At 38.7% G+C, this 72,089-nt stretch overlaps 3 protein-coding genes across 5 annotated transcripts in view; all 3 read left to right on the forward strand.

The window, feature by feature from the left end:
* The window catches only part of ZBTB1 (zinc finger and BTB domain containing 1), a 17,560-nt gene extending 15,262 nt beyond the window's left edge, over window positions 1-2,298 (forward strand). For both annotated transcript variants that reach the window (XM_081329772.1, XM_081329773.1), the window contains one exon: window positions 1-2,298. This exon is cut by the window's left edge and continues 7,593 nt beyond it. The gene's annotated coding sequence lies outside the window, so the exon portion shown is untranslated.
* Window positions 2,299-7,340: 5,042 nt separating this feature from the next.
* Window positions 7,341-10,140, forward strand: HSPA2 (heat shock protein family A (Hsp70) member 2). The gene has a single exon (XM_081313409.1). The coding sequence runs from the start codon at window positions 7,465-7,467 to the stop codon at window positions 9,370-9,372; it is 1,908 nt and encodes a 635-aa protein (XP_081169535.1). The 5' UTR covers window positions 7,341-7,464; the 3' UTR covers window positions 9,373-10,140.
* A 19,130-nt stretch (window positions 10,141-29,270) lies between these two features.
* Window positions 29,271-57,171, forward strand: PPP1R36 (protein phosphatase 1 regulatory subunit 36). 2 transcript variants are annotated; one of them, XM_081319145.1, is made up of 11 exons: window positions 29,271-29,460; window positions 30,414-30,478; window positions 31,103-31,198; window positions 32,804-32,922; window positions 35,263-35,329; window positions 43,054-43,152; window positions 44,563-44,703; window positions 53,606-53,648; window positions 53,949-54,145; window positions 54,671-54,865; window positions 56,359-57,171. In XM_081319145.1, the coding sequence occupies exons 1-11, from the start codon at window positions 29,317-29,319 to the stop codon at window positions 56,594-56,596; spliced, it is 1,404 nt and encodes a 467-aa protein (XP_081175271.1). In that variant the 5' UTR covers window positions 29,271-29,316; the 3' UTR covers window positions 56,597-57,171. The 2 variants fall into 2 exon arrangements, with proteins under 2 accessions (XP_081175271.1, XP_081175272.1); XM_081319146.1 differs by lacking the exon at window positions 54,671-54,865.
* The last annotated feature ends 14,918 nt before the right edge of the window (window positions 57,172-72,089 follow it).

Raw genomic sequence — 72,089 nt, forward strand, 5'->3', positions numbered from 1 at the left:
GTAGGGCTTATATTAGGAGCACGCATAAAAATCAAGCTAGGGCTTATTTTCAAGGAAACACTAGCTTGAAAATGATACTATATGATAGAATACTTATTAAAGTTATGGATACTATTTATAATCAATTGTTCCTTTGTAAAATTTTAAAAAGTGCCATTAACAGTGGAGGTCAAGTTCAAATTAATCTGATGTGATTAATTACTTTGTTGAGAAAAATAGCATTGAGTTTTATTTTTCTTTCTTTTAGGAAGGATAGATTCTTGCCATCTTCCTACTGCTACCACATGGTGTCATCCTTGCTCATAAAAAGCAAAACAATTCTTGTTGAAGTCTTATTTTTTCTAAATTTTACAAGCATTAAAAATTAGTATTTAACATAGTCTTGGTCCCATTAATTAAAGGCTTGAGTGTACTTTACCCAATCATGGCCCAAGCAACAGTCATACTCTGCCTCGGAAATAGTCTGTCTTCCAGGTATTCAAACCTATTTTCTGTTAATTTAAAAAAAAGTGCCTATTAGTTTACAATACCGTGACCTATCACAAGACTTAATTAACAAAGCCCATCACTGGCTTTATTTATCCTTCCACTCTCATGTAGGTGGACGTAAGTTAGCATGACTAGTCTGAGCCACTATATACTTCAAGAAAATAAGTGCTAGATTTTTTTCTTAAGGTTGTTGTTCTTCTTCAATCCAGCACTAGTACCCAGCATCACAGCAGAGACGCCATGGCCAAATCCGTCTTTTTTTCCTCTTCTATATTCTTGTTAGCATGCTTATTATTTTTTTTACTTTGGTAGCTTAAAATTCTAACAAATAGCATTGCCTATGATCACGTTTATGTATAACCAGTCAGTTATTAAATAACTAACAAAAATGAAATTTTTTTCAAAATGATATTCAGTAAGAAAATATTAATTTTCCTATCATTATTTGTGACATAAAATGTATCACAATAATAGTGCAATCCCAAATAAAGACAACACAAAAGAAAATTTTGCTATCATTATTTGTGGCAGAAAATAATTACATAGTGAACACAAAATAATCATTAAGTATATTAATAATTTATCACAATGATAGTGCAATCCCAAATAAAGACAATACGAAAGAAAATTGTCCAGATAATGAACAGATTACTGAAAGGGAAAACTCCACAGAATGTATCACGAAAAAAAAATATAAATACCTGTTTGTTTAATGAAGCTGGTATTATAATTGTTATCAAATTATAATAAGTTGAAACTACATAAAAACTTTCTGCTGTATATTCTATATATTCTGCATATATATCAGTATTCATCTAACCTACAATAATACAATTCTCAGTATGGGATTCTCTGATTGCTGGAGATTTCATGCCTTTGAACTGTCTAACATCTGATATTCAGAGAAATAATTACATTGGCATTCTGCATATCATAAACACAGCATGCAAGCATGTTCTGAAAAACCTTGGTTATTCTAAATCATGTCTGCTAAAAATATCCCATATGCGCTAAAACATATGCACTAAAAACATCCCATATGAGATGTAAAAATGCTATTCTAATTTTAATACCAAAGCTAATACTGAAATCCTATATAAACCTATTTAAAGTAAGTTTAAATAAACATAATGGGATTTACTGCCAGATAAGTTTGTAAACCCATCAATTGTTTAGAACTCTCACAGGCAGAAATTATTTTATCAGATCAGTATGAAAATGTAATAATAGCTTTGCAAAAATGAAACAAAGTCTAGCAATTTTAAGGTAAATACATACAAGGAAGTTCTGTTAGCATAACAGACAAAAAGTTGAAGCAAATTCAAGAATGATCAATATATAAAAATATATACTTAAATTCTCTGGCCTGTGACTGTTATAAAAATTACTACTACTCAAATTCATGCAATTTCCTCCACAAAGTGAATTTAAAATGATATACTAACTATGGGAAATAATTAGTGAGATCATTTTATTACTTTTTTCCCCAAAAGAGTTAAACTATAACTTTGCCTTGTTCTGATTATTTCAAATACTTGTAAAGTGATTTTATTTATTTGGGATTGTGAACCACCTTTTATGAAAATTTAAATTAAAAAGAATAAATTAATTAAAATAATTACATCATTTAATGGGGAACACCCTTTTCCTATGTTCTGATACCTTAAACATATGGCTTTAGAAAAGTATATGAAGTAAGAGACTATTTGTAACAAAATAATACACTTTAAATTGAAATAACATGAATTAACTATGGTCTTAAAAATGTATGTGAATGCTTTCTTCTATGTGATGGAAAGAAACTGTTGTTGAAAAAATAAACAATTTTAAAGAATCTGCTTAAAGATTTTATTTCTCTCCCTTTTCAGAGACAATGACATTTTAATGCTTAATTTTTGTACACATTTTTATACACATTTCCAGCACATACTGGGCAGAACTAATTTCTTTTCTGGTTTTACCAGAAATTCACCATCACAGAATTTCTTGCACTGCAATCAAAAAAGGTAAAATTCTTTTCCTCTCTAGCTCTTTGTTCAACTATAGGATTTGACATTAAGTTGAATTTATAAACAGAGACATGGAAATTACAAATATAAAACACAGTTCATATAGATGCTTTTTAAATTTTCTCTTCAGTCTTTCACTTCTCTTTATTACTCATTTCCTTTGCAATTTCATTTTGTCATTATGCCTTTCATTTATTTTTATTTATTTTATTTTAATTCCATTTATATCCCGCCCTTCTCCGAAGATTCAGGGCGGCTTACAAGCTTAGCAGTAGCCTTCATTCTATGTATATGCCTGCTTATTAGGGCTTTCGCCCCCCCCAAGCGGCATTATTACAAAGTCAGCTTAATTGCCCCCAACAATCTGGGTCCTCATTTTACCTACCTCGGAAGGATGGAAGGCTGAGTCAACCTTGAGCCTGTTGGGATGTGAACCTGCACTAATTGCAGGCAGCTGGTGTTACTTAAGGAGGCATTAGCCCACTGCTCCACCAAGGCATTGTCCATTCTAAACATAAATAAGAGAAGGAAGCAATACGGTATAGGTTTGCCACCTTGAAGTTACTTATAAGGTAATAAAGGATGGATAAAAATCTAATAAATAAAGATGCAATAGTGTTTAGTTTTATTTCTGGTGATTGTTTGGAAACACATAACCATATAATTTTCTTGGCAGCAGTAATGGAAATAGTTTGCCATTAATTTCTTTTAGGATGGTTTTTTCACTTCCCAATTTAGCCTACTGCTTGGTATACCTTGTAGTCTTCTATCAAAGCACCAACTAGGTCTAATCCTACTTTGACTGAATCCTAGTGTCTAGGTCCTGCCATCAGCTGAGACATATTCCAAATTCCAAACCTATTAGCTTAAACTTCTCTGTTCCAATTTCCTACTTTAGCATACTTGACCTCCAAATTAATTTCCCAAGGTAATGTGCCATCAAGTCTATATTCCAAGAATATGTAAATCAAGACAAAACAAATACTGGGAAAATAATTGTGGAAATAAAAATTAATTTGGACAAATGAGAACTGCAATTAAAAGTTGCACTATGGAATATTCTTGTTTAGAACTACTTCATTGCCTCCTCCATCTTCTTCTAAGTACTGTACTGATTTTATCTATAAATGATCAATGAACATTATTATTTATTATTTTATTTTATTATTTAAACTTATATACCGCCCTTCTCCCGTAGGACCCAGGGCGGTTCACAAGGCAATTAAGACAATATAACAATACAAAAGTTAATAACAAATTAAAATAAATTAAATTATCCTTGATTAAATCTAAAACCCTTAACTCTAATTAAAAACCCCAATTACAATAGGTTAAAATTAAAAGTTCTCAGTCCTGGCCGGAAAGCTCAAAGAGCCAGGTCTTCAGGTCCCGGTGGAATGAACGAAAATCTGGGGCAGTCCTGAGCTATACATTACAGTATGTTGTCACTGGATATTAGATTCTTACTGGTTCTGTTGGGAGACAACCTTCTTTACAATTTCTTTTCTGAAGTTTTGTTTTTCTTTTGCAAAGCTTAAGGTTCTTTTGCCATTTATTTACATAAGAATTCACAAAGAATGAGCTTGTTCTCAGTATTTAAAATGTTCTAAAAACTCAAAATTATGCAATCATTACCTTAGAAGGTGTAAGTATATGCAAGATACGGTCTAGATACCTGCAAGACTACTTCTTCCAAAAGTTGCCTCTCCTACATGATTTGACAGTGTGACATGCTCCAGGTTCCATTGATAAGACAATATTATTTTATTTATTTATTAAATTTTTTGCCATATATCTCGCTGCGAGACAACTCTTATCTTATGGCAGGGGTGGGGAACGATTGCCCTTTTATGACTTGTAGACTCCAACTCCAGAATTCCTGAGTCAGCCATGCCGGGAATTCTGGAAATAGAAGTCCACAAATCATAAAAGGGCTGGTGGTGGCAGCACACTGCCGGCTTCCATCCTTCCGAGGTAGGTAAAATGAGGACCCAGATTGTTGGGGGCAATAAGCTGACTTTGTAATAATGCCGCTTGGGGAGGGGGGTGAAAGCCCTAATAAGCAGGCATATACATAGAATGAAGGCTATTCCTAAGCACATTTGATTTGTGCTTAGATTGTAAGCCACCCTGAGTCTTCGGAGAAGGGCGGGATATAAATGGGATTAAAATAAAAAAATAAAAATATTTAAGTGACTGTCTACTTAACATAATATTTAATCATATTTATTGTGCCAAGAGGATTATAGAGTACAGTATAAAGTATAGAGTATATACTGCATAGTACGGAGTGCAGTATAAAGCAAGAAAACAACAGTTTTCCCTATTGTTTATTCATAGTATTTGATAACGCAAACGAAGGTTTCCTCTAAAGACAGGTGTTTTATTTATGTTTCATGATCGTGTTATTAGAATAACCTATAAAACATTCATAATCCTGCATGATACAAGTTACTACTGTATTGCCCCATTTGATTGCTGTCTCTTCCCCCATTTATCTGCAGTGCTGCTACCCTAACTATTCTAAATTGTTGCTGTAGCTTCAATCCTCCATTAATTTTAGGTCCTTGCTGCTCTCATATTATTTTTAGAAAGATTATATTTTAGACAAAGATGCCTACATAGCCATTTATCTAAGGTAACTTGAGAGATTTAATTAACTCTAAATGTTTTTCACTCAAGTAGAGAATGGTTAAGGGCCTTTGAAATTATGATTCTGTGAAGGAAAATGGATTCTGTACATACATTTTTTTTCTAATTCTGGAGTTCAATAGTAGTTAAATAGATCTCAATCCTGAGTTTCATCTCTGCTAAGGCATTGAAATGTCAGACATATAGTCTTTTAGCTTAATCAAAATGGTGATCGATAGGATTTAAAGCATATTTATAGTTGGTTAGCATATTTTAGCTTAAGTTTGTTAGAGGTAATACCCTGTATTCAGCTCTGGGAAGTCGGGGGGGGGGGGGTGTGGAGGGAAGGGGAGGGAAGGAGTATATGTTTAAAATGTACTGTAAAACTTTTCAATTAAAAAAATGGTGATGGAGAGCAGATCTCAGTAACTGAAGGGTGCATTCCCACACAATCTAAAATAGTCAATGGGATCTAACCAAATTTTAGTCCCTGACCCCATCAGCAACAACGTTGTTGATGAAACCTGTTAGACTGTGCCTAGGCAAAAACTCTGTTGGTTAAAGAGGGGGAAATATTACTTTAAAACTACAGCAGCTAAAAATGGCTTTAAGCTGCCTGTGATGAAGAGAGATTCATGAGTTCATGTCATAAAAATGGTTACCAGGATATGTTTGTGCCAGTTAGTAGACATGAGAGTGAGTCCTCAGTTAAGAATGTTCTAAGTGCAGAAAGCCCACCTCAGGGACATAAAAGCACTATCCCTTTCTATGTGGTTCAGAAATATACTCTCTTTGAACAGCCAAGTTTTATTTAGCTATCTTGGCCTACATCCAAGATGCAAAATCCCCTCTTGTCTTTCATTTACTTATTCTCCTCAGTATCTTGTTTTAAGCCAGCAGCCACACTTTGTAGTACAGAATTCAGTACATTTAATTATGCATTGTGTGAAAAAAATATTTCTCTTGAAGATATTATCAGTAAACCTGAGATTTATTACTAGTATTATTATATACACTCCAATGTGAAATCACAGCTGCCAATTCTTTGTTCTTCCCAAGAACCTAGGCTGTCTTAATGTAGTATTTGTGCAGATCCAAGTAGTATGGCCTTTTGTAATAGAAAGATAAATATTTTGTCAATGCTCAGATTTTCTAAATGCTGCTCAATATTTTTTGGTATGGCATCCAGTGTGCGATAACCACTATTTTTGTAATCACTTTTTTAAAGTATATGTTTGGTCAACTAAAGGCAGCCAGCATAACAAATATCCCTGCTAAAAGAGGTACTAAAGTAATAGTTTCTATTATTTCAAAACTAAATATCCCTGCTTATTTTCTTCACACAACTCTCTCAAGGGTTGAGCTGGGGGAGAGTGAACTATTCAAAATCACCCAGCAAGGGAAGCCCAGAACAAACTGTCTCCAGCCTTCTAGAATAGACTAGCACATGAATCACTACTTGCTCTCTTTATTTTCTGAAGAGGCTGAAAAATAATTGTTTTCTATATGAAAAAAAACCTTGCATGAACCAATAAACTTGCTTTAAAAAAGACCCGTGTGTGTTTGTGATTAATATATTAGTTTGATGTACAGGAAGTCCCTTAGGTTCTCAGTCAATAATCATGGCGCGTGAGGGGAAGCAAACTCAGCACATGATCAGGAGCAATGTGGCGTCTAGGTTCTGAGTCTCAACATGATGGCTTAAGTTCGCTTTGCGTAGCTGATAAGTTTGCGATAGTTCAGTCATTTCCCCACTAGGGAGCTGATCTTTTCCTCAGCGAAGCAGGTTCGAGACCGTTCCCTCAACGGCCCCTTCCTGCTCCAACCGACAGACATCGCCCCCTCCCCCCCCATACGCGCCCCGAATCTTCCAGGCGCCGCTAGAAGAGAAAAGAAGGAGTCAAACCCCGAAAGTAACCTAAACATACAAAACGAGTTTAACCACTCGAGTCACTGGAGGGAGGGGCGTAACGGCCGCCCAAAATGCGGTTCGAGACCGCCCAAAGGGTGCGTCCCGAATCTTTATTGGTCGCTGGTGACATCAATCCTTCTAGTCGGAGCGCGCCTCCTCTGGAAATTTCTAACTGTGACGGAAGAAGGGGCAAGGACATACCAAAGGGATTGGTTAGAGATCGGTAAAGAATGACGTGATTGGTCGATTGGCTTCTGGCAGATTCCAGAAGCCGACGCACTGCGAGTATAAAAGGAAGCTGAGGCGAACACAACGGCAGCTCGTTGAGATTGTTCGTTGTCGCTTTCTAACGGCCGGCTCCGGAAAACTTTCATTTTAATCCTCGAAGTTTTACGGGGATATCTCGATCGCGTTCCTGCAACCATGTCGGCCAAAGCGCCTGCCATAGGCATTGACTTGGGCACCACGTACTCCTGCGTCGGAGTTTTCCAACACGGGAAAGTGGAGATTATCGCCAACGACCAAGGCAACCGCACTACGCCGAGCTATGTTGCCTTTACGGACACTGAACGCCTCATCGGAGATGCAGCCAAGAACCAAGTGGCTATGAATCCCAACAACACCATCTTTGATGCCAAGCGTCTCATTGGCCGCAAATTTGATGACTCAACGGTGCAGTCCGACATGAAGCACTGGCCTTTCCGTGTGGTGAGCGAAGCGGGGAAGCCCAAGGTACAAGTCGAGTATAAGTGTGAGGTCAAGACCTTCTTTCCTGAAGAAATTTCCTCTATGGTATTGACCAAAATGAAGGAAATAGCCGAGGCTTACTTGGGTCGCAAAGTCCAGAGTGCTGTAATTACTGTACCTGCATACTTCAATGACTCCCAACGCCAAGCCACCAAAGATGCCGGTACCATTACAGGTCTCAATGTATTGCGCATCATTAATGAGCCGACGGCTGCTGCCATTGCCTATGGTTTGGATAAAAAAGGGAGCAGAGCAGGTGAGAAGAATGTGCTGATCTTTGACTTGGGTGGTGGCACATTTGATGTTTCCATTTTGACCATTGAAGATGGCATCTTTGAAGTGAAATCTACTGCTGGAGATACCCATTTGGGTGGGGAGGACTTTGACAATCGCATGGTGAGCCATTTTGTGGAGGAATTCAAGCGCAAGCATAAGCGTGACATTGCTGGCAACAAGCGAGCAGTTCGACGGCTCCGCACAGCCTGTGAAAGAGCCAAACGTACCCTGAGTTCCTCCACCCAGGCTTCTATTGAGATTGACTCGTTATTTGATGGCATTGATTTCTACACATCAATTACCCGTGCTCGCTTTGAGGAGCTCAATGCTGATCTCTTCCGTGGTACTCTTGAACCTGTGGAGAAGGCTCTTCGTGATGCTAAGCTAGACAAAGGACAGATTAATGAAATTGTTCTGGTTGGAGGCTCAACTCGTATCCCCAAGATCCAAAAGTTGCTCCAAGACTTCTTTAATGGAAAAGAGCTAAACAAAAGCATAAATCCTGATGAAGCTGTGGCATATGGTGCTGCTGTGCAGGCTGCTATTCTAATGGGTGACAAATCCGAAAACGTGCAAGACCTGCTGCTGCTTGATGTAGCACCACTTTCTCTGGGTATTGAGACTGCTGGTGGTGTGATGACTGCCTTAATCAAACGTAACACAACTATTCCCACCAAGCAAACCCAGACCTTCACCACCTATTCAGACAACCAGAGTAGTGTGCTGGTACAAGTGTATGAGGGTGAGAGAGCCATGACCAAGGACAATAATCTGCTGGGCAAGTTTGACCTGACAGGTATTCCACCTGCACCTCGTGGTGTGCCCCAAATTGAGGTGACGTTTGACATTGATGCAAATGGTATCCTCAATGTTACTGCAGTGGACAAGAGCACAGGAAAAGAGAACAAGATTACAATAACTAATGACAAAGGCCGCCTCAGCAAAGATGACATTGACCGCATGGTGCAAGAAGCAGAGCGTTACAAGGCAGAGGATGAAGTTAACCGGGAACGAGTAGTTTCCAAAAATGCCCTGGAATCCTATGCATACAACATCAAGCAGACAGTGGAGGATGACAAGCTGAAAGGCAAGATTGGTGAGCAAGACAAGCAGAGGGTGCTTGAAAAGTGCCAAGAGGTGATCAGCTGGCTCGATCGAAACCAGATGGCTGAGAAGGAAGAGTTTGAGCACAAGCAAAAGGAACTAGAGAAGCTTTGTAACCCCATCATTGCCAAATTGTACCAGGGTGCTGGAGCTGCAGGTGCTGGTGGTCCAGGTGGTGGTCCCACTATTGAAGAAGTAGATTAAGCTACCATGGACTAGACTGTATGAGCAATTGCCATCTGCTCTACTCTTTCCCCATGGAGCCTGTGGGTGTATAAAGGAGGAGGTATTATCTTGCTCTCTCCTTTATTGGAAAGCATTGCCAGCTCATTTTGTTGCAGAAAATGTTTGTCTTAGTATTAAGATATCTATGCTAGTTGGTGGATGTTTGGTTTTTATGTTCACTGTTGTAAATATCTATTTCAGCATTACAATTGAGGGAAATATTTCAGAAGAATATGGAGAATGTTAAACACTAAAAAAAAGCCTTATGTTATTTTTTGGCAACTTTTTGGTCTGATTATTTTGAAATTTTGGTAATAAAAGTTATTTGAAGCATACATTTCCTTCCCCCCCCCTTTCTTTCTAAATATAAGTTTTTAATGGGATGCAGGGAGTCCTAAATGTTGCTTTTACTTGACAGTAGAAGCTATAATGGGCAAGAGGTTAAATATTTTATCAAGTACTGACGTTAAAAGATATTGCAGGCAGAATATTTTCATGTTTTGAATTTTCAAAATGCACTGTGATAATAGTGACAGAGAAGTTTACTACTAAGAAATTCGGTAGGTAGAAGGGGGCTTAGCATTATATTGCCATGCTCAGTCTGACACTATTTGTTAGCAGATGTATTCTGACATAAGTGCCATCTTTGTCTTTGCCAATTAGCACCAATTATGTCTTGCTTTGCTTTAATTAAAATTATACACTAGCCTGCTTAATCCTGTAATAATCCAAATAGCACTTGCTTTAAAATAAAAAAAGCCCCCAAAGCAGAACCTGGCTAGATTCATTAAGATGCAGAATCTTCTTTCTAATTAATTTTGCTACCTTACTTGACCAGTTGAACAGCTAATATCAGCATAAAAGTTACCAATTGTATAGGACAAAAACTTAAGCTGAGCTTTAGAAAGTGGATCTGAGTGGATTGATAAAAGACAAGCTCAATGGATAAACTTTTACAGGGAGATTCTGACACATTGGAAATAGCTGAGGTCAATAAAGTATTCTAGCTCTTACATTATAGCTAAGAAACCATTGAAAATATATGCATGCTTGGATATAGTCCATGAGAAAATGAGCCCAGGGCTGCAGCCTAGGAACTATTAACAATTGCTGTCCTTTTTTAGACTTTGGTATGATTGTTCTGATTATCATCAAATGGGAAAATCAAAATGCTATTTATTGAGGTCACCCCACATTTAACAATCTATTCAGCTTATTATTGCTGTGCTAGGATAGCCCAAGTTGAATAAGAAACTGGCTCTCAGATGTTGCCAAGCTGCAATTCCCATAGCATTTGGTGAAACAAGCTACCTGGAGCAGTCAGAAATTCAATGTATAGAGAATTGCAAGTCCCCTTCCATAATTAACAATTTTCTATTGAAAAATAGGTGACTGAACTTGGTTGTTATGGCTAAACACTTGATCACACCAACAATCTTTTAAAAACTTGTTCATCTAATATTTTTTCTAAAATGTCTGAAGCATCTGAGTGACTTGATCAGTGATAGACAATGTATGATAGAGAGAAGGCTGATACAGATCTTAAAATATTTTGGGCACCACAAAGCAAATCCAGTACCTTTTTCAAATCACATAACAGCTTAAATGTATTTGTATATATGTGATAATTGATTTTTTGAAACAATATAAATTTATGCAGGGTATATTCTACACAGTTATTTTCTTCTATATAATTAATATACTGTAATAAACTAATTGCTAGTTATAGATGTTATTCATATATGTGTTTAGACTGGCAAACAAAAGAATTAGCTAAGACTAACCTACATTTAGTTAGTGTTGGTCATAGTTTTTTTGTGGGCTGACTGTTCTATAAACAAATCTTGCTAAGTTTCTGATTCAGTGCATTTTAACATTTCCCCCATGGGTTAATCCATTACCCAGATTAAAATGTTATCTGCATTCATTCACAGAGAATAGTAATAAAATACATATAAAGGACAGAACATTTTCAGAATATACAATACTTTAACATGTATGCTAGATTCTTTTGTATCTTTGCTGATTAGGGCCTATTGAAAACAATTTTGTAAGATTCATCTGCCATATAATATGGATGTGAATAAGGAAATATTATAACAGCAAGTTTTTTTTATTTTAGTTGCAAATAGCCCATGTCTGAGAAAAGCATCTTCAGCACTATTAAATGTACAAGAAATCTATCTTTGGATTTAGTTATCTTATAAAAAGATCAAAAGAAATATATTTTAAAAAATTTAGATCAGTGATCCTCTGTAATAGTGCAGGTAGGTCTCACTTAAACCTGTAGGATAGATATGTAGCAGGTATTGCTGTGTTAGAAAATTTAAGGGCTAGATCTCATACTGGAGAATCACCTGGAAGTAACAAAATATTTCCCATAGAGAATTTAAACTGTTATGATATGAACATTTTAGAGAATGTTTCCCAATTTTGTATGTTATAATACAAGTTTGGTTAATGCAACAAGTCCTCACTCTTTTTGTACCCTTTACAACAATGTTTATGCAATTTCTTTTAGTGGAAATGCAGGGATAGGTTAGGCATGTATCACCAACATTTGGCAGGTCAGTCTCCTTTCCTATGTACAGCATATTTGAATCTTTAGGTGCAGATTTTGTGTGTGTGTATGCGTGTGTGCCTTCAAGTTAATTCCTGGCAACTGCTAGGATTTCAGAAGTGGCTTGCCATTACCACCATATCTTCCTTGGACTGAGAGTGATTGGCCTAAGGTCACCTATGGTAGGATTAGAATTTATGGCTTCCCAGTTTACAATCTGGTGTCTTAACCCCTACTTCAAATTGGTTCTTCAGGTGTAATAGATACACTTTGTCATGGCATTGGAATTGGCATTCTCAATTGTTTTCTTTCATTAAATTGCACTGTGACTCCCAATTTTTTGGAATACAATAACATAATTTAGAATCAGGATTATTCTTTTGAAAGTTACCATGCCCTGTGTGATTTGTTTTAGTTCAAAATCATACCCTCTTCCAACAGCCCTGTGGAGTTGGCTAACATATGATACATAGGGCTAACTTCAACCTTATCATGGAATATGTATTTAAATAGTAGCCACAGCCATCTCTGACAAGCTGCTTGCACATGTCTGCCCTGTATATACAGTAACAACAATGAAATGATGAGGCTGCTGTGTGTTGTCGGCATTACTACACTTAACTACCATTGGCAATTTTACAATTAAAAAGATTAAAGTGCTTTTGGGGTGTGTTTATGTTAGAGAATTCCAAAATTCAAGCTTAACTTGCTCCTGCATATATATTTTCTATCACAGCAGCCTCATCAGCTACCTTATCTTTGGAGCAACAGATCTGGTATGGTATCTTTTCAGTAATGTATATTAAATAAGCAGGATTCCTTGTTAGAAATTTGTAAAGCTCTATGTCCACTTCTATACAGAGCTGCAAAAGAAAACAGACCTGTAGACACTGGCTTGAGTAACATATTTTGCTAAATCATAAACCAATTTGTGGCATATTCAAGATATTACAGCTTATTGTGATAAGTCAGCTGTTTCCTCTTTACAGAGAAGCACACAGGAATATCAACCCATAACCTTGCTTATAGTAAGAAAATACCTGACTTTTATACCCATCTTTTAAAAACTTCTACAATACTTCCTATTCCTACTTCATGATCAGACATGTTTGTTACCCTAGATCAGGGGTCAGCAACCTGAAACAGTGAAAGAGCCACTCGGAACCGGTTCCCTCACAAAAGGAAAAACTGGGAGCCGCAAAAAATGCGTGCACATGCGTGTACATGCGCGCGTGTGCAGAACAGGGTTTGACTGAAGAGTGGAGCCAAGGTGAGATATGCACCTACCCTGCATATTTGAATTGATTGGCTGAACTTTTTTAGTCCCACTTTTTTTTTTTGGGACTGCACATGGCAGAGGACTGGGAGCCGCAGGAGACGGCTGAAAGAGCCGCATGCGGCTCCGGAGCCACGGGTTGCAGACCTGTGCCCTAGATTATTGTTTCCTTTCGTAAAAAAAACCCTCAATTGCACTGAATTCTTATACAGATTTGCTTTATTGTATCACAGGGTGTCCATGCATAGATCAGATCAGTTTTAGCAAGGAGGCTATGCAACGTACTCTTGGATAAGTAGGTTTGCAAAAAGCAAACAGGGTCCACCCTATTAATAGGAAACTTTAATCGTATGCATGCCTGGAAATTGCTGCTAGCCCCAGTTTGATCACATTTGCATGCCAGCAAATGCTAATGTTTTTTTTTTAATCCTTTTCTGACCAGATCAAAAACAAAAATGTTTGAGGCTGAAACATAAAAAAACAAATGAACCATATGTTTTTAAGTATCTTAAGATGGCCATCACTACATGTTATGCAAATTTATCAGTCTGATTCTAGAAATGTTCAGGACACCAGGTAAGCTATGTTTCCACCAGATTCAAAATCCAATTAAGCCACCTGGACACAATTCTAAACTGACCATCTTAAAGTCTTGATATGGAAGAGCTCCCTGGGTAAATACTCTCATGACATTTTTGTGCTTCTGGTAGGCAGTGAAGATTTGATTCCTCAGGATTTGTAGAAGCCAGTATCCCTGTTGATGTATGAATTGTTCTGAACCATTTTAGTTACAGTATGAAGAATATTCTTAACTCTATACATTGGCTTTTTATTGATACATATTGTTAGTTAACTGCCCAGAATGAGCTGTTTAAGACAGGTGGCCATATACATTTTCTAAAATAGTAAGTTAATGTGTGCTTATCATTTATACATAACACTTAGGCTGAGAAAGCCAGAATCCTGCTCTTTGGGTGCCTTTCCTCTTTTGATCTTGTGGTTGAGATTTGGAAAGCCTTTTTTGTAAGCAGTACAGAGAGTCTCTGTACTGTTGACTTGGCAATTTGGACTGGCAACTCCCATCACTAATCAATGTGGTCATTAACTGAAAACCTATGTGACTGTATCAGATTACAGTCCGTAAGCAATTCATCTGCTATAATTAAGCTGGCCTGCTGCCTTCTCCGTTGACTTTGCTTGTCAGAAGCCAGTTGTGATGCTCACAAAAGGCGATTTCATGGCTGTGGGATGCTGTAACTGTTATAAATGTGTACTGTTGTGAAGCACCCAAATTGAAAAAGCTACTTTTTCAGTGCCATGGTAAGTTCAGTCACTAAACAGGACAGTTGTTAAGTGAGGACTACTTGTAATTTTTAAAGGAGTCCATTTCATCTGAAATTTGTGTTCCCTACCACTTCCTTCACTTCGCATTTTGCAAAAATTTGGATGTTATAGTAGTGTTTCTCATCAACAACTTTTAAGAAGTGTGGACTTCAACTCAACAGCAGTTCCCCATTTAGTGTAAGCTTTTGTGGATCACATATGCATGACTGATAAATATTGTGACCAATACATTTAGTATTTATTAATATTAGTTTTTAAATTTTCAGACAATTTCTTGGTTTTGCTGTAAAAGACTCACATTGCAACAAGTCTTGAAATTATTTTGGGTGTATCTTGACAAATGTAAGAAACAGAGTTCTCTTTCTTTACTCACAATCACTTTGCTTCAAATGTCTTTCACTGTTGTATATCTCATTTTAACCTTTCCCTGTAACTAAAAAGCCTACTAATGCATTGTGATTTAAATTTTGCTATTCTAAAAGAAGCATTTTAACACGTTTTGTGATTTTGGCTGTTATGAAATACATCTTATTTGAAGGGACCACATTAAGGAAGACCATCGTAGATAATCTTACAATAGGCATTTGCAGTTGGATGTATACATGCTTTATGCAAATATTAAAATCCTATTTATTGAGTAATTCTCATAGAATTTCTACAGCAAATGCACAAATAGATAAAATTATGGGCAGTGAGATCTGGGCAAAGAAATAATACTAGATTTGAAATAAATTCTCATCTAAGTGATGTAGCTTTTCTGGAATCTTGAGTAATTTACTTTCTCTTGTTTTTAGCTCTTCATCTACAAAATGTGTACTTTTAATTATGTAAAGAGTGATGATCAAGGATTAATAAGGATTAGAAAGGCCCAAAGTACTTGGCATATGATAAACAGGAAGAGTTTGCAAAAGTCAAAATTTCAATTAGAATTACAATGCTGAATAATTTGTTTGAACACTATTTCAGCAGTGTCTCCAAATTGTATGTTTATGATTAGTATTGATAGACTAGCCCCAAAATAAATTCCCAGCAACATTAAAATGGATGGCAAATCTTGTACAAAGAAGAAACTAAAGACCAGCTGGTTATTCCAGTTTTTCTAAATTTAAGTTCTTTCTGAGGTTATTGAGCTGAACACTTTGATACAAAACAAAGTTGTCATTCACCATTAAACTCAAAAATTCCCTAAAGCCCTTCCCATGCCTGCAGGATTGAAGAGGGCTGGTCTTGTTAATCATACAAAGCAGTATCTCTCTAGTGTGTAATGGCTTATGTTATACATTAAAATGCAAGCTAAACACTGTTGGCTTCTATACATTTAAAATCTCTGGATATCTGTTGCAAGACAGTAATGGGAGAAATGATTTGAAGAGAACACAAAATATGCTTTCATGAAAAAACAGGCAGAGCTTTGTTCGAACTATTTTAGTTGCCATTCTGAATTTTTTTTTAACCATACCCTGTGAACATTCCTAATTATGTATTTGACCACAGAACTGTAAACCCTTGGCTTGCATCCTTAATCCAACTATGAGAATTTCTCTTCCTGACAAACCATTCTCTTTTAATCTTCCAAACCAAAAAGCAAAGGGCATAGAAGATGATTTGATCAAATGGAAAAGTACAGAGCAGTAGTAGCTCAGAATGAATTTCGTAAGGGAAAATTCTTAGATTCCATTCCTAAGGCTAGGAACTGCTTTCAGAGAACAGAAGACAGCATTTGGTAGGTAATCAGCCAGCACAGAAATAAACAAATGGCAGCTGCTTTACTGGGAGTTAATTTAGCAGGCACAGTTCAGTGTAAAGGTAGTTCTGAATGATTATTCTCTGGAAAGCCAGTGCTGACATCATCTTATTAACCAGAACTTAAAAAATGAACATATGGTACAACAACCTTTTATCTTTGCCTTTTATGGAAGTAGACAATTTATTTCTGGCTCTATTCAGGAGAAGATAGATAATCTTTATTGTCATTTTTTACTGTGGGCACTCTGGCACACATTAAAAATGAAATTCTGTTGCCTGCTCTCATAAGTGCACGCATACATAACACACATATAAACATGCTATGTACAACATATTTATATACCTACACCCTTACATATTGTTGTTGTTGTTAGCTGCGAAGTCGTGTCTGACCCATCGTGACCCTATGGACAACATTCCTCCAGGCCTTCCTGTCCTCTACCATCTTCTGGAGTCCATTTAAGCTCACGCCTACTGCTTCAGTGACTCCATCCAGCCACCTCATTCTCTGTCGTCCCCTTCTTCTATTGCCCTCGATCTTTCCCAGCATTAGGCTCTTCTCCAGTGAGTCCTTCCTTCTTATTAGGTGGCCAAAGTATCTGAGTTTCAACTTCAGGATCTGGCCTTCTAAAGAGCAGTCAGGGTTGATCTCCTCTAGGACTGACCGGTTTGATCGCCTTGCAGTCCAAGGGACTCGCAGGAGTCTTCTCCAGCACCATAGTTCAAAGGCCTCAATTCTTTGGTGCTCAGCCTTTCTTATGGTCCAACTTTCACTGCCATACATTGCAAACACCCTTACATATAAATACATATAAATGTTAACCACTGTCCATCTTGAATACATAGTGAAAAGAGGAAGCTTGAGAATTCACAAGGTTAATACTGTATGGAACAAAACTGACTGAATCTGGATGTTCTGCTTCGGATACCATGAAGCCTCCTCCCAGAAGGTAACAAGGAAAACAGGTCGTGAAGAGGATGTATAGTGTCCCAGACAATTTTGCAGACCCTGCTCAAGCAACGCTTATGTGCTATGTCCTGGATGGAAGGAACTGCCAATAATCTTTTCTGCCATCCTCACCACTCCGCACTGCCTTCTTGTCTGAAGCAGTGATACTCCCAAACCAGACTAATGCAATAGGACAGGCAGCTCTTGATCGTCCCTCTATAGAAAGTGGTAAGGACAGAGGAAGGAAGATATAGTTTTCTTATGCAATGCAGAAAATGCAGGCACTGCTGTGCCTGCTTCACCAGTGTCTTGCTGTTGAGCAACCAGACCAGCCTACTCATTAGCTGCACACCCAGAAATCTGATGCTGCTCACCATCACCACAGGTGAATCATTACTACATAGAGGAATGTGGCTATGCCTGCCTTTTCTGAAATTGACAATGATCTCTTTAGTTTTTCCAATATTTAAAACTAGGCTGTTTTTCTTACAGCAGTTCACCAAACCCTCTATCTCCTTGTGGTGAGACCCTCATTGTCATCTTGAATAAGACCCACTGCTGTTGTATTTTCCACATACTTCACAATATGGGTGGTGGCAAACCTTGCACAACAGTCATGGGTCAACAGGGCAAACAGCAGCGGACGTAGAACACAGCCCTGAAAAGAATGTGCTCAAAAAAATGGTGTTTAGAAAATATTAGTCCCAACTCGCATATACTTGGGCCTATCAATAAGAAAATCAAGAATTGTAGGATATATATATATATATATAACTATATATATATATATATATATATATATATATATATATATATATATATATATATATATATATATATATATATATAACTATATATATATAACTATATATATATATATATATATATAGTTATTAATGGGCCATCTATTCTTGCTCTTTTCAATGTCCGTTGATGAGCAGATGTAATTTTGTTCAGCTGAATATGCACAAGGGTTGAATGTTGTAAGTCTCCAACAGATGTACTGATATGCTAGAAATTCTGATGTTTTTCTTTAGCATGTATTTTTTCACTCCAGTTCATGGAAGCTACTGTGAGAAAGGGTTTCAACTAAAATTTACTACTGAATGCAAGTAGTTTATGGGAATGACTGTGTTGACATGAATACTATGTATCATTGAGTCAAAAATGTAAAGGTAGTAAACAGACAAGAACTGATTTGTTTGATCAAAAATAATATGCATCACCTGTGTCAGAACCAACAAATTTTGCATGAAACAGGTTGATGAACTGGTTAATAGCAACTGATGGATTACTCAAAGGGAAACTGATTTTAACTTGCCTTTTCACAAGAACATATGGGTCATGTTATTGATATCTTCAGTCCTGGAAGTTATGTGCAAGATGGGTTCCTTGCATGTGAATAGCAGAGATAAAAGTTCAAGAGTTGAAATTTTTCAACAATTGTGTCCAGTTAGAAGAACAAGGCAAATAATTTATTCAAAGCATTGTGTCAGGCAGCAAAACATGAGCTTATCATTATGATCCAACAATGAATATCCAATGAATATCATCACAAAATTTCACCTGTGGAATTTGAGGAAGATAAAACCCAGGCTTCCTAGCATGCAGGTGGTGTTATTCACATGGATTTCTTTGAACCTGGCACCAGTATCAACTCAACATTGCAACACTGAAAACTTTGAAACAATTGTTAAACAAAGCTTGGAGCACAAAAAGGAATTTTTTGCTGCAGTTTGAAAATGCTAGGCCTCACATTTCACAATCCATCCAAGAGGTAATTGAGACTCACCTTCCCTCATCCCCAAATTGAGATATCTTCATTGGTATCTGTTTTATTCAAATAAAGAGGTGTAAGGACTATCAACATGTGGTTAAAGAGTCAAAGTGTGGATATATTTCATGATACAATCTTGTCCATCTTCGACAGAATACCACATAGTGTGTCAACCTCCAGCTCAAGTATCGAAATAAAGTCCAGGATTTCTTTCATTTCTGAAATTCTGACTGGTTTATTGAATACATTACATGGTATAGCGCTAGGCAAAGAAAAACTAACTCTAAAATCCCAAGACACCTAACCAAAGCATATAACAATGACATTCCCAGCCAAACCTGCCAGATGTCCACATAGTTCATGTAAACATCTTCTTGTTGTTTTGAGAACCTTGTTATTTTCTTCACAGCAGTTAGAATGTCCTCAAAAACTTTCCATACATCTGTATTTCAACAAACATCTGCAGAACTGGAGAGGTTTCATTTCTCTAACCTATTCAAAGCCTCATCTCCTCTCCCTTATTCTAATGACAAGATGAAAACAATAAGGCACGTAGCTGCCAAGTTTTTACTCTTGACATGCTACCCCCTCGAGAGAAGAAAGGACCTGGAAAAAATAATTATGTGGTAAAAGGTAAATACAGGTAACAGAAGAGCTTATTTCAAGGATTATTTCCCTCTTTCACTTCTTAATATATCCCTATTGAAACTAAAGTTAATCAGGTATTCCTTTTAATTTTCATAATTAGATGGTTTATAGCTATGGCAGAAAATCAAAATAGCTTTTTATACCTTCTTTGCCAACAAAGGGAGCTGGTCATCTTTTAACACCTGGATGTCATTTCAAACAGCTGTAGCAAGGATATGATGGGGTTAGCATACTGGATATTCTGCTACTGTAGACTTTTCTATGGCATTGATTTCATAATGGACAATCAGTTAACAGAATAACAGAGTTGGAAGGGATCTGCAACCCCCTGCATAAGCAGGAGACCATATATCAGGCATGTCAAACTCACGTCACATGATGTCACGTGACATCGCGCGACGTATCGCAACTTTTTCCCCATTGCCGGCTATGGGGTGGGTGCAGTTTCGGCGTGACGCATCCAGCCCGTGGGCCAGCAGTTTGACATGCCTGCCATATATCATTTCAGAAAAGTGGTTGTCCAGTCCCTTCTTAAAAGCCTCCAGTGTTGGAGCACCCACAACTTCTGAAGGCAAGTTAATTGTTCTCATGGTTAGGAAATTTCTTCTTAGTGCTAGGTTGCTTCTCTCCTTGATTAGTTTTCATCCACTGTTTCTTCTCTTGCTTTCTGGTCCTTTGGGAAATAAGCTGGATCCCCTTTTCTTTGTTGCAGCCCCTTAAATATTGAAAAACTGCTATCATACCACCCCTAGTCCTTCTTTTCACCAGACTAGCCATACCCAATTCCTGCAATCATTTTTTGTATGTTTTAGCCTCCAGGCCCCCAATCATCTTTGTTGTTCTTCTCTCCATTCTTTCCAAAGTCTCAACATCTTTTTTGTAATGTGGTGATCGAAACTGGATGCAGTATTTGAGGTGTGATCTTACTAAGGCTTTATAAAGCAGTATTAGTGTTTCACATGATCTTGATCCTAACCCTCTGTTAATGCAACCTAGGATTTCACTGCCCTTTTTGACTGCTGCTGTACACTGCTGGCTCATATTTAAGTGATTGTCCACTAGGATTCCAAGATTCCTCTCACAGTTACTATTGAGCCAGGTTTCACCTAATCTGTAGGTGAATCTGTAGTTTCCCAAGCTTCTTGAGTTGTTTCTCCCTTTAAGATGGAATCCTTTCCAAGCTTTCTCTGTTAAAGTCAGCTCTTTTAAAGTCTAAGAACTAGTTTGGTTATGTTCTATTGCTTGTGTTTCTATTATACTGATATTAATATTGATAAATTATATTTCTTAATTACAACTGAGAAACCCAGAAACATGACAGAAAATGATAGCTAAAATGTTTGAAGCATTAGTAAGGGAGATATGACAAAGGTATGTAAAACTATAAACAAGATAAATAAAATAACAGAATCAGTAGGTGCTATTTAGGCCATTGAATCCAACACCCCTGTACTCCCCATCCCCCAGTGCAAGAATCCAAGCAAAATCACCCCAGACAGACATCTAGCCTCAGCATGAAGACATCAAATGAAGGAAAGCCACGTACCACTTTTATTGATGTTATTGTTGAACTGCTATTAGGAGATGGACTTTATAAAGATTTGCAATATATTGTCTGGGATACATGAAAATAATCAGCTTTATAAAGCAAATTTAAAAACTGAAGTTTTCTACTATAGATTGGTAGTCTCCAAGTTGGAATACCGGTAGTTTAAAAAGGGAATTACATTTTGACAGAAGATTAGGCTATACTTGGCTATTAAATACCAAATCTATATAATGCCTCCAATATCAAAGTCAACAGCTTTCTCAAATCTAGCTTCTGGGAAATATGTGCAAGAGGTATCTAGTTGGTTATTGATTTAATTGGGGGCACATTTTGATTCAATTTATCTTAAAAATTATTGATCTAATGAGTTGACATGATACTGTAGCCCCAACAAGCAGAAGCAGATGCAGGAACATTTCTGTTTGGATTTTGCTTTCATTGCAATTACAAGTCCTAACTTGTTTATCAGTTTCTCTGCCTGTTCTTAATAAATATGCATTGTTGCTGCCAAACCTCCAGAATATCCTTGGCAATAGCAATAGCAACTGCAAACACAAAAGAACACTGTGCTCTTCTGAGAAAAGGTCAAAGAACCAAAACAAAGGAGCAATGAAAGCTTGAATAAATTTTACAGATACTGCATAGTTGTACATGGTGATGTTACATTAAGATGACTGTTAAATTTAGAGTTTGCCTATTTCTATTCCTAAAGTCCCTTTGCTTTCTTCTGACTGAAGCAATGTGCATTCCTTCTAACTCTTCTGCAGTCATAGATTCTAAGAATAGGTAGCAAGATACATTTAAGGTTCTTGATTATGAAGAAAATACATATTTTATGCATTTTTATAACACTTGCTTTTTATCCAAGTGCTTTAACGTTGATTGGCACGAAAACTGTAATGTGCTTTGATACACCTGTAACTGAATTATAATGACATTTAAAAAAATAAAATGCGAAAATTCATTGAGGATAATCAATTTGGTGGCCTCAAGGTACCTCTTGTCAGGGTTCCTCTGTTATCAGAATTATTCCTGCAGTTCTATGCTTTCTAACCTGTCCCTGTTTTGATTCCAGGCTGGAAAAGAAGATGCTGGTTGGGAACCAAGTTGGGTGGTTGGCTGCACATAACCACCTCCCCACCCCCACCCCCACCCCTTTACTTGTATCTTTTTAGCATGTTATAACAGTAGGCATATTCTTGCTTGGCTTCATAATATTTTTTAGATGACTTCTTGCTTCTTTATATCTACATCATCTTCTGTAAATACTGGTGCCTGGCACACATAAGAACAGTATTTGGCATCAAATCTTTATTTGATAAATTTCTAAAGCAGTGAGCATCACAGTTCTACTTTTACCGGTCTACTATAGAGAGCGTCCTCTCGTACTGTATTGTGGTTTGGTATGCTGGTCTGACAGCCGCGGATAGGAAAGCATTACAGAGGGTGGTGAGCACAGCACAAGATATTGTGGGCTGTCCCCTGACACCACTGGATGACATCGCCAGGGCTCACTGCCTTGGAAGAGTGAGGAAAATTCTCAGGGACGACTCACACCCTGGATGGTATTTTTTTACTCTCCTACCATCGGTTAGGAGATATAGAAGTATAGCCAGCCACACCAACAGGCTGAAGAACAGCTTCTATCCATGGGCTGCCAGGGTCCTGAACAGGAAATAATTTTACAAACTTTATGTATGATTGACTTGCGAGGCCAGTGTGTTGTGCAATTAGCTCACATGGTGTAATAAGATGGAGGGTTTGTGTCACTGTGAGTTGGGGGTGGGGGCACGAAGGGAGGCTCAGCCAATCTCATTGTATACATGGTTATACTTTGACAATAAAGGCTCATTCATTCATTCTATATGAGGTTTACAAAAGGAAGAGAAAAATCTATACACTGAAGGCAAAATGAAAACCACACTCCAAAATACAATCCACAAATTACAAGTACCTAAAGATAAATTTATTTTGAAATAAACCAGCTGTCAGCGTATTCTGCTTTTTCCAACATATCCTTTATACTTTTCCTACTCAATCAAGCTTGTTGCTGAATAGGATCTGTTGAAACAGTAGCTTTCCAAACTATTGGATTCACAGCTCTTAGAATAGCTGCCTGAGCAGCTATTATAGTTGGTCACACAGTCAACTAGATTTAGATAGAATTAGACCATTGTTTCCCAAGAACCCAAGACAGGCAGATGTTTAATTATTTTAAAGATATTGCTTAATAATATTATTAAAAATATTAAAGTTATCTATTATGGTTGGTCACCAAGTCTGACCCCTTCACGGATTACTGCCTTGTCGTGGCGAAGGGGCTTGCGTAATTCAATGAAGCTACGAGCTATGCCGTGCAGGGCCACCCAAGATGGACAGGTCATAGCAGAGAGTTCTGACAACATGTGATCCACTGGAGAAGGAAATGGCAACCCACTCCAGTATCTTTCCCATGAAAACCCTATGGACAGTACCAAAAGGCAAAATGATATGACGCTGGAAGATGAGCCCCTCAGGTCGGAAGGCATCCAATATGCTACTGGGGAAGAGCAGAGGGCTAGTACTAGTAGCGCCAGAAAGAATGAAGCGACTGGGCCAAAGCCGAAAGGATGCTCAGCTGTGGATATGTCTGGTGGTGAAAGGAAAGTCCGATGCTGTAAAGATTTTTTCTCCATAGGAACCTGGAATGTAAGATCCATGAATCAAGGAAAGCTGGACGTGGTCAAACAAGAGATGACAAGAGTGAACATCGACATCTTAGGAATCAGCGAACTAAAATGGACAGGAATGGGTGAATTTAATTCAGATGACCATCAGGTATACTACTGTGGGCAAGAATCCCTCAGAAGAAATGGAGTAGCCTTCATAGTCAATAAAAGAGTAGGAAAAGCAATACTGGGATACAACCCCCAAAATGACAGAATGAACTCAGTTCGAATCCAAGGCAAACCATTCAATATTACAGTAGTCCAAGTCTATGCCCCAACCACCAGTGCTGAAGAGGATGAAATTGACCAGTTCTATGAAGCCCTACAGCACCTTGTAGAACTAACACCAAAAAATGATGTCCTTATCACCATGGGGGATTGGAATGCTAAAGTAGGAAGCCAAAAGATAACCGGAATAACAGGCAAGTTTGGCCTTGGAGTGGAAAATGAAGCAGGGCACAGGCTGATAGAATTTTGTCAAGAGAATACGATGGTCATAGCAAACACTCTTTTCCAACAACCCAAGAGACGGCTCTACAAATGGACATCACCAGACGGTCAACACAGAAATCAGATTGACTATGTGCTCTGCAGCCAAAGATGGAGAAGCTCTATACAGTCAGTAAAAACAAGACCAGGAGCTGACTGTGGCTCAGACCATGAGCTTCTCAATGCAAAGTTTAGGCTTAAACTGAAGAAAGTAGGGAAAAGCACTAGGCCACTCAGGTATGAAATAAATCATATCCCTGTTGAATATACAGTAGAGGTGACAAATAGATTTAAGGAATTAGATCTGATAGACAGAGTGCCTGAAGAACTATGGACAGAGGTTCGCAAAATTGTACAACAGGTAGCAACCAAAACCATGTTATTTCTGCTATTTTTTAGTCCTTAAAAGGACTGTGGAGTTGTGTGTGAAGCCAGGAGATCCTCGTGGATGTCTGGCTACCAGTCCGTCTGTTACTCATTTAGCGCCACCCAGGAGGCACGTGTGGCTTAAGGTTTGCCACAGATGCGAGTAACTTTGCCCCTAAAATTAGTAAGCAAAGACATCTGAATAATTGACTCCCTCAGGGCTCTGTATTGGCCCCATCCTTATTCAACTTATATATTTCCGATATACCACTCACACTATCAACAAAGTTCTCTTACGCTGATGACTTGGCATTAGCATATAGCCACAAGGACATCGAAGTTACAGAAGGTGTACTTACAGCCGACCTTACAACTCTGAGCACATACTTCCACCAATGGAGGTTAATCCCAAGTGTAAGTAAGACAGTCACATCATGTTTCCACTTTAATAATAAACTGGCAAAAAGAGAACTCAATGTATACCTAAATAACAAATTGCTCCCATATGAGGCAACTCCAAAATATCTGGGGGTCACCTTAGACAGGACCCTGTCTTTTAAAAAAACATATTCAGAATATGGCTGCCAAGGTTAACAGCAGAAACAACATTCTGCAAAAACTATGCAGAGAAACTTGGGGAGTTTCAGCTCCAAGTCTTCGATGCGCAGCCCTTGGGCTTTGCTACTCTGTAGCAGAATACTGCACACCTGTATGGATAAACAGCTCACATACAAGACTTGTTGATGTTCAACTCAACCATACGATGAGATTAATTACTGGGTGCATAAAATCTACACCTATTCACTGGCTACCAGTTCTTAGCCACATACTTACCCCGCACTTACGACGACAAGACGCTCTCATTCGGGAGTATAGTAAGATCCTGCTAAACTCCTCTCTATCCATTCATACCTATACCTCTGATATCTTAAGATGTCAATTAAAGTCAAGAAATCCACCACTCCTCACAGTGCTTAAGCTGCTGGCTGAACATCAGAGCACTATACAAAAGTGGATGGAAGCATGGAGTAGCTATACCTCCCAAGATATTTCTGAGCATATTAATCCTAATAGTATACCTCCAGGATTTAATCTACCCCGACACATATGGGTGACATACAATAGAATTCGAACGACTCATGGGGTGTGTGCTGATTCTCTGTAAAAATGGGGAAAGACACCTTCAGCACAATGTGATTGCGGGGCTCCCCGACAGACTATCCAACATATAGTGAGGGAATGCACTAATAGAAGATACTCAGGAGATTTTAAGGACTTCCTCTGCATAACAATGGCAGCTACTGACTGGATCTCCAAACTTGACATTAAACTCTGAAATGTTATTTCTGTTTTCCTCTTAGGTTTTATAATTGCTTCTTTTTTAAAAAAAATTGTTTTAGCTGTTCTAACTTGTAAATATGAAGTGCTTTTAATTCTGTGTGTGACCAGCCATACGCTAAATAAATAACCAAAACTATCCCAAAGAAAAAGAAATGCAAGAAAGCAAAATGGCTGTCTGAGGAAGCTTTGCAAATAGCTGAGGAAAGGAGGGAAGCGAAAGACAAAAAGAAAGATACGCCCAATTGAATGCAGAATTCCAGAGAATAGCTAGAAGAGATAAAAATGCCTTTTTAAATGAACAGTGCAAAAAAATAGAAGAAAACAATAGAATAGGGAGGACCAGAGATCTTTTCAAGAAAATTGGAGAGATGAAGGGAACGTTTAATGCAAAAATGGGCATGATAAAGGACCAAAATGGCAGGGACCTAACAGAGGCAGAAGAGATTAAGAAGAAGTGGCAAAGTTACACAGAAGAACTATACAAGAATGAGCTTAACATCCCCGATAACCATGATCTCAAGCCAGACATCCTAGAATGTGAAGTGAAGTGGGCCTTAGAAAAGCTGAGCAACAACAAAGCTAGTGGAGGTGACAGTATTCCAGCTGAGCTATTCAAAATCTTAAAAGATGATGCAGTAAAAGTGCTACACTCAATTTGCCAGCAAATTTGGAAAACTCAGCAGGGGCCACAGGATTGGAAAAGATCAGTTTACATTCCAATTCCAAAGAAAGGCAGTGCCAAAGAATGTTCAAACTATCGCACTATTGCACTCATTTCACATGCTAGTAAAGTTATGCTTAAAATCCTACAAGCTAGACTCCAGCAGTATGTGGATCGAGAACTACCAGAAGTACAGGCAGGATTTCGAAGAGGCAGAGGAACTAGAGATCAAATTGCCAACATACGCTGGATCATGGAGAAAGCTAGACAGTTCCAGAAAAACATCTATTTCTGCTTCATTGACTATGCTAAAGCCTTTGATTGTGTGGATCATAACAAACTCTGGCAAGTTCTTAAAGAGATGGGCGTACCAGACCATCTTGTCTCTTGAGAAACCTATATGCGGGTCAAGAAGCAACAGTGACAACTGGATACGGAACCACTGATTGGTTCAAAATTGGGAAAAGAGTCCGGCAAGGATGTATACTGTCGCCCTGCCTATTTAACTTATATGCAGTGCACATCATGAGAAAGGCAGGGCTAGATGAATTAAAAGTTGGAATTAAGATTGCCGGAAGAAATATCAACAACCTAAGATATGCAGATGACACCACTCTAATGGCAGAAAGCGAAGAAGAACTAAAGAGCCTCTTGTTGCGGGTGAAGAAGGAGAGTGCAAAAGTTGGGTTGAAACTTAACATTAAGAAAACCAAGATCATGGCATCCGGCCCTCTCAATTCCTGGCAAATAGATGGGGAAGAAATGGAGGTAGTGACAGATTTTATTTTCCTGGGCTCCAAGATCACTGCAGATGGGGACTGTAGCCAAGAAATTAAAAGACGCTTGCTCCTGGGGAGGAAAGCCATGGCAAATCTAGACAGCACACTAAAAAGCAGAGACATCACCCTGTCAACAAAAGTGCGTATAGTCAAGGCTATGGTCTTCCCAGTTGCAATGTATGGCAGTGAAAGTTGGACCATAAGAAAGGCCGAGCGCCAAAGAATTGAGGCCTTTGAGCTATGGTGCTGGCGAAGACTCCTGCGAGTCCCTTGGACTGCAAGGCGATCAAACTGGTCAGTCCTAGAGGAGATCAACCCTGACTGCTCTTTAGAAGGCCAGATCCTGAAGCTAAAACTCAAATACTTTGGCCACCTAATGAGAAGGAAGGACTCACTGGAGAAGAGCCTAATGCTGGGAAAGATTGAGGGCAATAGAAGAAGGGGACGACAGAGAATGAGATGGCTGGATGGAGTCACTGAAGCAGTAGGCGTGAGCTTAAATGGACTCCAGAAGATGGTAGAGGACAGGAAGGCCTGGAGGAACGTTGTCCATAGGGTCGCGATGGGTCGGACACAACTTCGCAGCTAACAACAACAACCAAGTCTGACAGGTGCTTAAATTATATTGGTCATTTTTATTCCCTTGTAGAATCTTTAAAGACCTGGAATAGGTGGATGTGGTTTGGTGATGCTGAGGGTATGTAGCAACATATCAGAATAAAGCTACCTTTTGCAATTTACTAATGGCAATTCTGTTGACCATTGCGCCAAATATTTTGGGATTGCACTCAAGGCACCTATTAATATTGGTACTATCTTTGCTTTGTCAGTCCTTCTGCGTTGTACTTCTATTTGCAAGTCTTTGTTTTCTGGGATTTTCTCCTGTCTTCTCTATTCTGTTTATTTTGCTGTCTCCCTGTACAACATCGATTATTATTCGGAGTAATATTGTTTCGTCGACATACGTATTGTTAAATATAGGAACCTACTCCAGCGAATTCTGGAAGCATCGAACTGAGGAAAGCAGAGTTTGCATGTACAAAAAGTGCCTTGACTCTGCTGAGTAACATTAGGAAGGGAGGGGGGGGGATCAAAGCAGAGAACTACGACCCGCCTTTCCTGAAGGAACTCGAGGACCCCCTTCGCGACGCCTTCCCCACCGCCCCCCCACTAAGTTGATCCGCGCAGCGAGAAGAAGGTCGGCCTGAGAAAGGATTGGCCCAAAGTTACCTAGTTCTTTCCCATAAAACATGCCAATCCCGAGGTTCAGCATCTACACCAGGGGTCTTCAAACTTGGCCCTTTTATGACTTGTGGACTTCAACTCCCAGAATTCCTCAGCCAGCAAAGCTGGCTGAGGAATTCTGGGAGTTGAAGTCCACAAGTCATAAAAGGGCCAAGTTTGAAGACCCCTGATCTACACCGAGATGATTGAGTGCCATTCAGACGAGTGTATGTGGTGTGTGCGTGCGGGGGGCGGGGGAGGAGCAAAAATCACAAATTGCAAGGGAAGGGCAACGTTCCGTTTCGTTCAGCCGCCGCCATTTTCGTAATATTTTTTTCCCCGCATCTTACTCTCAGGAGAGCTGTCTCCTTCCGCCCCCACCTCCTCGCCCCCGTTTCAAAACCGTTCAAACTACCATCCGCGGCGAGGAGGTTTTGCCTTTCCTCAGCGCCAGGGGACCCACGTGTGTGTGTGTGTGGGGGGGGGGGTTGTCGGTATCGGTATGTATGTGTGTGGGTGGGTGGGTGAGGTGGGGAGTGGGGGCGGCTGGCACGCGCCGAGAGAACGGTCGCCGGGATACTCCGGTAAACAACTTCCGCAGCATGTCCCAGCTACAGTTTTTGGAGCTGCCCAAAGGAGTTTACTTGCCCGTAAGTGAGACTTTGAACGTGGCTGCTGGGACCTGCAGTTCTTAGGAGAAGGATTATGGGACGAGAATACTTTGGGAAACGATTCCTTCGCGTCCCAGGTCTTTTAAAAAAAGAGTGGGTTTGAGTTTGTTGACGATGGGGCCTTTTAGTAAAGCTCTACATCTATAGCTTTGATAAGTCCTATTGATTGTCTGGGGAGATTCTCAGTCATCCAGGTCGTACCTCCAAGGTGCTTTTTCAAAAGGCAAACAAAAAACAGCCTAGTTGTCTTTCGGAAAAGCACCTTTTGAGACAAGTCTCATTGAAATTAAATAGTTTTCTTTTGAACAGTCATTTTAGGAGTTACCTCTATAGGCTGGTGGTTTTTTTTGTTTGTTTTTTAAGTTTACAGGAGCAGACTTTTCCATCAGTACTGATATAGAGAATTTTTTTTCTAATTCTGGTCAGCTTACAGAACAAAACAGGATTTTAAAGTTACTAAAAAATCGTACCTCTGCTACTATCTAAACTGGCACAACTCAAAGAGCATTTGGCAGTGAAATGTTTGTTCTCTGAATACCCCTCCCCACACACACTTTTGGGAGCTAATTTAGGGGACATAGCATAATGTGAATACAGTTCAGGAGAATGTTGTAGTGTGGTGTCCATAACCTCCTGAAGTGCAGACAGACTTTCTCTGTAATTAGCACATAGGCAGGTTGCCCCTATAAGGTTTGGCACTTCAGGTGATTGCCTGAATTACCTTATAAGTAATAATACCTGATAAATAACAAAGGTGAGTATAAATAAATAGATAGGTTGATAGATAGATAGATGATAGATAGATAGATAGATAGATAGATAGTCAGTCTATACTACTAGCATCTGAATTCATTGTTCCTGGCTGCAAATTTACATCTCAGCTACTGAGTTTAACTAATTTCTAAACTATAGTATATTTTAAATATTTACAGTTGACTATAATTAACCCTGGTTTGTGGTACTGGAAAGAAGATACTAGAACACTCGAATTTTCATGGTAAGGATTCAGTTGCCTCTCTTTTTCAGCTTTATTTTTTAATTTACCATGTTTTGTACTGCTTGTAATTTACAAACGATGTAAATCAATGAAAATTCAAATCAACAATGAGCAATACGAAAAGTATCAATCATTAATACTTCTGTAAGTTATTTCCCAGTAGCTGAAAGCAATAGAAATATTTTTAACCCAGCCTTTTCCAATTTGACAATTTTCATGTGTTGAATTTCTATTCTCATAAACCCTTCTATTATCTATTGAATCTCCTTTGTGTGCTATTGTAAATCAAGGCTCATATTTTCTCAATTTTGTCTTTATCCTCAGACAAGCTGGTTGGTAAGAAAATAAGTAGTGGCACAGGGTATTTTAAATTAAGTTATCAAGCAATTATTCCCACATAATACGTAGCACCCAGTTTCATTGTCTAGCACCCACTCCTGCTTCTCTTATCTCTAGCCACCCTAAAGATCTCTATGTTTTACTGGGAGCTATGAGTGCTCAATCCAATCCATCTGAAATACTAATATGCAGAACATTCTACTAATTTAATTTTGTGGTTGCATGCATTACTCTGTTCAGGTGAATTTTCTGTTCATCCATAATTAATTTGACTTTATACTGCAGTGCCCAGCTTAAGGAAGAACCTAAGGATGGTAAAGAGAAAAATAAGAAAGGCAAGACTATCCAATTTCAGGAACTTGGAGCAAAGCCACTAGAAAGGTGATATTGTTTCGAAATTGTTTCAACAAAAGTTTGGCTATCCAGCAGTGGTTTGTGGGTTTGGCAATGGACGAGTCTCAGTTAGGATGTGAGAGGTCCTTGGTTCAAATACTGAACAAGTATTGCCTGGTGGTGTTGGTGCAGGGACGATCATTGCTTAGTATATAAAGATATGGAAGATATTTCTGATGTCTCAAATAGATCCAGACAGCAGATGAATTCAACTTTCTTTGCCTAGTATCTTGAGGAGCTGGTCCAAGTTGTAACAGATGCAATTTGGACAAATAATCTGATATAGGGTGATCTATGTGATCTTGCTCTGAGAGGTTTTATAGCGATTAAAGAATGTTATGTTGGCTAATAAATAAAAATTGTCTATAACTTTGACGCTGAATTCAAATTATCACTTTTTTCTTCGAATTGGGACTGCCATTTAGGTATATTATTAAAGAACCGGATTGGTAGACAACTATTGCATTTCTATCATTCGAGGACTAGGGTGATGGAATCTGAAGCTGTTGGGGGTTTTGCCTAAGGCAGACATGTCAAACTCGCGGTATCATGTGATGTTGCACAGCATATTGGGACAGTTGCCATTGCTGGCAATGGGGTGGGCGTGGCTTCCGGATGACATATCTGGCCAGCGGGCCGGCAGTTTGACACCCCTGGCCTAAGGCTTTACACTATTATGGGATACTGTATACAGGATGTGTTCCTCAGTCATGAATATGACATGTCTGAGCAAGATTCTGGCTTGCATCCATTTTTCAAAAGGAAAGCAATAGCATCTCTGTATAATATTATAGATAGTATGTACATGAATGTGATCCAGTGTATTCTTTAGAATTTACTGCCAGAGAAATTCTGCTGAATTGAGACACAAGGTTAAAAAAACCCTGATATTGGGCTGCCATTGATCTTGTGTCTTAATATATATAAAATGCTTCTAGCAATTTCTATCTCTGAGTTAATTATTCATCATAGCCCCCTTAGAGTGAACAGATCTGATTTTTTAAACCCATGTTTTAGCGTTTGGAAAGAGTCACAAGAGTTAAAGCACCCGTTTATTTTTCTCTAACATGCACACAAACCCAGGTGTAATTTCTTCAGATTTTTTGGGAGGTGGGTGGGAAGGAGGTTAAGAGGCAAAATAGGTGGCAAAGCTTCTATGAAGGTGAGGACAAAGGCAATATGTGATCTTCTAGGTTGAAAAACATTATCCACATCTGGAGTAAACTGAATCCAGAAAAGGACACTGTTGGGTAGCTAAAGAAGCAGGATTTTTAAAAAAAATCTTAAATTTTTGTATGATCTCTAGTGATTCAAGACTTAGCTTTCCTTTTTGCTTTACTCCATTTTCATTGATGCAAAGAGTTCTACAACTAAATAATGAGAATTGGGCCATACATTATTGCACACCATAAGCATGTTTTACATCAATAGGATATAAATTGAAACAGAGAAGCTAACCTCAGACTTTCTTCACTCTTTGTAATCTATTCTAACACTACCTCAGTTTTCTGTGTACCTGAATTATGTAGAACTATTGTGTATATTGTGCCTTTAAGTAGATGCAACAACAAAGCCTTATTTTTTAAATTATAGATCAGGTCCTCATTATTTTCGAAATCTGTTTACCTTGAGTGTTTCTTCTGGAGAAGACAAATTACCTCGGCCAACCAAGAGAGCACAGTCTGAACTCATAACTCTAGAAGATGTTAAGTGTGAGTAAGGGAAGATGCTTATATTGAGTGACTAGACTTGGAAACTGGGTTGGTCTTGGAAACAAAGCCAGGCGAAGCCAGTCTGTATTTGAATGGAAACTATTTAGGAATTCCAAGGCCACAGACTGAACTGGCAAGTTGAAAAAACATTCTGAACAAAGGTGGTGACAAACCACTACCATATGCTACATTTGCTAAGAAAACTCCATGGATATAAACATATACACTTTAGAAGTTGAACATAAGTTGAGGACAGTTTTATCTTTTTTCTTCTTAATACAGATTTCACTCATTTTGTTGCCATATCAGAAATGGTTTAAAAGATTTCTTATTTGTTTATATTACTTTTGTAGAAATGCTGCCCTCTATTAAAAAAATGGTTGCCCATTCTGTGTAGTGCCGAAGTTGCAGAGAACAGGTATTCAATTGAAAGATGCCAGCCCTGCAAATAATTATGACTAAAGAGCACATGAGTACCCGAGGATAAAAGAAAACTACTCTGTTTTACGTCTTGCTTTATCTGCCTCTTCATAGACCTCTCAGTATCATTATGGTTTCACTTATTTTTATGATTGGGCTACAGCATATGCTTTCATAAAGCAGATTCATGGAATTAATAATAGAATATGAACATTCCTTAATTAATGATAATGCTTTCTTAAATACTTCGTTGCTTTTCTCCTGTTAGGAATAAGGGTAAGATTGGTTACACATATTTAACTTACCTGATTTTTCTTAATGAAAGTTCATTTTAAGTCTCAAAAATCATGTAAGATAGTTCTCCCAGAATTGTACATTTCAAATATTAGGAGAAAACAGAGTGTCTTTATATTCCATGTTGATGTATCTTATTTTTTAAAAATAGAAATGATAGTGGTACTATTTTATTATTTCATTCTTTTCTTTTCTTTTTTAAAGAAAGAATTGTATTGTTCATTATCATACGTACCAGAAATGGGCATTTATAATAAAACTAGCTTGGTCCAAAAAATAGAAGTTCAGCCTTAAACCTAGTTCAAATTTCAATTTACTTGTAAAGGTTTTTTCTTGATTTGGGAGTGATAGTTATTTCTAGGATTGTCCACCTTGGAAAATAATTCGGAAATGCTTTGAATCTCATCCAAACAACATGTTTTTTTTCAAGCTTCCATGTGATTTTGGAAAAAAATGCTGCTGTTTTAATGAGTGACTTATTGTAGTTCATGCAAATTTTTAAGGAGCTGTGAAGTGTCCATAGCCATGGTTTCTCAGAGCTTATGTATTCAGTGTTTTGAGGAAGTAAAATAGGTAGACTGTCCTGAGCTGTTATGAAGGAAGGGTTGGATTTAGTAAAGAAAACAACAACTTATATAAACCAGCCTTCTGTAAGATTGCCATGGTGGCTGGATATGAAGATATCTGTAATTTGACATATCTGGAGGAGATGAGGTTCATCCCAGGTGTAGGTTTTGGGGGTGTTTGGGCAAGATACCAATCCCTGCCCTATAGATTACAGGAGCCTTGGTGGAGCAGTGGGCTAATGCCTCCTTAAGTAACACCAGCTGCCTGCAATTATTGCAGGTTCGCGTCCCACCAGGCTCAAGGTTGACTCAGCCTTCCACCCTTCCGAGGTAGGTAAAATGAGGACCCAGATTGTTGGGGGCAATAAGCTGACTTTGTAATAATGCCGCTGGGGGGGGACGAAAGCCCTAATAAGCAGGCATATACATAGAATGAAGGCTATTGCTAAGTACATTTGATTTGTGCTTAGATTGTAAGCCGCCCTGAGTCTTCGGAGAAGGGCGGGATATAAATGGGATTAAAATAAAAAAAATACAGAACATTCTGTATTGCTCTAAGACTGTAATAAACTGAGTTTACCATATAGATTTTATCATCTTCATGTATGTATCTGGGTTCTTCTATAAAGGATACTGATTTCTGTCTCATTTAATTTCTTTTTATTGGTTTAAAGCTGAGGTCCCCAACTATCTGTCCATGGACCGGTACCGGTCCGTGGCATGCTAGAAACTGGGCTGCACCAACAAGCAAAGCTCCATCCGTGACATGCAGGCAGCACACAAAACCATACCGCCTTTGGTCCACGGAAAAACCTCTCTCCACGGAACCAGTGCCTGGTGCCCAAAAGGTTGGGGGGAGGGCACTGGTTTAAAGAAGCAGATAAATAGTGACTGTGCAAGAAAATCAGGTTCAGGGTGCTCTGAGCATTAAATTGGGTTTCCTTCAAAGTGGAGGGCCTTGGTGGATGCTCCTAAATTTCTGCTACAGATGTTACACTTGGAAAGGTTGGATTAAGCAGACTGGCTCATTATACTTTTCTTTCTTTGTGAATATTTTCAGATGCTGCTTTATTTCTGGCACATGAAGACGATTCCATTCACATTTCTTCTTTCTCCTTAGTTATGAGGTACATATTGAGTATTTCTGTTACATGATTAGAAGCTTGTGTGTTTTCATTTAAGAGCAAATCAAAATAATAAGTTGTAAGTTAAAGCAAATTGGTTAATTCACCATTGCTTGATCCAACCATACATCATCTCCCACATGGCCTGGACCAGTCAGGAGGCACATAGATCTAATAATTGAGTGGCAATCTACCCAGAACTTAACTCTCAATTCCACAGACCTGCACTGCCAGGGTACATCTTGGAATGGATCTAAGCAACTTTATCCAACTGATGCCTTGAACATTCCTCACAGTAGTGCTGCAGATGTTTTTCTGGTCTCTCTTTACCCAGGAAGAAGTGGGTTATCTTGAAAAGGGCCTTGCTGGCTACCTCTAAGCATGACAAGAGCAGAAAAATAATTGTTTTGTTTTCCTTATTTTGACGAGAAACTCTCACTGGTGCTTACTTAGGTTTGTTCTTCATTTTTCTCCAACATCCCTTGAGATGTCTTCAGGAGTTAATTTCTGTTTTAATCTCCAGGTGTTACTTTGAAAACCAGGAAGCTCCTAGGTTCCCAAGACAAGAAACTGCCTAGAGGTGTTGGGAGTCAAGTGGCATACACATTTAACCAACAAATTAATAACACCTGAGCAGGCACAACTGGATCCAAGACCAATATTACTTTTTTATTCTAACAGGTTATTAAGGCCTCATTTGAACCAAGCATCAAAGTGCTCTATAGCTGTGCACCTTTGAACAACTGATTACCAACACTTTCCCATGAGCCCTCTAAACGACCGGATCAGCAGCACACTCCAGTCTGGCTCCTGACCAGACTGATAACATAGGGCAGGGGTAGGCAACCTTGGCTCAGGAATTCTGGGAGTTGAAGTCCATGAGTCATAAAAGAGCCAAGGTTGCCTACCCCTGACATAGGGTATCCAGAATAGTTCAGGAGACCATTGTGAAAAGGCTGTGCCTGTTGGTGTCTCTTGCAGCCATTAACCTCTGTTATATCCATTCATATCTGACAGGATTCAAAGATCCTTAAAATCTTTCTATCATTGATGTACGTCTCTATGGACTGTCCTTAACATTCATCAGATCTCAGTGCCATTACAAAAAGAAAACAAAACCCCATTCTCCCATCTCATTCCATTTCTGGATATTTTGTCTTCTATCTTTCCAGCTTCAACTGTAATAAACTACACAAGGAAAAAAATAGAAAGCATAAGATACTGGGATAAATAATGGATCAGTATGGAGTTACATTATTTGTATATGCTTTGACTCTATTAAAAAGGTAGGGATGCAGAATCTTTTCTGCTAGTCTGTGCTTTAAAGTGGCCAAACAAAGAAGTGGTGGAGGCAAGATAAAAACTACATTTAAGTATAAATTGAATTAAGATGAAATTAAATAAATGCAGGTAATCTAATTGTTTCCTATTTATTTAATAGTATTCACTTTTTTATTAAGAATTATATTAAACACACAACTAACAAAGAAACCAAATACATACTTTCCGTGTGTGTGTGTGTGTGTGTGTGTGTGTGTGTGTGTGAGAGAGAGAGAGAGAGAGAGAGAGAGAGAGAGAGAGAGAGAGAGAGAGAGAGAGAGAGAATAGTTGAGGCCATTTGGAACTTTACCTGTGTCCATAGGGTCACCTGAGTAGTGCAAATGTGTGTCGATGGAGCCTTCTTGGCTGCAGGATGTTTTCTGCCCTGTGTCCCTTCACTGTTCACCTTTGGGACAACCATGACCTGGATGACTGAGAATCTCCATAGACACTTAGCTATGCATGTTAGAATGAACACCCTTTGAATGGTGCTGGAACATGAATGGATTTCCAGAAAACATTGCAAACTACAACCATTTGTGCTTTAGTTTGAGATGCAGACAATACTGACTCATTCCCAACAGCCTATGCCTGTCTTCACAAGTGAATGGACACAGGGCAGAAAACATCCTGCAACCAAGAAGGCTCCACACACATTTGCACTACTGAATTTTCTTGTTTTTTCTTGAAAAAGCACCTTTGGGACAACCATGACCTGGATGACCAAGAATCTTGATTGACATTTAGCTGGGATGAACACCCTTGGAATAGTGAGGGGTATGAATGGATTTCTGGGGGGGAAAATGAGACTACAGGAGGCATTTACACTTCAGTTTGAGATGCAGACAACACAGACTCATCTCCTGTGTTCAACAATGAAGGGACACAGGGCAGAAAACATCCTACAGAAAGCAGTTCCACAACAGTCTTCACAGCCATTTGCACTAAGGTGACCCTGAGGACACAGGTAAACCTCCAAATGGCTTCAGTGACTCTAAAAGAATGCAAGTGACCAGCTGTCTGCAAGGAATATTAATCCTTCCATTCTCCGACATCCAGTCAGAGCTGAAGAAGCTTCTTGGATGAGAAATGAAACTTCTTCAAAGAAAAACAAGAAAGTCCAGTTGCCTTCTGAAAAAGCACCTTTGGGACAACCTGGGCCTGGATGACTGAGAATCTCCATAGACATTCCCTTATTGATCAACAGATCCAGTAAAAATAAAAATTGTTGACATTATAAATATATAAACCTCTTTTCCATTTACTCTAAATGCCCTTCATCCCTCTCTGAACAATTAAACATTACAAAATATAACAAAACGGAAAGCTATTAAACATTGATTTATTCGGTTTAAGCATTACTAGAAATAACCCCTTATTTAAATATTCAAAAATTGATAACATAAATGTTACAAACTAATTCATTATATTATTGAATGTTTCCAAAAGAGAAACAATCCAATCCAGATAACCAAAGATAGCAACTCATTATTTAATCAGTCAAATAAACCAATTTTGTAACTTTTTTCCTCTAAGACATTCTTAAGTCCTGTATGTTCTAACTCTTGTTTTTTATAGTCTCTGCCTTTTCTTCTGAAGTTATCATATTTATTCAAATCCATCCGTAATTTCCATTAAGTAATCCTAGTACATATCATATATTTCAATTTAAAAGGACAATCCACATCACTTTTAAAGTACATTTTTGTATGCTTTTTGGATTTTTAAATGTTCATCCAGTTCCACTTTCAAATCCAGTATTTCCATCTCTTTCTTGTAATTTTTAAGTTCATCCGAAAGATCACTTTGATCACTGTCAAAGGAGTTTGTTCATCTTGAGTAGCAACTTTAAGTTGGAGTAGAGAGTTGAAAAGCTGAAGCACTTTATGTGCCCACAAATCAAACATTTCCTTTAAAGTTGCTGTCGTATGCTTTAGTAATAAACCTTCAAAGTCTTTTGCAAAATGTAAACTAAACAGACTTTTCCCACTGGAGAGGATCTAATTAATTTCAAAGTCTTTCTTTAAAACACTTTCACAAAGGCTTAGCGTTTGAACTCTTTAAACTCTTAAGTACTTTGCTGTATATTGCCAGTTACAAAAAACATCTTACAAAGCTGATAAGACTTAGTATCCTTTCTTTTGAAACAAATTGAAGAAAAACTCACCCAGCAACTTAAAGGCTTGCAGTTCTGAAAGTTTATCAGTCTGAAAGAAGCTGTACAAAAAATAAATTCCAAAGTGATTAAAAAGATGAGATTTAGTGAAACCTTAAGTCCATGAAAAGCTGCATTTATTGCTCAGAGCATTGTGGAACCTTTGACTCCCAGCTGATGGCAAGGGGCTGAAGAAGCATCAATTTCTGCTGTTGAATACATATGGGCAATCTTTAGATCTGTATTTGTTCCAGATAGAATTCCAGCAGACTGGACTTCACATCCAACTGCGTTTTGGCTATAATGCCCCTGCAATCTGCATGGAGTGAGAAAATGTGGGAACATATGCCTTGTCTCACTAGAAACTCTCTGCAAGAGAAAGAGATCTTTAAAAATGTTTTTAAAAGTATTTTGATTGACCAACATGTTTTGGACATGTAATAACAAACTGCTATCCAGAGTGATCCTGGGAAAAAGTCTCCTGTTAACATGAGCTGAAATTAGAGTTCAGGCATTATGTATATGAGATTATAAAAGCCCAGTCTAGCACAATACCAACGAAGAAGAAAAATAATAGCTCTCAAAAGAAACCAGCATGGCTGCATAAAGAACTCTCTGATAAATTGAAAGACAAAAAGGACAAGCATAACAAGTGGAAAGAGGGGCACATAACTAAGGTGGAATATCAGCAAATAGCCTGACCCTGTAAAGATGAAGTGAGGAAAGCTAAGGCTCAAAATGAACTAAGACTTGCAACAAAAGTCAAAAATAACAAAAAAGCTTCTTTCAACATGTAAAAAACAAGAAAAAGGTTAAGGAAATGACTGGTCCATTAGTGGGAGAAAGTGGCAAGAAGGTGACAAGCAATAGGGAGAAAGCAGAACTATTTAACTCGTTTTTTGCATCTGTCTTTACACAAAGGGAAAAAAACCTATCAAAAACAGTATCGTAAAAAACAGGTTAGAAACCAAAGAGAAGAAAAACCAAATGCACAGGAACAGTATAGGTGGTACCTTGCTCAATAGTAGTGACTGTGAGAGGGATCTTGGAGTTCTAGTGGACAATCACTTAAATATGAGCTAGCAGTGTGCTGCAGAGCCAAAAAAGCCAACACAGTGCTAGGTTGAATTAACAGAGGGATAGAATCAAGATCACGTGAAGTGTTAATACCACTTTACAATGCCTTGGTAAGGCCACACTTGGAATACTGCATCCAGTTTTGGTCACCACAATGTAAAAAAGATGTTGAGACTAGAAAGAGTACAGAGAAGAGCAACAAAGATGATCAGGGGACTGGAAGCTAAAACATATAAGGAACGGTTGCTGGAATTGGGTATGTCTAGTTTAATGAAGAGAAGGACGAGGGGGGACGTGATAGCAGTGTTCCAATATCTTAGGAGCTGCCGCAAAGAAGAGAGTCAAGCTATTCTCCAGAGCACCTGAAGGCAAGACAAGAAGCAATGGATGGAAACTAACCAAAGAGAGAAGCAACTTAGAACTAAGGAGAGATTTTCTCACAGTTAGAACAATTAATCAATGGAACAGAAGTGGTGAATGCTCCAACAATGTAAGTTTATAAGAAGAGACTGGACAGCCATTTGTCTGAAATGGTATAGGGTTTCCTGCCTGAGCGGGGGGTTGGACTAGATGACCTCCAAGGTCCCTTCCAACATTATTATTATTATCATTATTATTATTGCTCTTGTTAATAATATTATAATAAAATATCAGCTGGCAGTTGGACTCCTTGTGACATAAATGTAGCAGGATTCATTCATTCATTCATTCAATTTATATGGTTGCCTACCTCAAATTCATTACTCTAGACAGCTAGCAAAAATTAGAAATACAGCAAAATAATAAAAAGCACACTCACATAACCAGCATAAATAAAATGGATTTAAAAAACAGAATAACCATTACAAATCAACATAACCACTGCGTAGCCTGTTTCCCACATCCAGATCCCTAGTTGTTGAGAAAACCAGTCCTTCAGGCCTTAGAAAAGGCCAGCAGAAGCAGGGCCAATCTAGACATTGGCCTGTCAGACAGGTGTGGTGCTGCTTCCTGGACCAATCAATACTGGCATTATTTTTAGACAAGAGCCTTTAGTTTTTCTTAAAGACCAGTATCCTATCCACAGATCAGACGCAGCACTTGTATCTGAACCACTGGGCAATGAGGTCCAAAGTTTGCAGTCACCCAGCAAACCTGCCAGATGTTCTGAGATGAGCTGACGGGCCTTATTGAGGTGGCACAGTAGAACAAGAAAGTTCACTTCGCTACATGGCCCTCATAGCAGCTGTCAGGACTTTGGGTGCTACTTTTGAAAAAGGGAGAATACAGAACATACAATTACAAACAATTTTAGAAAAGATGGGGCAGGACAATTACAATGGGAAGATTCCCTTTCTTGCAATTATTGCATCTGTCAGCTGTTTTTAAACCTATTATTAAATCTTGATATCCCACTTTTCCACAAGAGTGCTAAGCTCAGGTTTAAATGTAGCCCCCCAAGGACTCTGGAGTGCGTTCCCCATCCACAGCAGTTATTGGCAATCTTCCAGGCTGGCTGACAGGTGCCAGCAAGGTGAATCCAATTCTTCCAATAGGTACCCAATTGCACAGTTCAATTCTACATGATCATTGACTCAATGGGGAAGAAGTCAGGTTGTCCCTAACTTCTCTTGCCATTTCTCTGAGCCCTGGCAGCCTGGGGACTTGTTGTCAGGTCTGGAAGTTGTAGCAAGAGAAGTATAGAGAGATATTTCTTTCTTTGCTAGGTAATTGATTGCATGGAGCTGCTGTATAGAACTTAGATGTGGTGGGATGAGGGAGAGCTTATTTTGAAAGAACTGGACTCTCCTATCCATGAAAGCAGAACAGCTCTGGCAGTCAGTATCCAGGGCCAGAGGGAAGGGGGAATGCCTTCAGAAGCCCAAAACATCCAATGGGAGCTGGATAGATCCCTGACTCGGATGGTGTCATCAACCACATTGTCACAGAGGTATCAAAGATTGTTTTGGGAGAGGAGGGAAAACACTGGACCAGCAAAAGGCAAATGAAAGCATCCACAGGATGAGTCAAAGGCAACAGATAAATTTAACAATGGTTAGCAGGATATCTTTGTGCCATGGTTACCATAGTGTAAATATGAGCTCTTAGTTTCACTATTCACTATTTTCCTCTTCATTTAATTAATTCCTTTTACTATTCTCTTCTTGCATTCTGAGTTGCAACTGTCCATAGATTATGGACATCACCAGATGAACTACAGGTATAGCCTGCTGCTGCTTATTATGGCCTTGGCATATTTTCCATAATATTTTAGTAATTGAGAATTCTAGCCTCGGTCATGGCCTTACCACATACAGTACAGCATTTCCTGCCGGTGGTGAGAATAAGCAGTATGCCACAAGGTTAGTACGGGCCAGTTTTATCCCCAAATGTGTTTAGGCTATTATGTGCAAGCTGGGATTGTTACTCTAGATACTATTTTGCAAGGCAGTATATTCTTGCCTTTATTCTATCAGCTAGAACAGAGGTCCCCAACCTTTTGGGCACCAAGGACCAGTTCCGTGGAGAAAGGTTTTTCCATGGATCAGAGAGTGTGTTGTTTTGTGTGCTGCCTGCATCCCATGGATGGGGCTTTGCTTGTTTGTGTGGCCCAGTTGTTGGCATGCTGCAGCCCAGTACCAGTCCACGAATCGGGTTGAGGACCCCTGAGCTAGAAGGTGTATGCAATATATACAGTAGTCACCTGCTTAGGACTGGTAAATTCAACAGACAAATTCAAGCTTATATTTTAAAGACCTGTTATTAATAATTACAATTTGATACCAACTTTTGAAGTGTTTTGAAGGTTGCATCTGTCTTCAGGTAATACTGATTTTTGATGAGTGGGAATGGTGCTGGATGGAGAAATAATGGCAGAGATATATTTGACTGGAAGAGGCAGAGTGTAGCAAGTTGAAAGTAAGGGTATTCTTATGCTGAATTTAGGAGCATGGAGAGAGCAAGTACGGAGATGTTAAGAACTCAAGTTATTTGAAAAGTGGTTTGGGTATACACATTGGATATTTTGGATCCTTGCCCAAATAACTGAATTGGTGAGATTAAAATGTATCATTGATATGAAGGAGGATGGTAAAACCATTGCCCTTGAAGCAATAAATTATTTCCCAAATCCTAGTACCCTGTTCCAAGAACAAAAAACCTCCTTTGTGATATCTGACTTTAAATTTTGTTCTAGGTGTAAGCAGTTGGATGATTTCCTCATGGCTTTGTTGTACTATATTTCTTTTTATCTGGAGAAAATAACCCTGGAGATGAAGCCCAAGTCTTTTATGGGGTGAGTAACTTACTTTTAGGTTTTCCTAAGCAGAAATCCCATAACTACATATGCATGTAATACTGTATGGTAAAGTCTTGGTACTAAGGAAAGAGATTCTTTTTCTTTAGACCAGGGCTCTTCAAACTTGGCCGTTTATAACTTGTGGACTTCAACTCCCAGAATTCTTAGCCAGGCATGCTGGCTGAGGGATTCTAGGAGTTGAAGTCCACAAGTCATAAAAGGGCCAAGTTTGAAGACCCCTGCTTTAGACTTTGTGCACTCAGAGTATTTGCTGTTGTGATCTCTGCTACACCATGCAAAGAGCATTCTCCATCAATGGAAGATCTAGCATTTGGAGACCAGGTTGCTCAGAATACAGTGCCCTTATCCCATTTTACAAATCTGCATGTATTTTTCAATGTCAAAGAAATTCCAAATTCTGTAGCAAGAATTTAGATTTAGCTCAAAGTGAAATTTAAATCAATTTGTGGGAACAAGGACTTTCTAAATGTAAATGTAAAGTTAATTCTTTCCCGAGAAACTCAGCTTGAAAAACAGGTTTCTAACCCTTTGTGAATCTGAAATAGCTGCTGAAGTCAGAGAAGAAGCTAAAATAAATTTTACTCATCAGATTGGCTCCACTGGCTCCAGTTATACTGTATTGCTTTATGACCCAGGGAAATAGCAAGTAGTACATAGTAATGTAGGTTATAGAATATACTCTTCTTAGCCCACAATTTGATAATCTTGTAATTAATTTTTATTTTATTTAGTATAATAAAGACCCACCTTGTTTAAAGAGAGATGGCCAGGGCTTAATGCTTCAAGCAATACCTGGTATTAGGAAGCTCTCTACTTCAATTCTCATTAGTGCCAATTTCTCACTATGTGGGAAAGATGTATTAAAAAACCACTGCCAGTCAGAGAAGACAAAAGAATTAACCTTTATGTACAACAGTGCTATGCAATAGGTCACCTTATATAATAGAGAGAGTAGGTAAATTATGAAATGCTTTCAGGTATTCTCTTCTTGATGATCTCATGATAGACTTGCTGGCTAAAGCTATACATCTTGAAGTTCTGCAGTGCCTCCTGAAGCTCCACCCATATAGCTTTCATCTTCCCATCCCTTTCGTAGTGCCTCCTGGAGTTCTCTACCCATATAGTTTTCATCCTCCGATCCCTTCATGACCTAAATTCTTTCTTCAGGAGTTTTTAGTGAAGGGAAAGAACAAAGTATCAGGAAGAGATGAAGAGAAAAAAAAAGGAAGAAAATGGGTAGCTCAACTCACATTTTCCTTGTTCTATCAGACCTATCTAATCAATAGGCATTCAGCTTTGTATAGATACTTTCAAGAAAATGTTTCCCAGAACAGAAATAAATTTTAAAAAAATCCTTTTATCTTTTACATATGTTTTGTCAAACAGAAAGCCCAGCATCCTAGAAAAAAAAGAAATGACGGAAAACCAAATAAAGCTAGCAGTGACCAAAAAGCACCTTGCTGAAATGTACTGTATCCTTATCCTTGGACTGGGAATGTCTGATCAGCATCACATGGCTTGTGGAAAGTAAGGAAGTGGTTGTGCCCACAAAATATTTTCTCTTGAGTGATTCCAAATGGATGCTTTCTCATACTGCCTATCAGAAGACCTGCACCTATTCTTTTCTTCATTAATATTTCTCTCTCTCTCTCTCTCTCTCTCTGTGTGTGTGTGTGTGTGTTTGTGTGTGTGTGTGTGTAAAGAAATGAAGAAATGATGAGACAGTACGCAAGGGTTATAAATCTACTTCCACCACTGTGTGGGTAATTACATGCTGAACTATTTCCCTGGATATATCTTCTGAAATAATGTTGTTCTAAATGTGATGTCATGTTATGATCTAAATGTGATGTCATGTCAAATACACTAAGCTATAGGCAATAGAGCATTGAAGGCAGATGCTATTTTCTGAGCGGAAGTAAAGATGGGAAAGAGACAAAATAACAATAGGCAGTTTTGTTAACCAAGAAGTAAAGTCCCTGTTTTGGGGACCTTTACTAGGAAGTATACATAGCCAACCAATGTGGCTATGTGGGTTGTTTCCTGACAAGTAGCCCCAAATCCAGGTAAACAAGCAGAAACACCCCCCCCCCAAAGTTTGCAGTATTAAAACAAAGTTATTGTGTCAGGCATTTTCAGAGAAGTTGGAAAAATAGAACCCAACTAGATTATATTTGTTTTTTAATGGACCAACACAGCAGTGATTTTCTTAAGGAAATTAATGATTGAAGCCTAACATTCCCATTATTCTTTGAAGGATAGGTTTCTGATAATCAATGGTAATGAGCTTTCCAGTTAGGGGTAGGCAAACCTTTCAGTTTAGTTCTTGTCTTAATACAGCTCCAGAAACTTTAACACTGATTTTTCAGTCTGGATGTAAGGGGAACTGCCAGGTAGCCTGTTTATTGTGAATGCATTATAAGGATCCGAAGAGGTGCAGGCATGTTTATCAGCAGCATTTTGCTATCAGATTGTAAAACATCTAGAATTAGAATTCTTTATTATTGGCCAGGTGTGATTGAATACACAAGGAATTTGTCTCAGGTGCATAAGCTCAGTGTACAAACAAGTAACAGATGATAAATCATGATCATAATCTGCATAAAATTACATTTATCATAAATCATAAGATAAAACACTTAGTGATAGTCATAGGATATTAAATAAGCAAACAACATAAATTATACTAGGATACTAAATAAAACAATATAAATCATAAGATAAAACATCTACAACTTTGGACTTGGAAAAAAGTGTTAACTGTCTAGGACTAGGTTGTTCATACTCTTCATATGTATTAGACTGAAAAAACAAAAGTCTCTTTTAAATCACATTCAACATCTGCTGATTTTATGGACTTCCATACAATTCTCTTGGCTGGAATATAGGAATGATTTGCCATTACCTTCTTCCAAGACAATCTCTTTGATTCCCAATACAGCCTTCAGAACTGTGATCTCCTGGTGGTCTCCCAATGAAGTACTAAACGCACCCAATTCAGTTGAACTTTCTGAGATTAGCCAAAACTGGCTAGGTGCTGCTGCCCCACCTACTGGGATTGTGTATATTGTAGTTCTATTACAGGTAGTCCTCAACTTACAACAATTCACTTAGTGACTGTTCAAAGTCATAAAGCCACTGACCATTTTTCACTCTTAAGACCGCTGTAGCATCTCCCCTTCATGGATTACTGCCTTGTCGTGGCGAAGGGGCTTGCGTAATTCAATGAAGCTATGAGCTATGCCGTGCAGGGCCACCCAAGACGGACAGGTCATAGCAGAGAGTTCTGACAAAACGTGATCCACTGGAGAAGGAAATGGCAAACCACTCCAGTATCTTTGCCATGAAAACCCTATGGACAGTACCAAAAGGCAAAACGATATGACGCTGGAAGATGAGCCCCTCAGGTCGGAAGGCGTCCAATATGCTACTGGGGAAGAGCAGAGGGCTAGTACTAGTAGCGCCAGAAAGAATGAAGCGACTGGGCCAAAGCCGAAAGGACGCTCAGCTGTGGATGTGTCTGGTGGTGAAAGGAAAGTCCAATGCTGTAAAGATTTTTTCTCCATAGGAACCTGGAATGTAAGATCCATGAATCAAGGAAAGCTGGACGTGGTCAAACAAGAGATGACAAGACTGAACATTGACATCTTAGGTATCAGCGAACTAAAATGGACAGGAATGGGTGAATTTAATTCAGATGACCATCAGGTATACTACTGTGGGCAAGAATCCTTCAGAAGAAATGGAGTAGCCTTCATAGTCAATAAAAGAGTAGGAAAAGCAATACTGGGATACAATCCTCAAAATGACAGAATGATCTCAGTTCGAATCCAAGGCAAACCATTCAATATCACAGTAGTCCAAGTCTATGCCCCAACCACCAGTGCTGAAGAGGATGAAATGACCAGTTCTATGAAGCACTACAGCACCTTATAGAACTAACACCAAAAAATGATGTTCTTATCATCATGGGGGATTGGAATGCTAAAGTAGGAAGCCAAAAGATAACTGGAATAACAGGCAAGTTTGGCCTTGGAGTGCAAAATGAAGCAGGGCACAGGCTGATAGAATTCTGTCAAGAGAATGCGATGGTCATAGCAAACACTCTTTTCCAACAACCCAAGAGACGGCTCTACACATGGACATCACCAGATGGTCAACACAGAAATCAGATTGACTATATGCTCTGCAGCCAAAGATGGAGAAGCTCTATACAGTCAGTAAAAACAAGACCAGGAGCTGACTGTGGCTCAGACCATGAGCTTCTCCTTGCAAAGTTTAGGCTTAAACTGAAGAAAGTAGGGAAAAGCACTAGGCCACTCAGGTATGAATTAAATCATATCCCTGTTGAATATACAGTAGAGGTGACAAATAGATTTAAGGAATTAGATCTGATAGACAGAGTGCCTGAAGAACTATGGACAGAGGTTCGCGACATTGTACAAGAGGTAGCAACCAAAACCGTCCCAAAGAAAAATAAATGCAAGAAAGCAAAATGGCTGTCTGAGGAAGCTTTGCAAATAGCTGAGGAAAGGAGGGAAGCGAAAGGCAAGGGAGAAAAAGAAAGATACGCCCAATTGAATGCAGAATTCCAGAGAATAGCTAGAAGAGATAAGAATGCCTTCTTAAATGAACAGTGCAAAGAAATAGAAGAAAACAATAGAATAGGGAGGACCAGAGATCTTTTCAAGAAAATTGGAGAAATGAAGGGCACGTTTAATGCAAAAATGGGCATGATAAAGGACCAAAATGGCAGGGACCTAACAGAGGCAGAAGAGATTAAGAAGAGGTGGCAAAATTACACAGAAGAACTATACAAGAATGAGCTTAACGTCCCTGATAATCACAATGAGGTGGTCACTGACCTCGAGCCAGACATCCTAGAATGTGAAGTGAAGTGGGCCTTAGAAAAACTGAGCAACAACAAAGCTAGTGGAAGTGACAGTATTCCAGCTGAGCTATTCAAAATCTTAAAAGACAATGCAGTAAAAGTGCTACACTCAATTTGCCAGCAAATTTGGAAAACTCAACAGTGGCCACAGGATTGGAAAAGATCAGTTTACATTCCAATTCCAAAGAAAGGCAGTGCCAAAGAATGTTCAAACTATCGCACCATTGCACTCATTTCTCATGCTAGTAAAGTCATGCTTAAAATCCTACAAGCTAGACTTCAGCAGTATGTGGATCGAGAACTACCAGAAGTACAGGCAGGATTTCGAAGAGGCAGAGGAACTAGAGATCAAATTGCCAATATACGCTGGATCATGGAGAAAGCTAGGGAGTTCCAGAAAAACATCTACTTCTGCTTCATTGACTATGCTAAAGCCTTTGATTGTGTGGATCACAACAAACTGTGGCAAGTTCTTAAAGAGATGGGAGTACCAGACCATCTTATTTGTCTCTTGAGAAACCTATATGCAGGTCAAGAAGCAACAGTGAGAACTGGACACGGAACCACTGATTGGTTCAAAATTGGGAAAGGAGTCCGGCAAGGCTGTATACTGTCGCCCTGCCTATTTAACTTATATGCAGAGCACATCATGAGAAAGGCAGGGCTAGATGAATCAAAAGTTGGAATTAAGATTGCCGGAAGAAATATCAACAACCTAAGATACGCAGATGATACCACTCTAATGGCAGAAAGTGAAGAAGAACTAAAGAGCCTCTTGTTGCAGGTGAAGAAGGAGAGTGCAAAACTTGGGTTGAAACTTAACATTAAGAAAACCAAGATCATGGCATCTGGCCCTCTCAATTCCTGGCAAATAGATGGGGAAGAAATGGAGGTAGTGACAGATTTTATTTTCCTGGGCTCCAAGATCACTGCAGATGGGGACTGTAGCCAAGAAATTAAAAGACGCTTGCTCCTGGGGAGGAAAGCCATGGCAAATCTAGACAGCACACTAAAAAGCAGAGACATCACCCTGTCAACAAAAGTGCGTATAGTCAAGGCTATGGTCTTCCCAGTTGCAATGTATGGCAGTGAAAGTTGGACCATAAGAAAGGCTGAGCGCCAAAGAATTGAGGCCTTTGAACTGTGGTGCTGGAGAAGACTCCTGCGAGTCCCTTGGACTGCAAGGCGATCAAACCGGTCAGTCCTAGAGGAGATCAATCCTGACTGCTCTTTAGAAGGCCAGATTCTGAAGCTAAAACTCAAGTACTTTGGCCACCTAATGAGAAGGAAGGACTCACTGGAGAAGAGCCTAATGCTGGGAAAGATCGAGGGCAATAGAAGAAGGGGACGACAGAGAATGAGGTGGCTGGATGGAGTCACTGAAGCAGTAGGCGCGAGCTTAAATGGACTCCAGAAGATGGTAGAGGACAGGAAGGCCTGGAGGAATGTTGTCCATAGGGTCGCGATGGGTCGGACACGACTTCGCAGCTAACAACAACAACAACAAGCATCTCCATGGTCATGTGATTTATATTCGGATGCTTGACAACTGACTCTTATTTATGACAGTTGCAGTGTTCCTGGGTCATGTGATCACTTTTTGCAATCTTCTGACAAAGTCAATGGGGAAACCACATTCACTTAATAGTTGTGTTACTAATTTAACAACTACAGTGATTGACTTAATAAATGTGGCAAGAATAGTCGTAAAATGGGGCAAAACCCACTTAATAAATTTCTCACTTAGCACCATACACTTTGGGCTCAATTGTGGTCATAAGCTGAGGACTACCTGTATCTCCAGAATACTGCTTTAGCAAAAAAAAAAACACCTCACTGAATGTGACTCTGGGTAGCATACAACTAGCAACAGTATGTTTAGAGCTATATCCTCATTTGCACTTAATTACAGCATAAATGTGGGTTTATCCCCTTAACATTGCTTTCACCTGGTCCCAAACCATGAATGAAACATATTTTAGGCTTCCTCAAACAACCTCTCCTTATTTTTCTCCATACCATTCAAAAGCTGCTTCAGTATTAGTGAAATCATTACCTTGGAGAAAAGTCAGATGAGAGATGGCAAATAGCAAATCAAGTTAGGACAATTTTCTACCAGAACAAGGGTGTGGACTAGCGCTTGGGCTTGGTACTGGGGAAAGGCCCTTTCATTAGTTTCCTTAACTCTTATGAATGTCTGGGAAATACCTAACCTGAATTTAATTATTCAAACCGAGATGTGCTATTTTAAATAATACATTATTTGTACTACTTGTGAGAGAACACCTGCATTATCTCTCAGCAACTGTTTTGTCAAAGCTAACAATGAGAAAAATATCGCTGCCTATATATATATTCTACATTTTATTTTTCATAAATCTCACCATTTATAGTTCATCCGCCTTCCTCCCCTAGACTGGTTTATACATATATATATATATATATATATATATATATATATATATATATATATATATATATATATATATATATATATATATATATATATATATATATATATATATATATATATATATATATATATATATATATATATATATATATATATATATATATATATATATATATATATATATATATATATATATGTAACTCAGGATAATCCTTTCTGACTATCTTGAAGTGGATTGCTGTTCATGAAAACTTACACCATAATAGATGTGTTAATCTTTGAAGTACTAATGGTTGCTTCATTTTTACTAGAGGGTAAAAAAGAAAGCCTACCCTGAACCGAACCCCTTTCTAATGCATTCACATGCATTTTCCCTCCTCTTACGAAGATTAGTTTCCAGGAAAGATACCCTCTGAGCCAGTGTAGGCCTGAGGCAGAAATCGATACCGTCAGCAAGGCCAATGATTAACAGAAAGACCAAGGAGAGCAATAGAGGATGTGTGGGAAAGCAGCAAAAAGTAAAATAAAACAAAACAAAAAAATACCCTCCAAGACAAAATGGTAAGAGAGGAAGATTCAAGGGCATACTATATAAACAGTTGAGCAAATTAAATATTGTGCGGGCATCCTGAGCAGTATTTTATCTTTATGTATAAGGAGTTCTACCCATTTCCTTACCTGGACCTTCTATCATTTATTCATAAAGACTAGGATGAGCAACCTTACAATTTTTTGCACAAGGAGGACTACCAATTGGGCAAAACCACATTACACATATGGGTACGGCTAGATTAGGAAAATTTGGGGGATTTTTTGTTGTTTTACCCACGATTTGCTGACTTTAGATTTTAAAACTGCAGTATTCATATGTTTCTCACATGAAGTGGTATAAATCTATGTTATTAAGTTTTCAGTAATCATGGTTAAAGAGGCCTCCTTTGATCTGCAAAACCTGACTTTCGGGATTGTATATGACCCAGATTGCTGATTGCCCATTTCTCATCTAAAGTAAAAATATATGGATCTTTTCTCTCCTTTTATGTAGGCTGTGTATGAAAGTTCATAGCCAACAGCTAAAAACTACAGTACTTATCCTGGCTTGTTAAATTGCCAAGGAACACAATAAAAGTTAGAAGACCCACTTTAAGTGACCTAGTTGCTTGTTGCCCACAAGCTGTGAGATGGCAGAATGAACAGTTCCATTTCAGATTTTAAAGAGGTGGTAGTGGTGGTGGTGAGAAGAATGGACTTAGAAAGATAAATGAAGTACCAAAACATCTCTTAGTATAATACAATAAAATCGTATCACAATAGTAAGGAAGATTTTAACCCAGTTCATCTCTAGTATGTTAGGATTCCCATTCTGTTCTCCCAAATATGTGGAGTTTAGTTCTTAGAATTCTTAGCAATGGCAATGCGCTCTGTGGAATTCTGAGAGTTGAAGTCCATATCTCTAAGGGACCCTGGGGAGGTCGTGCTCGGATTCTTCAGTGGTGTTTTTATCCGCAGGGAGGATATGTGAACGTGTATTTAACATAAGAGACTATAGCGGTGCTATTTAGTTTTCTCACCTTAAGATTTCATGATCTCACTGCACTATTGTTTGTGCTACATGTGTGAACTGGTCTAGAATGAGAAATCTGCTTGATTATTTGTGAGAGGTAGCACAGCATATTTGCAAAGCCAAACTAGGTGTGGTGTTGAAAGCTTCATAGAGAATAATTTCAGCTGTCAGAAAGAATGAAGGAGTTGGACTTTAAACAATATTAATACATTTCCCACATCAAAATGTGGGAAAATAACACTGGTTAATGGTTATAATGAAGGTAACTGAATGGGAAATAGTGTTGGGGTTTCTCAACAAGTGAAAGGAGCTGAATCTGTTCCTTTCAGCAACCTCTCTTCCCAGTAATTTTATTCTAATCAGGTCTCATCCAACACTGAAGCCCTTGCCAGAGTATTCAGTGCTAATTTCCATGTACTGAATTTATTTTTAAAGCCAGATTCCATTCTGTCTCCTCCATACATTGTATAGCTAGTTATTTGTAAATATACAAAATGGATGCCACACCTTTTACCTGGAAGTATTTACCCAGGTGCGCATTCAGCATTATTGGATTAAGCCAGCCTCATTGCTTGCGGTTGGGGAGTGTTCTTCCTTTTCTTGATTAGGCTGAAAAAACCATGCTGACTCTAAGGTTAATTCTAGATGGAAACCCATCCCAGTGCTATGCATGCAAGAAGCTACATGAGTAAGGTTGTTTAGTGACCCAGCTGGAAAGTCTAGCTTTGAAGAATGGATTTCAGGGATTTAATTATTTCCCCACCCTAATGCACTCTCACCACATAGTTACAGAAAGGGAAAATTAAAAGTGATGGGTGAAATAATTGAAATAAATCACCCGAGGAAGTAGGGATCTTTGTAGTGGTCTGATGGGTAACCCAAAGGTACTGTTCAAAAGTCAATTGGACTTTCTTAATTTTTTCCCCTTGAAAATGTTTCGCTTCTCATCCATGTTTTCAAGGAAAAAAAATAAGAAAATCAAGTTGCCTTTTGGACAGCACTTTTTGGACGACCATGACTTGGATGATTGAGAACCTCCATAGATGTCTGATGGGTAAAGGAAAAGTTACAGTATGTGAAACCTAGAAACAATTTTTAAAAATATTAAGAAACAATATTTTAGAATAATTTCTCTCCTCCCCCAAGGTAAATCTTTGTTTCAGTGTACTGCAGATATGAACATAAGGAATAGGAAACATAGAGCTCTTTATATTTGCATATGACTATCAAAACTTTATCTTGCTTTCAGATGTAACAATGCAATAGATACCGTATTGCAAGTGGTCCTTGCTCAATGAACTTACAATGGTGCTGATTGAGTAGTAGTAATGACTAGTTGTTATACTTATGGGTACTGCAGCATCCCAATTGCCTTTTGCGACCTTCTTTCCCAGCTTCCTTCAAAGAAAATCAATGAGGAAGCTGGCAGAAGGTCACAAAGGGTGACATGATGTCCTCACTTAATAACTCACAATGATTTGTTTAATGATGGCAATTGAAAGTGCCAGAATTTCCATTGCTAAGTACTGCAGTCATGTGACTTTGCTACTTCTTGTTTTAGAAAGAAAATATCATCATCTCGGAAAGACAGGGAATTCTTTGAGGTAAGTAGGGGCTAATAGTCATTCTAAGATAAAATTAATTGTATCTGAATTTGTGTGATTATAAAGGAAAAAAAATCAGATGGACCAGATTTTGAGCTGCAATATATCACGTATGCCACCAGAAAATCAATGAAAAATATTGATCACCAATATGTCCTAAACTGAGAAAGTTTTTATTAGTTTCTGTATGCTGAAAAGATTGAAAATGCAATGTTCCCTGTGTTCATTCAGTACAATTGTAATTTTTATTTGTAAAGGTTCTATAAGTAGAAAAAGACTTATATTCCTGTTTGCTTTTAGTGCTTGTACAACTTTGCATCCTACGTTGCTTTTGTGACATTCAGACAGAAGAATTTCAAGGAAATCCAGGAAGAAGTTGGTAGATTGCTCCGGTCAAACATATTCAATCCTGCTGTAAGAGAGAAAACCAAATCTAGCAAGGAAATGAAAACAGATATTAGCAAAGAATTGATGAAAGCCACATTTGCCTTTCACAGGTGAGTCTTAATTCTCTTTCTCTTTGACCCAACTTTTTTGTCAATTTTAATAGGGAAACCTCATAACAGAAATTAAAGATGTCATAGCTAGAGTTGCATACATGCATACACGTTCACACTAGTATAACATTTCAAAATGCTGGAATAGGCTGCAGGTGCCTCTCTCTTCATATTTTAGATTGGTTTTTGTTTATTTTTAATATTTTCAGCACGTTTGCTTAAATATCCTTTCTTTAACTTACACTTTCTTCAAAGTTGTAAAATTACATCCAGGATTGGAGGGAGATATCATGTCAGCTAACCACTATATGCTTGCTACACCCAGTTTCTTTCCAAATCCATATTGAACTATGTTGAAATACATATGATAATTTGTTCCAGGATAGAAAAAGTATGCTTTCCTCTTCTTAGTTGAATGTGGCAATGTTACCATGTCTGGCTCCATTGCTCTTAGGAAAAAAAATTGCCTTCTTATTTGACAACTCCCATCATTACTTTTTTCTGATGTTATTTTTGTTCCGAAAGGAAAAAAGAGGTTAAGCAGCCAGCCATAAGAAGTGTCATTGATCAGCGATCCCCAGTGCTTAGTACTTTGCTGCCTTTGGCTAAAGATAGTGCTCAGTATCTGTTTCAGGATCATTATCTTCATCCCAGCAAAATTGCCCCACGTTATATTCCAGAAGACTTACCAGAGTTGTTTTCTATTGTGTCACCCTCCAAGTAAGAAATAATTTCAGTATCATACCTTATGTAGTGACAATCTATTTATTTATTTAATTTTATTTAGCATATTTATATAGCTAGCTATGTCATCTGTTTCTGGATGGCATACAACACAACAAAACTCCATACTGTAACAATCTAAAAAAAATCAAAAATAAATAAAATAAGCATATAAATTAAACATATAAAATAAATAAAACCCAAGAAAGCGGGAAAAGAAACATGACTTAATCTTGTACAGTCATCATGCAGGGTCTTTCGGGATCTCCAAGGCTGGTGGAAAAAAACATGTTTAGAGGCTTTCCAGAGGGCTAACATTGCAAAAGGGGAAATCCAGGAGTACTTCAAGTTCCAGGCTGCATTCAAAAATTGCAGAACACACACTATGCTGTCCATCTCTAGCATAAGCCATACTGGCATCAAGTTGCTGATGTTTCCATAATGCTGTTGCCACTGCAATGCTAGACATCTCTCATCACAATGCACCCTGGCCAGACAATCCCAACAGGCAAAAAGCTCCTCTCACCAGCACCGCCAGACAGACCAATGGCCAATCTATGTCCTGCTGCCAGGTCCACATCCAAATGGAACAATTCCAAATAGGTTTGTTTTCAATAAATATATCTGCATGATTTATATTTTCAAACATATTCCCTTTACACATTACATTTGTAGGCTTATGCTTAAGACATAATAGACAGATAAGCTCTTGTTTGCTAAAAAATGGCTTGCAGAACACCTTTTTCCTATTTCTCTGGAATTTCCAGAATCTTTCCCCCCTTTTAAGTTCATCTTGAACAGAGGTGGGAGGAAAAGCAAGAGAAAAGTAACACACTTCATGCTATACTTAAGTTTGGGAGAAATAGTAACAAGGTAGATATATTCAGCAGATATATTTGACGAAGTGTTCAGAGTCAACTGAACAGCTTGGCTTTTGTGACATTTATATCTCATTTTGATGAGTTTTACTAAAAGCATGTGGAAAGAGCAAGAAACTCAAAACACTTCTCATGCATCATTATTTTTATGCCAGCTTTTCTTTAAGGAGCTCAGGAGAATTTCTATGCTTTCTCCCATCTCTTTTCTCCTTTTATCTTCATAGCACTTCGTATGAGGTATTTCAAAAGATGTTGATTAACTAAAGTCTCTGAATTTGTGCCTAAGCACAAATTTAAACTTGTATCTCCCTTGTCATATTTTAATGTTTTTATCACTACACCATTGTTTATAGCCTTGCTTACTGTAGATCTCTTAGGTGGCTCTATATTTTATTCATTCAATCCAGTTTTCAGTTGTGATGAAACAGGTCTTACAAAGTTTTGCCAATCCTGTTTGAGTGATGAGATTATTGTGTCTCTGCTATCTAATCAACTTGTTTTATTTTCATATACTTTATTACATTCATAGTTGCTTTCCTCCAATGAACTGAAGATTGCATATTGAGCTCTTGAGTGTATTTAACATCCCTGTCTTTTTTTTTCCTGCAACAGGATTGGCATTATTGGATCTCAACGCAACAAATTTGTCCCTCATACACTTTTACCAATTGGGAGCACGGAGGATGAGAAGGAAAATGGGGAGAATCTTGAAAGAGGAAGTGCCTCTTCTGTACTGTCACAGGAAATCACCACAGACTCTGGCAGGGCTGTTCAAAGCAGTGGCAGCCACCAATCTCTGGCAGTTTCACGGGCTACAACTGAAGGAGACTATACTGAAAATCCCCAGTAATTCATGCTAGTATGACAGATACAATGCCTATGTATTATATCTCTTGGCAGCTTTCTAATTAGCTTTTGATTTTATCCATTACTTATGCTTGAGGAAATATGGCCAGTTTAATAGTATTAAATGCCACAGTGCTGCCCCAAAATAATAAATGTAAAATCCTCATGAGGACAAATACTATAAACATATGTTTCGTTTGTACCAGTTTAACTGCTACAGGTATTCAGCCAAAAATGCTGGGAATGTAAACTAGCTTTCAGTATTTGTAATTTGAATATCTGAAGGTATTTCTAATCATACATTAATTATTTATGACTAATAAAGCAGTTTAAACTGGAACTTTGGATACTCATTTAGATTTAAATTTGTAAGTTATGTCTGTTAAACCATGGTTTGCTTTAGCCCAACTGACTCAATTGCTTGAGTTCAATACAACACAATCAACCACATTTAAAGTTTCTCAGCAGATTGGTTTTGCAAAAAAAAAAATCTTTCAAAGGAATGTACTGTATAATTAATCAAACTGTATGATTTTCAAACAGGTAAAAGTATATATATTAAAATTATAAGCGACATAGGCAAGAGTTTAACTACTTTAAAAGGATTTCCGAAGATTTGACAGAACTGTTGCTTAATATGGAAGACAATGTGTAATTAATGTGTAAGAAGAGACTGGACAGCCACTTGTCTGGAATGGTACAGAGTCTCCTGCTTGAGCAGGGGGTTGGATTGGAATGGAAGAACCCCAACGTCCCTTCCAACTGTGTTATTCGGTTCTGTTCAATACAAATGTAGCAAGACACTCTTTTACTGAATGAATGTTCAAAACCTATGATACTGTAACCAAGGAGTCTGCCTTGCATCTTCATTTTACAAATCTCTCAAAGATGTAAAATATGAATTTTCCAAATAGTCCTGGAAGATCAGTTGGAACATCTATGTTCCATGCAACTAAGATGATCCAAGGCCTGGAGACAAAACATATGAAGAACAGCTGCAGGACTTGGGTTTGGCTAGTCCAGGGGTCAGCAACCTGAAACAGTGAAAGAGCCACTCGGAACTGGTTCCCTCACAAAAGGAAAAACTGGGAGCCGCAAAATATGTGTGCGCGTACATGCACGCATGCGCAGAACAGGGTTTGACTGAAGAGTGGAGCCAAGGCAAGATATGCACCTACCCTGCATATTTGAATTGATTGGTTGAACTTTTTTAGTCTCACCTTTTTTTTTTGGACTGCACATGGCAGAGGACTGGGAGCCGCAGGAGACAGCTGAAAGAGCTGCATGTGGCCCCGGAGCCGCGGGTTGCAGACCTGTGGGCTAGTCTAAAGAAAAGAAATAGGGGAGACATGATAGCAGTATTCCAGTATTTGAGGGCCTGCCACAAAGAAGAGGGGGTCAAATTATTCTCCAAAAGTACCAGAGGGCAGGACAAGAAACAATGGTTGGAAACTGATCAAAGAGAGAAGCAACCTGGAATTAAGGAGAAAGTTCCTAACACTGAGGACAATTAACCAGTGGAACAGCTTGCCTTCAGAAATCATGGGTGCTCCATCACTGGAGGTTTTTAAGAAGAGTCTAGGCAGTCACTTGTCTGAAATGGTATAGGTTCTCCTGCTTAAGTGGGGGGCTAGACTAGGAGACCTCCAAGGTCCCTTCCAACTCTATTCTGTCTTCTGCAGGTATAATGCCCCTTGTTGGTTCCTATCCGCTGATTTTGGCATGCTGAAGGTAGCTAACTGGCAATTGTAGACATGATCTTACAGTCAGGTATTTCCACAGATTCTGTGAATGGCACTTTTGTTTGTGTGGTTGCTTAATCTTGTAAAGTTAATTTTATCCTAAACTAATTTCAAATCCCAGAGTTAGAAGGGGGCATTAGATAATGACATTTTAATCACCTTGTGAGTGCAGGAATCTAAATTATCTGTACTGATTATTTTATAGATCAGAGTTGTGTGAAAGCAAGGAATAATATTTGCTAAAATATAGTTCAACACAACTATGGTTATATTATTTTTATTTTATTTATTTTTATTTTTATTTCATTTATATCCCGCCCTTCTCCAAAGACTCAGGGCGGCTTACAAGCTTAGCAGTAGCCTTCATTCTATGTATATGCCTGCTTATTAGGGCTTTCACACACACACACACCCCCAAGCGGCATTATTACAAAGTCAGCTTAATTGCCCCCAACAATCTGGGTCCTCATTTTACCTACCTCAGAAGGATGGAAGGCTGAGTCAACCTTGAGCCTGGTGGGATGCGAACCTGCACTAATTGCAGGCAGCTGGTGTTACTTAAGGAGGCATTAGCCCACTGCTCCACCAAGGCTCAGTAAATATTAAAGTAGCATAATCCATCTTTAGATTGTCTGGACCTGTAAATATAAGGAACCTTGGCATTTGGTTTACTTAGACCATTGATAGTACACAGGATGCATGTTCCTAGTCAATATATATATAAAATCCTATATTTCAATATAATTGCTTATTTTTAAAACAAACAAACCCTGCCTATAGTAAATTCTATCTTATTTACATATTTCATTTACTGATAATTTAAGCCTGTTTGACTCCAGAGTGACTGCTTGGCTTACTCTCAAGCCCCCAAACCAAGAAAGACAAATTCCTTCAGGTTGTTTTTTTATTATTCCACACTATAGACAGAATCTTGCCAAACTGAAGCATTCTACTATCTACATCAAGCATATATTCTGAGAAGTACTAGGGAGGAGTTGTCTTCATCCTCTTTGTCTCACACAAACTATCTGGACTGATCTGCTTCTTATTCCTGTGGAATGCACCACTCCCTCCTGGGAATCCAGCCTACTACATTCCATCACACACTATAAAGAATATAGATATATAGTATATAGTAATAAACAGAAAAGTATTTACGTCTGGAAACATTTCACAAAATACACCTGATGAGCTCAACAACCACTCTATTCCAGATCCTGGGAAAGAGTCAAGTTTTCTAGGAGACCATTACAGTGGGAATTACACAGAGATATTCCCTTTTGTATGAGGGAATTAAATTTTTCCAAGTCATCTATGCCAGGGCTTTTCAACCTTTTCACCCTTGTACCACTTTTAGTATATGGCAATATCCGAGCACCACCAGTCGCCTAGCAAGGCATCAAAAACTTGATGACCAAAAAAAAAGGAAAAAAGTGACAAAGTACAGCTAGTCCTCAACTTACAATAGTTCACTTAGTGACTGTTCGAAGTTACAATGGCACTGGAAAAAGTGCCCCCAAGCCACAGCCGAGCAAGACACCTGCCTGCCTGCGCTCTTCCTCTTGTCAGAGATTTTCATTGTTGTGAGCATTTCTGTTGAGGATTGGCAGTGGGGGTGGGATGGGGGGGTGTTTGCTTTTTATCCCCCTCCCTGTCTGCTGGGTGGTTGCAGCAGTTTTTTGGTCCCACATGACCCTGGGACACTGACCATCATAAATATGAATCAGTTGCCAAGCATTTGAATGTAAATCACAAGACCCTGGAGATGCTGCAACATTCCAGCTGATCGGGACTTCTTCTGGGCTCAGAAGTGCCAGGATCAGTGCCGAGCTCTAGCTGGAGACTGGCACTGATCCTGGTGCTTCCACTGAGCCCTGACAGCCCAGAGAAGTGCTGATCCTGGCACGTCTGCTGAGCCCTGACAGCCCTGCAGCTCCAGCTGTCTCTCACTCAGGCTTGTGCTGTGCTGCCACCGGTTCGGCTCATTTCCCTCCCCCGCTACCACTTTTCTAGGATGGCCGCATACCACCTGCCAGGTGCCAATGTACCACAGGTGGTACCCATACCACTGGTTGGAAAGCCCTGATATACAACATTCTCTAGAATCACTATGTAGAACGTATTGGTTTTTTACAATACTAGGAAAATCAGTTCCTGATTTGTCTTCCAGATATGAAGAATAAGGCAGATGTCCTTTGTGATTATGTTGAAATGTTACAGTTTTTACAAGATTTATGTAGAGATGTAGGATATATGATGCCTTTAGTATTATGAAGGACCAGTTAATTTTGGGAATATATCAGTGCCAATGCAAGCTGCTAAAAAAACCTTGTAATCCAGAGATATTAAGGGTCATGCTAGTTGATTCTTAATTTTAAAACACTCATCTTACATCAAATAAGGTATTTTTGCTGAAATCATTGTTTTTTCTGGGGTACTGTGCAGAGGATGCCGGCTGGAGGTGGGTAGGACCAAATAAAAGTGGATAGATCCACTGTCTTCTTCCCTTCCTTTTTCCTCCTTGCTTTAGTGTCTGTGGAGATTCTCAGTCATATAGGTTATAGTTGTCCCAAAGATGCTTTTTCAAGAGGCAACTGGACTTACTTTGTTTTTCCTTGAAGATGTTTCACATTTCATTCAAGAAGCTTCTTCAGTTCTGACTTCCATCCCTCACCATTCAGTCAGAACTGAAGAAGCTTCTTGGATGAGAAGCAAAACATCTTCAAGGTAAAACAAAGAAAGGCCAGTTGTCTCTTGAAAAAGTACCTTTGGGACTCCTTACTTTATGATATCAAAGGAACAGATGATTACTATTGCCAGAGTTGGGAAGGGCTTTAAATCAAGGAAGGCAAGAGATCTGATTCAGGGATTCAAGTTGTCTATTCTGCCTCAAAGAGCTGATCTAAGAAATATGGACCAGATGATGTGTGAATTCTGACAAAGAGCTGCATGGATGAAAAACAAATTACTAAAATGAGCAAGGAATACTGATGCCTCCAAGAAAGGTTCTTTTCAACTGGCATCTGCTACAGAACATAGTATATAATATAATATAACATATAATAATATTTGGGCTGCATTCTGTGATCTGCCACTGTTTGCCTATTTTATGTGAAATAATTGATCCTACCAGGAGATGAGAAGAAAATCCAAGATGGAGTATTATGGTAAGTGTACTATCAGGATAGCATAAAAATATGGTTAAGTTAACCATGATTTATTCAACCTAATTTTCTGAGCCTTTGTGATGCAGTGAACTAAAGGCCAACTATACAGGTTGAGCTTGCACAACCTGCTAAATATAATGCAATAAGATACTTTGCAGCTCAGTATATTGTGCAAACTCAGCCAAAGAGTTCCAGGCATTTCCTTCAGTTATGTAGCATGATTAGCCTTGAATAGGTCCTCAAGGCAGCTTTGGGCAATACAGAAATGAAGGTGAGAAACCAGGACCAAAAGTGATAGCATTGTTAGTGTATATTGTGCTTTAACCACATAAAACCTGTCCTACAACAGATGGGAAATACCAAAGCAAATGCAGATTCCCCCCCCCCAGTGTCATAGTTCTACTAATGTTGATCTATAGCTGCTAATTATGAAACCTAAGAAAATAAGAAGCAGAGAAGCTTTGAACAACACAGTGGACGATAAGATCAAGTATTATGCATCTCAGAGATTAAATCAAATGCAGAAATTTGTTGCAAATCCAACTTTAAAGATGTTGAAGTAGCACAACCCTAAAATACATATGTGCGTGACATGATATGATGTGCATGTTACACATGGATGGCAATAGATGGGCTCAAAGTTGATCTGCAACTGTGTGCCTAACTTGAAATGGAGAGAGAAAATATGGAAAAACTGTGCCAGTTGGAATAACAGATTGTATACAATATAAACTTTTGTTATTGTCCCTTCAAGCAGTGAATCTATCCTAATGAATTCAATGATCAAAGTATTAAATGAAAACAATCCTGTTTATTCTAGAGGAAAAATGTTGCACATCTATAGTTGATTAATAATTCTATTAATGTTAATGAAAATTATATAAGAAAGTGTGTATCATGTTCTTCACACTCTGGAACAAACAAGATTGTGCAAAAAGAAATGGTTGAGGAAGATGGAATAAAGTCCAAACTTAGGCAAAGTGTTTCCATGCGATCTGCTTGTTTAAAGTCAGTCAAGGATGGAAACTATGGAATGAAACATTCATGTTGGCTCAGTTAGGTTATTACTAACATTAGGGATAAAAAATAATGTCTCACTGTATACAGTATGTACAAATGCATTTAGTCTACAACCTCTTAGAAAAGGATGTTTATAATATGCATAGCAAACAACTGCGGAAGATTTGCTAACTGGGACTTTGCTCCTGAAATTAGTGTAAAATCGGCAAAATTTTAGTTTTCTTGTCTCTGCCAAATCATTTAAAATTTGTTAAGCAAAAGTGGAAAAAGAGAAGCTTAAAATTTATAATAAAAATTTGGCTCTGTATATATGAAGTCAAGAATGGCTGTTTATTTAAATTCCTCATCTAAACTAAAGCTTTGCCGAGGGACAAAGCTATGTAATCTCCAGGAAAGTGAAGTTTTAGCTCCTAACATGGGTATACTATTCTTGTAGAAGCATGTAACTTGCTGAGGTCTGGTTCCATCTGAGAATGAATCATACTTCTAACAGGAGAAAATGAGTCAGGAGTAAAACTCTTTTTGCGAGCTTGAGTCTCCTGCTTTGTTCAAGAGTCATAAAACAAAAGAACCACTTTTTAATTTAATTTAATTTAATTTATTAATATTTCTATACCACCCTTCTCCCGAAGGACTCAGGGCGGTGTACAGGGCAAGAATAAAACAAGAGTTACAAAAATTAAAAGATAATTAAATACATGCCCATAAAAACAGTTGATACATTAATAAAAACCCCAATAAAATGATAATAAAAAACCCCACCAATCCCCCCTCAGGCCAGGCCGGCTTGTTCGAACAGGTAGGTTTTCAGATCGCGGCGAAAGGAGCGGAGATCGGGCGCCGTCCGGAGCTCAACCGGTAACTGGTTCCATAGCTCCGGGGCGCCCACAGAGAAAGATCTCTCCCTGGGGGCCACCAATCTACATTCTCTGACCGGTGGCACCCTGAGGAGTCCCTCTCTGTGGGAACGCACAGGGCGGAGGGAAGTTGACACCGGCAGCAGGTGTTCCCTAAGGTACTCCGGGCCCCTGCCATGTAGGGCTTTAAACACCATTACTAGTACCTTGAATCTCACCCGGAAGACAACTGGCAACCAATGCAGCTCACGGAGCAGAGGTGTGACATGGGAGTATCGGGAAACTCCCAACACAACTCTCGCGGCTGCATTCTGTGCCAGTTGGAGCTTCCGGGTGGTCCTCAAGGGCAGCCCCATGTAGAGAGCGTTGCAGTAGTCTAGTTGAGAGGTCACGAGCGCGTGAGTGACCGTGCATAGATCATCCCGGCTTAGATAGGGCCGCAACTGGTGCACCAGGCGAACCTGGGCGAACTTTTGATGTTATAATATATATTACAATAAAAACAATAAAAATATAAAAGCATGGTTCCATCCTTTCTTGCATATTTTGTGCATTGCACTGATCTTCAGTGTTCTGATTTAGAATGAATTGGTAGGCCAAAAGGCGTCTGGCATTTTTAAATCTAATTACCAGTACAGTGCATAGACAGTTTAAAATAGGGAATCAGCCAACTCAGTTAAATTTAACACACACATACGTGTGCAGACACCAGAAATCAAGTAACATAGGATTTAGAGATTAAATGCAAAATTTCAAACTTCACTAATACCTCCATTCAATATTTGATGCTTATATGGCATGCTAAGGAAAAAAATGGGAAGGCTGTCCCTGCAAATATAATATCTGTGCCTGGAATAACTTTACATCAATGGAAAATTGCTAAATTTTTACAAAGCAGACAAGGCAACTCCTCCCCAATCATTGCTGTCATTTATCTTCAGAATTGGAATTTAAATACACACACAGAACTCTGGGACTTATCATAAATATACCAGGCATTCCTTCTTTCATATTTTCTAAATTTCTGCAGACTCTGCAGATGCTTTTCCTATTTAGGTTGGAGAAACTTTTTTGCACCCCCCAAAAGAGTTTTTTAAAGGTCAGACCAGAACTCTATTTAGACATACACTTGTACAATTGGAGTCATATACGTGACAGAAAGCAGGACTAAGCTTGTCAGACCTTCCCAGACTGTGGAAGATGGTTTGCTGTCTGGAAGATTCAGACGCCTGATTAGGACTGAATCTAAGATCTTTCCCTGCTTGCATTTCACGAGTGTGGAATCATAACTTGACATGCAATGTTTTCATCTCATTCCTAGACTATTAGGTGCATCAGCTTACACTATCCTTTCCCCCTTAATATTAACCCACTAAAATAACTTATCAGATGACATATTGGCAGACACAGGCATACCCCACCCGTCTTATGTCCATATGTCTAACTAGGAGCTCATGTAGGATGTACGTTTGTATATGAGCAGGTGAAAAAAGTCAAGATGGTGGCATATGCTCTAAGCTCCACCCCCTTACCCATGTGTTGCACAATATGCATAAAATGGTAGATCTTCACATAGTTGCACCTTTTTGATATCTCCCCATAGACACTCCTGCTTCCAAAAATGGACACCAGAATACCACTATTTTATTTGTGGAAGAACAGGAATTTGATGTGCTCTTGTGTATTATGAATGGGATTTTTAGATGCAGAAATTCTGCTTTTCCTCATTCTGGTGTCTAGGGAAAAATGAGGGATGTTAAATTGTACAGTTGTTTATTTGCTGGTTTTCCTGTATTTGTCATTTGCAGGCACTCCCCGATCCAAATAAGAGATCTTGTTTCCAGCAGCTGTTCAGTTTCAGTTCTCTCCTCCTCCCCCTCCGGAACACAGATGACTATTTGCATAATCATGGCAGGATCTGCTTCCCTCCTTCTGGGATCCTTCCTGTCCTAGTACCATCCCATATCTGTCTATTTCATGTTATTTTAAATTCTGGAGTCTGGATGTGGGAAGAGAAGCAGATAAAACAGTCTAAGGGCCTTGCCTTGACTTTTATCCTTGAAGTGGGAAGAACACATGTTGCTGCACAGCCAACCCCCACAGCTTGGCAATGAGACCTGTCACTACAGCTGACTGCAAACAGTTCAGAGTGAAGAGGCTTTGGGATAGTGGCAGGTGTGTGTGTTCTGAACCAGCCAACTACCGGCCTTGTAATAAGGCAAACCCCTGTTCAAGTAGTAGAGACTGGAGAGCGTCTGAGGCTGCAAAGCGTCTGCCAAGTTTAATTCACAAGCAAAACAACAGAACAAGAAACACAAGAACTTGAATCCTCAAGCGGAAGGGTTGCTTTCAGCAACCAGCCCCTCCCCAAACACTCCTTTTATTTAGAGTTCAGGGCGTGGTCTCCCTGTGCCTCCTCCCGAGGAGACCCGCAGCCTTTTTCTGCTTAGTCCTGCTCGACTGCCTCCTGCGTCGGGCGTCCTTGAACAGGGCCAGCTGTGGGTCATCATCCTCCGCACTATCGGGCTCACGCAGCTGAGAAGAGGGCCCCGGCTGGGAGCTCTGCCAAGCCTGCAAGCCATCATCAGCCGGTTCGTCTTCCACACCCTCCTCCTCCCCCTCATCTGAGTCATCCGATACATCCGAGCCGGCTGCCGGGCCCACCGGCTGGCCCTGAGTCACAACAGTGTGGCTGCTATTCTTTCATTCCCCTCCTACCTTGTTTCACCACCGACTGCTCTTAATGTGAACAGAGTCAGGCTAAGCAGAAAACTCCTTACACATGAGTGACGTATCACAGGTTGCTTAATAAAAGTAATTATGACTTTTAGCGACCACATAGATTTTCCTCATGCCAATCGGTCCCTAAACATGGTTATCCAAAGGGGTACCCATCATTACTGTAACTGAATCCCTCCTTCTTACTGCTAGCTGCCCTATTCTTCTCTTTCTTGGGATTAGAGCCTTCTTCAGCAAGCTGGGTCTTCACATAATGTGTCCAAAAGTATAATAATTTGAGCCTGGTCATTTGTGCTTTAAGGGAAAACTGTGGGTGGTTTGTTGGATGATTCATTTTTTATACCTAAAGAAATACTGAGATTCATAGTCCTATGGCTAGCACTTTTTTTTTTTAAAAAAAACCCTTCCTATGATTATTTTCTTCCTGGTTTGAATGAATACAAAGTACTTTCTCTCTCCCCCGCCCTTCTCTTTCCTATCCAGAGCCACCAATTACATAAAATTGGGTCCTTGCTCCATACTCCTCCAATCTATATCGCACATAACTGAACAATTTAAGTTTTAAGGATGAAACCCTAGATTCCTTTTATTTAACTTAATCCCCAGTTACTCTTGTAGAATTGTTTCGGATTTAGACCCTCTCCCCCCCATGGAAAATGGGAAGCAAAATCTGCCTTCCTCAATACTGACTGCTTGCTTGCTCTGTTGCAACTTCTAACCAATCATACAATGGACCTTTTCATGCCTGGGCATCATTTTCTGACAACACTGGCTCTCTAGGCTAGGAAACAGAGATGAGCGCTGCCCCCTAGAGTCAGACATGACTGTGTAAGACAGGGGCCTGCAACTTTGACAACTTTAAGACTTGTGAACTTCAGCTCCCATAGCTGGCTGAGGAATTCTGGGAGCTGAAGTCCACAAGTCTTAAAGTTATCAAGGTTGCAGACCCCTGGTGTAAGAGAAACCTTTATCTTTTTTTTACATTGCTAATTTCAGTGCAACCATTAGGAAAATATCTGCTTGATATTTGTTTTCTCACTGTATTTGGCATAGCATTTTCCAGATGGACATCGGGCAGGCATTTTTGAGACCGGTAGTTGGGGAAGTGGAAATGGTGCTTCACCCCCATCCCAATTTTGATCCTTCTTTCCTCTTCCTTATTTCTATAATAGTACTACTATCTTGCCTTGGATCTTAATATAAGAAATTATTATGTTGCAGTACATCTCCCAGATCTGTTTCTGAAGTACAAGATGGTATGTGATGTTTACATATCCTTTCTAAATTTATCAATAGTTCAAAAGTTGCTTTTGTTTACAGAAGTGCTCTGAGGGAGAAAAAGGTAAGGATTTAGCTCCCTCTGCTGTCTACATCTTATCATTACTGAGCTAGTGCTTATCTTAAATCTCCTGGAGTAACCACTTTTTGTATCAATTGCAAGTTCTCTCACTTGTACAGCTTGAAAAGATGTCCTCCACATCAGGGCTTTTCACCCACTGTACCACTTTTAGGATATGGCAACATCCGACTGACACCAGTTGCCTAGCAAGGTGTCAAAAAAAAGAAGAAGAAAAAAGTGATGAAGTACAAGTAGTCCTCGACTTACAACAGTTTGCTTAGTGACTGTTTGAAGTTATAATGGCACTGAAAAAGTGCCCCCCAAGCCACAGCCAAGCAAGACACCTGTCTGCCTGCCTGGCGGCACTCTTCCTCCTATCTGAGGTTTTCATTGTTGTGAGCATTTCTCTTAAGGATTTGCAGCAGGAGTGGGGTGGGGGGATTGATTTTTATTCCCCCCCCATCTGCTGGGTGATTGCAGCAGGTTGTGGTCATTTCACATGACACTGTAACTGTCATAAATATGAATCAGTTACCAAGCATCTGAATGTAAATCACAAGACCCTGGAGATGCTGCAACATTCCAGCTGATCAGCGCTTCTTCTGGGCTCAGCAGAAGCGCCAGGATCAGCACCCAGCTCCAGCTGGAGCCTGGCGCTGATCCTGGTGCTTCCGCTGAGCCCTGACAGCCCTTAAGAAGCGCTGATTCTGGCGCTTCCGCTGAGCCCTGACAGCCCTGCAGCTCCAGCCGTCTCTCATTCTGGCTTGTGTGGTGCTGCCACCAGTTCAGCTCATTCCCTTCTCCCGCTATCACTTTTCTAGGATGGTCGCGTACCACCTGCCAGGTGCCAATGTACCACAGGTGGTACCCATACCACTGGTTGAAAAGCCCTGCTCTACATAAAAGGCAAATTAGAAAATGTGAAAAAGCCTGCTATTAAGTATGTTGTTACAGTGAGATAAAAAATGAGGACACCAATTCCTGGGAGTACGTTGAAGGATTGCTTGTTTCTTTCCTTCCCTACTAAGTAGCTGCTGAAGACAGAGAAGCAAGCCCAATTCACTTTCTCTAGTTAGTTAGCAATTTATTACCAGACTATAACTATTGATTTTTGGTGCTTTAAATGAATACCTCTGTGAAAATACTATCCAGCTACAAACAGGCCAACTCTGAATTTAAACAACTGAAATTCCTGGATAGAATTTTCCTGGCTTCTTCTGGTCTGGGTCAAATTTCAAGAACCAGGTTGCAGAATAATTTCCATAACTGCCATTGCCAAGAGGCTGGACTTCTTTTCTAAAGCCTTGGGGATGGAGAAAGAAGAAAAATCACATATCAGCTTGAAAAATCTCCCATTGCAATAAGAGTGTGTGAATGCCAACCTCCTTAAGTCAGCATATTTGGGTGAACACTCATAGTAAACAAAATAGTAAGTCTGGAGTATTTCTTACTAATAAGGCTAAACATATAGATTTTTGTTCCCCAAAATGTTAATCACTTTCAAATTGATTTATACTTTAAAAGTCCCAGAGTATAAACCAGCCAAAACAGGCTTCTTGCACTTGGTTATCAATCCTAGCTATCATATAAAGTCCAAAAATATGCACTGAATCACCTCAAAGGAAAACAATCCACATTCGCAAGGAGCTCCATGCAATATTGAAAAACAATTATGTAGGAGCTTGTGCATATTGAGATAATAATTCAAGTTCTGTACTTCCTAGCTTTTTTAATGTAGTATGTCATTTTGAGACTGGCCTATATTTAAATTTGTCTTTGAATATTCTTGTGCATGTTGCACTTGAACTTCTTACTTCTCAGAATTAGAGACTCTGAGATTCTGAGGCTGGAAAGCAGAATCTGATGGACTGTCGGTCTACAGTTGAGGGAAAAAACAGACAGCCACCTGAAACTCTTCCTGGGATAATAACTAGCTCTGAAAAAGTGGAGGTTGATTTTGATAATCAGAAATAAGTGCAAGGAACCCAAACATAGTGCCAATTAAGAGCTGCTAGGCAAGGCCAATACTTCTGGCTATATGACAGCTGGAACCAGGTTTCATTCCTCCATTGCAAATGGATCTTTGGCTTATGACCCTGGGACTGGGGCTTGTGGACTGCCATGGCTCTTGGCTATCAGTCTGCCCTCTAAACAATAGCAGGCCCTTTACCTTTGGCTAGCCTCAACTTTCAGATTTATTAAAACACCCTGCTATAACTTACCACCAAGAGCACTGACTTTAACTGCGGCACATTTAGAACCCACAATGTTATCGCTTTCCCAGCTCCTGTGTTTGCCTTTGGAGTAAGTCAATAAAAGTCAGAGAATTATGTTTTTTTTCTCTGCCTATTACTAGTCTTGGCCTCAAACAGAATGATTGCTTTTTTCTGTTTGAGAAAGTAGCATTACTAGTAGTTACATGTAATATTGACATGGAATGTAGAATTACCATTATTATACTGCTATAATTACTGAATTTCTGAATAAATTACTGAATAAACTGATTTGGGTTAAATTGAAGGAATATTCTGTATTGCTATTAGCTATCAAGTAGTGTGGTGTTTTGATGTTCTTGGTTTACAGTATAATAATACTTTTGCATTGGCAAGGTGTACAAATTATGTTATACAAAAGCAATGTTGAAAATAAGTATATAGTGTGAAGAAGGTTAATACAAGAAAATGTCAATAAAGGCCTTAAACATGCTATATTGTTTACGTTTTGGACCTTAAACATACTGTATTATCAGTAAATAAAAAAATGTTAGTCTTAACAACATAAATCCTAGAAAATTTGACTCCTGTACAGAGAATCTGATGATTAGCTGGAACTGACGAAACAAAGCAGTAGACACAATATTGCCTACCTTCATAAGGATTCTATAAATCATTGTAGCCAAAATTTTGTGGCCAATTTAAAAATGCCCCAATAACAAACAAATTATATCTACTATAACTGCAATTATTTGTTGAACAAATAGTTGGCATTTATATATCAAAATTTTCAACTATTCTTAGTGTGTTCTTGGTCTAAATGATCTTAAAATCTTGATAGGAATTGTTCAATCTACATGTAGTCCTCCTTTAATAACCACAATTGGGACCAGCAACTCAGTTGTTAAATGAAATCGCTGCTAGGTGAAAGTATAAGTTTGCTTATGATCTCATTTCAGCTTTCTTTTGCTTTACAGACCTGTGAAGGTTGCAAATGTGAGGATTAATCATGTTATTTTTCATCACCACTGTAACTGCAAATGGTCATTAAACAAGGCAGTTCCTAAATGAGGGCTATCTCTATTTCAAAGGGAAGCGGAAGAGAATTACAAGTTAAGAAAACAATGACTTGCCTAAGAATTCTAGATGTTAGTGATTGAGAGGTTTCATGTGTGCATATCTACTCATACAAAAATTTTAAGTTATAGGCTATTATTATAAATACATATAAAATGCTGTTTTGTATGGAAGAGAGGTTCAGTCTGGCACAGCTGTTAGTTTTCCTGCTGTTAATAGACAATTTGAAGACCCCATCTATCCATTCTTATGGTTCTTATTCTTTATGAACAAGAAACATAAAGGTAATAACAGTTTTTGAATCTTTAAAATGAAAAAGGAATGGTTCAGGAAAGTTATTACAATGTTGTAAACTGCCCTGAGTTGCTTAATATTGAGATGGGTGGCGTATACATTAAATAAATAAATAAATAATTAGATAGATAGATAGATAGATAGATAGATAGTAAGAGCCTTCCATCTTTGTTTCCACTCTTCAATATCTCAAAAGCAGATTGAAGATGATCTGCAAGTATCATCTCTACCAACTTCACAAAGAACCAATCCCATTTTGATTTCTCAATAGACCATGTAAAAACAAAGTTTCCCTAATAAAGTAAATAATGGTTGTACAAAAGAGTGGTTCTTAAGAGGAGCAGCAGCAAACCTAACAAACTATCTTCCTCTTTGAAAAACTGGGATGAAAGGAAGATCTGGGAAAGCATGGCAAGATGGGAGTTCTTGCAGATGGGGAAACAAACTCCCAACAGCATTAAAATTAAACAAAATACCAGTTTTTGTGTATGTGTTCAAAAACATAAGCCCTGAGCTGGGAAAAAAAACTTAGCTTATTTCTCAAATTCAGCCAGTACTGGGGGATTCCAAAAGTCCAGAGTTCTTGCAAACTGGTGCATAGTTCTCATTTGAAAGTGCCCAAATATTACATAAAGTTGCCCGAGTGAAAATAATTTTTTGAATACTATTTTGGCAGTCTATCATTATGTGTCATGGGGTCATTTTCAAATCTTATAAAACACAGATTTATATTTTCTCTATGAATTTTCAATTATTTTATATAAATAAAAAATAGAAATGTTGTATTTGTATAATATTTTAACTAAAAGTATTTATATATTTAAATGTACCAGACAGGTAAATAAATAACTTGCGCATCTCTTTAAACACAGTGAAGTTGATTTCCAGACCTCAGCCTCTTTCATTCATCTTTGTGTAGTCAGAAAATCTGGCCCCTCCAGCACTACCGCTCTGGAATATTACTACAGGGACCATTATCTTATTGGAAGAAATAAAGGGGAAACCTGAAAAATCTGAGAGAAGTTCATAAAGATAAAATATATATAACT

Source organism: Vipera berus, assembly GCF_964194415.1.
Source record: "Vipera berus genome assembly, chromosome: 1".
In the NCBI taxonomy this organism is placed as follows: Eukaryota; Metazoa; Chordata; class Lepidosauria; order Squamata; family Viperidae; genus Vipera; species Vipera berus.

Bases quoted from the DNA above. Each gene is read 5' to 3' on its own strand.
- PPP1R36 (XM_081319145.1), top strand. From the start codon at position 29,317: ATGTGTGTGGGTGGGTGGGTGAGGTGGGGAGTGGGGGCGGCTGGCACG. The intron at 31,199-32,803 runs GTGATATTGTTT...TTTAAATTATAG, and splicing joins GGAGCAAAGCCACTAGAAAG to ATCAGGTCCTCATTATTTTC. The intron at 43,153-44,562 runs GTGAGTAACTTA...TTTGTCAAACAG, and splicing joins AAGCCCAAGTCTTTTATGGG to AAAGCCCAGCATCCTAGAAA.
- HSPA2 (XM_081313409.1), top strand. From the start codon at position 7,465: ATGTCGGCCAAAGCGCCTGCCATAGGCATTGACTTGGGCACCACGTAC.